Source organism: Bombina bombina, chromosome 1, assembly GCF_027579735.1.
Source record: "Bombina bombina isolate aBomBom1 chromosome 1, aBomBom1.pri, whole genome shotgun sequence".
NCBI lineage: Eukaryota > Metazoa > Chordata > Amphibia > Anura > Bombinatoridae > Bombina > Bombina bombina.
Genome location: NC_069499.1, coordinates 325,175,112 through 325,247,200, shown reverse-complemented (window position 1 = coordinate 325,247,200; position 72,089 = coordinate 325,175,112).

The following is a 72,089-nucleotide window of genomic DNA, read 5'->3' as shown; positions in this document are numbered from 1 at the left end:
TAACATACATAACATACATAACATACATAAATACATAAATACATACATACATATACATACATAACATACATAACATACATATACATAACATACATAACATACATAAATACATATACATACATAAATACATAACATACATACATACATATACATACATACATAACATACATAAATACATAACATACATACATACATATACATACATAACATACATAAATACATAACATACATACATACTTACATACATATACATACATAAATACATAACATACATACATACATACATACATATACATACATAACATACATAAATACATAAATACATAACATACATACATACATACATACATAACATACATACATACATATACATACATAACATACATAAATACATAACATACATAACATACATACATACATACATATACATACATAACATACATAAATACATAACATACATACATACATACATATACATACATAACATACATAACATACATATGCATACATAACATACATAAATACATATACATACATAACATACATAACATACATAACATACATAACATACATAAATTTATATACATACATAACCTACATAACATACATATTCATACATAACATACATAACATACATAACATACATAACATACATAAATACATAACATACATACATATACATACATAACATACATAAATACATAACATACATAGCATACATAACATACATAAATACATAAATACATAACATACATACATACATATACATACATAACATACATATACATACATAACATATATAACATACATAAATACATATACATACATAACATACATAACATACATAACATACATAAATACATAAATACATACATACATACATATACATACATAACATACATAACATACATATACATACATAACATACATAACATACATAAATACATATACATACATAAATACATAACATACATACATATACATACATACATAACATACATAAATACATAACATACATACATATACATACATAACATACATAAATACATAACATACATACATACTTACATACATATACATACATAAATACATAACATACATACATACATACATATACATACATAAATACATAAATACATAAATACATAACATACATACATACATACATAACATACATACATACATATACATACATAACATACATAAATACATAACATACATAACATACATAACATACATACATACATACATATACATACATAACATACATAAATACATAACATACATACATACATACATACATATACATACATAACATACATAACATACATATGCATACATAACATACATAAATACATATACATACATAACATACATAACATACATAACATACATAACATACATAAATAAATACATATACATACATAACCTACATAACATACATATACATACATAACATACATAACATACATAACATACATATACATACATAACATACATATACATACATAACATACATAACATACATAGCATACATAACATACATAACATACATAAATACATAAATACATATACATACATAACATACATATACATACATAACATACATAACATACATAAATACATAAATACATATACATACATAACATACATAACATACATATACATACATAACATACATAAATACATAAATACATATACATACATAACATACATATACATACATAACATACATAACATACATAGCATACATACATACATAACATACATAAATATATAAATACATATACATACATAACATACATAACATACATAACATACATAACATACATAGCATACATACATACATAACATACATATACATACATAACATACATAACATACATAGCATACATACATAACATACATAAATACATAAATACATATACATACATAACATACATAACATACATAGCATACATACATACATAAATACATAAATACATAAATACATATACATACATAACATACATAACATACATAGCATACATACATACATAACATACATAAATACATAAATACATATGCATACATAACATACATATACATACATAACATACATAACATACATAGCATACATACATACATAAATACATAAATACATATACATACATAACATACATAACATACATATACATACATAACATACATATACATACATATACATACATAACATACATAACATATATAAATACATAAATACATATACATACATAACATACATAACATACATAAATACATAACATACATAACATACATAAATACATAACATACATAACATACATAAAATCAGAAACATATACAAACAGAAACAAGATAGTCTTACATTGCCTTGTTTTCAACCAGAGCATAATGACAAGACTATATACTATTGGCTAGATTACAAGTGGAGCGCTAAATTATCGTGCCCGCAAATAGGCAAATTTGCCCAATTGCGGGCACCTGATAATTACAAGGGAGGATGGTATATGTGAGCACATATGTATAAAACACTGGCTTAAGATCTAAGCAAATGGCAATAATATTTTTAGTTCATCATATTAACATGTTCTATATAGAAAATGAATCCATCAATACAAGCTTTTAAAAACACAAATGGTTTTATTCACCTTAAAAAAAGACTAGATATATATTGTCAATATATTAATAAAAACTATATTTCATATAAATTAATAAAAAGCTGGAACTAATATTCATAAACCTCTAAATATATTGGTACCAATAATCGCTACTATTAAAAAACTAATAAAGTGTAGCTTTGAAAGTTCCTCTAACTTATTAGTGCTAAACAACCTTACAGAATGATCCTATAAAGTATCAACATATAAGCTAACAAACAGCGTATCTTCAATTGGACATTTTATATTTTTCCGTAACCGGTGTATACAAGTGTAAGCAATCACCCTTATTTAGGGTTTCTAAGAGTGTCTATGCAAATAATCGAGGCAGTTCTAAAACCTATATGGAGCCACACTAGTTGGCGGTATATATTCCGTTGAATGTAAGCAATCACCCTTATTTAGGGTTTCTAAGAGTGTCTATGTAAATAATCGAGGCAGGTATAAAACCTATGTGGAGCCACAATAGTAGGCTGTATATATTCCGTTGGTTGAAAAAAACTGTATGTCAAAATACTATTATGGTGAAGTCTTTTAACTGTTCGTTAAGGTACCTTAATTTTCAGATGAGTTGTGAAATCCAAATGAGTTATAAAATCAAAATGCTGCTTTATTTTTTTGGTTAAAGCTGTGTGGAGTCTTCGTTCTGTGTTCCTGTGTACTGTCGAGACACCAAACTGATCCGTGCTTTGTGTTTTTAAAAGCTTGTATTGATGGATTCCTTTTCTATATAGAACATGTTAATATGAGGAACTAATTTGCCATTTGCTTAGATCGTAAGCCAGTGTTTTATACATAGGCGCTCACATATACCATCCTCCCTTGTATCTTCAGTTTTTTTAGGCTTTGGGATTGCCTGATCTTTATGTGAAGTTTGATCTATACCCAACGCATAGGTTTTTCAAATAGCCCCTTTTTGTTGGGCACGTGATAATCAACCAGTCATTACAAGTGGCTAAAAATACAGCCTAGTGTATTTTATTAAAAAATAAAGACAGTAGCATCTTTATTTTTTTTAATAAAATTACTGCACTAGGCAGTATTTTGGGGCAAAAGTTGGTGAAAGTGGGGTGTTAGAAAAAAAATGGCACTGAAATGTGCCTTTACATTGCGGTCTATGGAAACTAAGGCCTAGATTTAGAGTTTGGCGGTAGCCGTGAAAACCAGCGTTAGAGGCTCCTAACGCTGGTTTTAGGCTACCGCCGGTATTTGGAGTCAGTCAGGAAAGGGTCTAACTCTCACTTTTCAGCCGCGACTTTTCCATACCGCAGATCCCCTTACGTCAATTGCGTATCCCATCTTTTCAATGGGATCTTTCTAACTCCGGTATTTAGAGTCGTGTCTGAAGTGAGCGTTAGAAATCTAACGACAAAACTCCAGCCGCAGAAAAAAGTCAGTAGTTAAGAGCTTTCTGGGCTAACGCCGGTTTATAAAGCATTTAACTACTGTGCTCTAAAGTACACTAACACCCATAAATTACCTATGTACCCCTAAACCAAGGTCCCCCCACATCGCCGCCACTCGATTACATTTTTTTAACCCCTAATCTGCCGACCCCCACCTACGTTACACTTATGTACCCCTAATCTGCTGCCCCTAACACCGCCGACCCCTATATTATATTTATTAACCCCTAATCTGCCGCCCTTGCTATCGCTGACCCCTGCATATTATTATTAACCCCTAATCTGCCGTCCGCACGCCGCCGCCAGCTACATTATAGCTATGTACCCCTAATCTGCTGCCCCTAACACCGCCGACCCCTATATTATATTTATTAACCCCAAATCTGCCCCCCACAACGTCGCCTCCACCTGCCTACACCTGCCTACACTTATTAACCCCTAATCTGCCGAGCGGACCGCAACGCTATTATAATAAAGTTATTAACCCCTAATCCGCCTCACTAACCCTATAATAAATAGTATTAACCCCTAATCTGCCCTCCCTAACATCGCTGACACCTAACTTCAAACATTAACCCCTAATCTGCCGACTGGAGCTCACCGCTATTCTAATAAATGTATTAACACCTAAAGCTAAGTCTAACCCTAACACTAACACCCCCTAAGTTAAATATAACTTAAATCTAACGAAATTAATTAACTCTTATTAAATAAATTATTCCTATTTAAAGCTAAATACTTACCTGTAAAATAAATCCTAATATAGCTACAATATAAATTATATTTATATTATAGCTATTTTAGGATTTATATTTATTTTACAGGTAACTTTGTATTTATTTTAACCAGGTACAATAGCTATTAAATAGTTATTTACTATTTAATAGCTACCTAGTTAAAATAATTACAAACTTACCTGCAAAATAAATCCTAACCTAACACTACACTATCAATAAATAAATTAAATAAAATACCTACAATTACCTACAATTAAACCTAACACTACACTATCAATAAATTAATTAAATACAATATCTACAAATAAATACAATGAAATTAACTAAAGTACAAAAAATAAAAAAGAACTAAGTTACAAAAATAAAACATCAGAAAAATATTACAACAATTTTAAACTAATTACACCTACTCTAAGCCCCCTAATAAAATAACAAAGACCCCCAAAATAAAAAAATGCCCTACCCTATTCTAAATTACTAAAATTCAAAGCTCTTTTACCTTACCAGCCCTGAACAGGGCCCTTTGCGGGGTATGCCCCAAAGAATTCAGCTCTTTTTCCTGTAAAAAAAACACATACAATACACCCCCCAACATTACAACCCTGCCTACACTTATTAACCCCTAATCTTCACCATACCAGGTTCACCGATTGATCCAGAAGAGCTCCTCCGATGTCTTGATCCAAGCCCAAGCGGGGGGCTGAAGATGTCCATGATCCGGCTGAAGTCTTCATCCAAGCGGGAGCTGAAGAGGTCCATGATCCGGCTGAAGTCTTCTATCAACGGCATCTTCAATCTTCTTTCTTCCGGATCCATCTTGCAGACCTCCGACGCGGAACATCCTGCTGGCCCGACGGACTACCGACGAATGAAGGCTCCTTTAAGGGACGTCATCCAAGATGGCGTCCCTCGAATTCCGATTGGCTGATAGGATTCTATCAGCCAATCGGAATTAAGGTAGGAAAATTCTGTCAAGTTCAATCCGATTGGCCGATCCGATCAGCCAATCAGATTGAGCTCACATTCTGTTGGCTGATCGGAACAGCCAATAGAATGCGAGCTCAATCTGATTGGCTGATCGGATCAGCCAATCGGATTGAACTTGATTCTGATTGGCTGATTCCATCAGCCAATCAGAATTTTCCTACCTTAATTCCGATTGGCTGATAGAATCCTATCAGCCAATCGGAATTCGAGGGACGCCATCTTGGATGATGTCCCTTAAAGGAGCCTTCATTCATCGGTAGTCCGTCAGGGCCAGCAGGATGTTCCGCGTCGGAGGTCTGCAAGATGGATCCGGAAGAAAGAAGATTGAAGATGCCGTTGATAGAAGACTTCAGCCGGATCATGGACCTCTTCAGCTCCCGCTTGGTTGAAGACTTCAGCCGGATCATGGACATCTTCAGCCCCCGCTTGGGCTTGGATCAAGACATCGGAGGAGCTCTTCTGGATCGATCGGTGAACCTGGTATGGTGAAGATAAGGTAGGAAGATCTTCAGGGGCTTAGTGTTAGGTTTATTTAAGGGGGGTTTGGGTTAGATTAGGGGTATGTGGGTGGTGGGTTGTAATGTTGGGGGGGGGTATTGTATGTGTTTTTTTTACAGGAAAAAGAGCTGAATTCTTTGGGGCATGCCCCGCAAAGGGCCCTGTTCAGGGCTGGTAAGGTAAAAGAGCTTTGAACTTTAGTAATTTAGAATAGGGTAGGGCATTTTTTTATTTTGGGGGTCTTTGTTATTTTATTAGGGGGCTTAGAGTAGGTGTAATTAGTTTAAAATTGTTGTAATATTTTTCTGATGTTTGTAAATATTTTTTTATTTTTTGTAACTTAGTTCTTTTTTATTTTTTGTACTTTAGATAGTTTATTTCATTGTATTTATTTGTAGATATTGTATTTAATTAATTTATTGATAGTGTAGTGTTAGGTTTAATTGTAGGTAATTGTAGGTATTTTATTTAATTTATTTATTGATAGTGTAGTGTTAGGTTTAATTGTAACTTAGGTTAGGATTTATTTTACAGGTAATTTTGTAATTATTTTAACTAAGTAGCTATTAAATAGTAAATAACTATTTAATAGCTATTGTACCTGGTTAAAATAAATACAAAGTTACCTGTAAAATAAATATAAATCCTAAAATAGCTATAATATAAATATAATTTATATTGTAGCTATATTAGGATTTATTTTACAGGTAAGTATTTAGCTTTAAATAGAAATAACTGAAATTTGTCAGAAAAAAAGCTACTCATATGAAGTTCAGACTAAGTGCTATTGCATTGTTTTTTTTATCATGTTGGTCCTTTAAACCTCTTGAAAAGCCATTTTGTTCTTTTTTTCAGCAGCATATCATAGACATTTTTATGTTTTTTTTCCACATATTATCAAACAAACAGTATTTTTTGCACTTCATTTTTCATTTGAATGAGGTGTTTCTGAATTTTCAAATCTGTTTGAAAGAAACAGCCATATCTTCCCTATTTTTTTTTTTTTATCCTTGGAAAATATATTTGCAAATGCAAAGATAACATTTAAAAAACATTTGCCTAGATTTAGAGTTCTGCGGCCAAAGGGGTGCGTTAGCTATGCATGCTTTTTTTCCCCGCACCTTTTAAATACTGCTGGTATTTAGAGTTCACAGAATGGTTGGGTTTTCAGTGCGTTAGGCTCCAAAAAGGGAGCGTAGAGCATAATTTAACGCCACTGCAACTCTAGATACCAGCGGTGCTTACGGACGCGGCCAGCTTCAAAACATGCTCGTGCACGATTCCCCCATAGAAAACAATGGGGCCATTTGAGCTGAAAAAAAACCTAACACCTGCAAAAAAGCTGCGTTCAGCTCCTAACGCAGCCCCATTGTTTTCTATGGGGAAACACTTCCAATGTCTGCACCTAACACTCTAACATGTACCCCGAGTCTAAACACCCCTAACCTTACACTTATTAACCCCTAATCTGCTGCTCCCGCGATCGCTGACACCTGCATATTTTTTTAACCCCTAATCTGCCGCTCCGTAAACCGCCGCTACCTACATTATCCCTATGTACCCCTAATCTGCTGCCCCTAACACCGCCGACCCCTATATTATATTTATTAACCCCTAATCTGCCCCCCACAACGTCGCCTCCACCTGCCTACACTTATTAACCCCTAATCTGCCGAGCGGACCGCACCGCTACTATAATAAAGTTATTAACCCCTAATCCGCCTCACTCCCGCCTCAATAACCCTATAATAAATAGTATTAACCCCTATTCTGCCCTCCCTAACATCGCCGACACCTAACTTCAATTATTAACCCCTAATCTGCCGACTGGAGCTCACCGCTATTCTAATAAATGTATTAACCCCTAAAGCTAAGTCTAACCCTAACACTAACACAACCCTAACACTAACACCCCCCTAAGTTAAATATAATTTTTATCTAACGAAATAAATTAACTATTATTAAATAACTTATTCCTATTTAAAGCTAAATACTTACCTGTAAAATAAACCCTAATATAGCTACAATATAAATAATAATTATATCTTAGCTATTTTAGGATTAATATTTATTTTACAGGCAACTTTGTAATTATATTAACCAGGTACAATAGCTATTTAATAGTTACCTAGTTAAAATAATTACAAAATTACCTGTAAAATAAATCCTAACCTAAGTTACAATTAAACCTAACACTACACTATCAATAAATTAATTAAATAAACTACCTACAATTATCTACAATTAAACCTAACACTACACTATCAATAAATTATTTAAATACAATACCTACAAATAAATACAATTAAATAAACTAACTAAAGTACAAAAAATAAAAAAGAACTAAGTTACAAAAAATAAAAAAATATTTAAAAACATTAGAAAAATATTACAACAATTTTAAACTAATTACACCTACTCTAAGCCCCCTAATAAAATGTATTTAATAAGAGTTAATTTATTTAGTTAGATTTAAATTATATTTAACTTAGGGGGGTGTTAGTGTTAGGGTTAGACTTAGCTTTAGGGGTTAATCCATTTATTACAGTAGCGGCGAGATTCGGTCGGCAGATTAGGGGTTAATAATTGAAGTTAGGTGTCGGCGATGTTAGGGAGGGCAGATTAGGGGTTAATACTATTTATTATAGGGTTATTGAGGCGGGAGTGAGGCGGATTATGGGTTAATAACTTTATTATAGTAGCGGTGCGGTCCGCTCGGCAGATTAGGGGTTAATAAGTGTAGGCAGGTGGAGGCGACGTTGAGGGGGGCAGATTAGGGGTTAATAAATATAATATAGGGGTCGGCGGTGTTAAGGGCAGCAGATTAGGGGTACATAAGTATAACGTAGGTGGCAGATTAGGGATTAAAAAAATTTAATCGAGTGGCGGCGATGTGGGGGGACCTCGGTTTAGGGATACATAGGTAGTTTATGGGTGTTAGTGTACTTTAGAGCACAGTAGTTAAGAGCTTTATAAACCGGCGTTAGCCCAGAAAGCTCTTAACTACTGACTTTTTTCTGCGGCTGGAGTTTTGTCGTTTGATTTCTAACGCTCACTTCAGCCACGACTCTAAATACCGGCGTTAGAAAGATTCCATTGAAAAGATAGGATACGCAAATGACGTAAGGGGATCTGCGGTATGGAAAAGTCGCGGCTGGAAAGTGAGCGTTAGACCCTTTAATGACTGACTCTAAATACCGGCGGTAGCCCAAAACCAGTGTTAGGAGCCTCTAACGCTGGTTTTCACGGCTACCGCCCAACTCTAAATCTAGGCCATTGTGAGTTCAATTTATAAAACTATGGATGTGAGACTGCATCTGAAAGTTAAGACGCAGAGGGAGTTAAATAAACAAGGATTGATCTGCCCAGTGATTAGCAACCCATGCTTTCACAAGATTGCTTGGATGAGAGCAGGTAATGGGGCTGCACAAATCTATGGTGTATGATTGAGACCCATTAAGGACAGGACCATCTTTTTGTTTTACTGGGGCTGCACAAGCGCTTGCTTGTGCAATGATAAATGAGTGTAGGAGGACAGGTTTCCTGCCTGGGAACAATGTCTGCCTGGATTTTATTAAAATTGGAGCCTGTAACTTCTTGGTTTCAAATTTAACATTGGGATATTATATATCCATGAAAGGGCAATGGTATGATATTCCTCTAGGGCTATAGGGACCTATAGCTATAGTGCTTAGACTGTTACTTCTATGAGGGTAAACAGGGACAGAGATAGATTTGAGAGAAAAAGTGAGAGTGGAGAAAAAAAGGAAGAATGAAGAGATATGAGAGAGAAAGATGAGAGATGATTATTATAAAATAAATTTTCCAAGACTGCTATTACCTCACATTAAAGGGACACTGAACCCAAAATTTTTCTTTCATGATTCAGATACAGCATGCAATTTTAAGCAACTTTCCAATTCACTCCTATTATCAAGTTTTCTTCGTTCTCTTGCTAACTTTATTTGAAAAAGAAGGCATCTAAGCTTTTTTCTTGGTTCAGACCTCTGGACAGCACTTTTTTTTATTGTTGGATGAATTTATCCACCAATCAGCAAGGACAACCCAGGTTGTTTACCAAAAATGGGCCGGCATTTAAACTTACATTCTTGCATTTCAAATAAAGATACCAATAGAATAAAGAAAATTTGAAAATAGGAGTAAATTAGAAAATTGCTTAAAATTTCATGCTCTATCTGAATCACAAAAGAAAAAAATTGGGTTCAGTGTCCCTTTAATGTCAACACTCAGTTCAACAACATTTTTTCTCTCAAGCTGTTGTCTTCCCCAGAACCCTAGTTGATGTTGCTGACTGTTATCCACTGTTTTTGTTAATTTATTACTGTATGTAGTATTATTTAATTTATAGTATACAGCATAAACAATATTAAAAAATGACTTTGCATCAAGGTGTTTCACATTGGCTAAACATATGCAAAGAGGGGGTGGGTTAGTGGATAACACTCTGGGATGTGTAGTAGTTTAGGACTTGATATTTTTAGCTTAATTTAGACATATAGAAATCGTTAAACATATCAAACATGGCTGCTATATTAGAAAAAAACGTTAGGGAAAGATTGTAAACAGATGCGGAAACATTTAAAAATGTATTTAAATACATCAGTAAGGGGAAATAATACTGTGTGTATTAATTGCAGATGTATATTTACGTCACTATAAAACTTCCAAGTAGCCTATTAAAGGGGCTGTACCAGTGCAACAGAAATAGTTACCAATCCTGTGAGAGTCAGATTTATAGAGACAGATAAAGGGGCATGAGTTGAGCCAGTGCAACAGAGTAGTTGTTGAAGCTGGGACAGTGGAAAAAAAGGTGGCAAGAGCCACTGTTTGGTGGTAAAACATAGGTGGGTTGGTAATCCATCCTGGTTTACAATCTAGACGGGCATATGGAGGTAGGCTTTTAAGGCCTGGGACACTTTAAATATTGTGTCAAATTAAACTTGGGCAAATATCATTGTCAATATTCCATGCAACACATTATCTTATTTTTGTACATTAATACTAATCCCTGTGAGCCAGACAACAATCAGAGTACGAGAATGCAAGCAGTATGGAGAACTGATACTTGTGAACGCCATGCTAATTTTATTTTTAAACTAATCTGTGCCTCTTTATAAGGTCATATGTTGTATTTATAATTTAGAATGGCCTAGCACAATGTCTACTTAAGGTACAAAAAATAATAAAAGTTTTAAAAAAACATTACTTCTTAGCCTCCAAACTGCCACAACTCTGAGTACTGACTAAAACCTTGTGGCTAAAACTCTGTCTACTCATTTTGTAATCAAGAACATGATTAAGGACCTATAGGGTTTGAAACATTTCAGTTTGGATGAGAGTATATCTCTGAAATACATATTTATTAATTGAAGAAAGATTGGTCCTATTGCCTTTTGCACTTTATAAGAAATAATGACCTCCCTTGCTGCTATTTACTATGTATTCTATTAAAAATTGACACAAAAAAAAATCTAATTTATTTCCATGTTTATGATTGTAGTGTTTTCCTAGATTTTGATATTTCTGCAAACTGTAGTGGTTTTCTAAAACTTCTTGATCTGATGAAAAAAAACAAGGCATAACTTGTGTTTTACATAAAGAAGGTTGATATTTACTTATGTGAAAATAGAGAAAGATAGATTTTGGTGACAGATAGGAACCATAGTTCTAACAAGTCTGCCCAAAATGTCTCAAAAATGCAAACCTATTTTGTTTGTAGGATAGCCTTATACTTATCTCAGGCTTTCTTGACATCCCTCACAGTGTTTGTCCTTACCACCTCTAAGGAAAGTTTATCCTATTAATTAACCTCCCTTTCTGTGAAGAAGTGTTTCTGCAAATTGTTCCTACTATCTATTACCCACTGCCCTTTAGCTTGAGATCATGACCTCTTGTTCTGGAATTGTACATTTTGTGAAAAATAACTACAGGCTCAGCTTTATTAAGCCACTTAATATAATTGTTACTATCATGTGACCTTGTTCCCTTCTCTCCTCTAAGCTATTCATATCTGGCCACTGAGCCTTACTATAGCCATACTATGAACATATTCCATTTGCTTATATCTTTCTGTAGATATGACCTTCAGAATTGCATACAATACTCACGATGAGGCCTAACTAGTGATCTGTAAAGTGGCATAATAACTGTACTACTTCTGCTGCAAATAACTTTATACTAATACAACCAACCTTATTTGCTGTAATACTAAATTGTTTAGCTATTTACTAAATTTGAAATCATCTGAAATAATTCATGAGTTCTATTCAACTATTCCTGTTACAGTCAGTAAAGTGTTATTGAGTCTGCAATTAACCTTTGGATCTTTCTTTCCTACATGAATAATTTTGCACTTTTCAATGTCAAACTTTAGATCCCAGTCATTTGTCCAACCCTCCAAATTTTTTATATCACTTCTTATTTGGACCATCCCCATGGAACATCAACTCTTTTACAGATGTTTGTATAATCTGCAAACAGACATACTGTCTGTAGCCCCTTGCTGATTTCGCTGACAAATATGTGAAACAGAACAGGTCATATAACTTCCCCCTGAAGAACAACACTAGTAACTGCCCCCTCTGCTAAATGTGCTCCAATTTCTAAGCCACACTGTCATTCTTTTAAAGGGATAGTCTACTTGAAAAATGTGTATTGTTTAAAAAGATAGATAATGCCTTTATTACCCATTCTCCAATTTTGCACAACCAACACTGTTATATTAATACCTTTTTTACCTTTGTGATTACCTTGTATCTGAGCCTCTTAGATACATTGGCATTGGCATTTTAGCCAATCAGTGATGACTCTTAAATAACTCAATGAGAGTGAGCACAATGTTATCTATATGACACACATGAACTATCAGTGTCTAACTGCAAAAAACTGTCAAAAGTCACTGACATAAGAGGCAGTTCAATGGCTTAGAAATCAGTTAATGAACCTACCTAGGTTTAGCTTTCAACAAAAAAAAAAAAGCAAATTTGATGATAAAAGTAAATTGGAAAGCTGTTTAAAATCACATATCCTATATGAATCATGTAAGTTTTATTTTGACTAGACTGTCCCTTTAAGAGAGTTTCCCTTATGTTACCTACTACTGACGTTAAACTGGCTGGCCTATAGTTACCAGTGTCTTCCCTACTATCCTTTTTTGGAGAGGTATAAATTAGAAACTAATGATTTCCCCCCTAAAAATACAACATTTGCAATAGAAAAATAGATGCAATAGAAACATTTAAATATGTTTCCAGTAACCTGAAATGGGGATAAATCTATATAGTATGCAGTCAAAGATGGTGTATTACAGACTTTCCCCTAAGTTAATAAAACAAAGCATAATATCCACACAGATATTGCTTCCCTGATGTAACAGACACTGGGGCCTCTCTGCAGTCTACATTAATTGTCAATGGACCCAAGAGCAAATTACTACTCTGTTTATATCTACTGCCAATTTAAATCAGGAGGGGAAGGTTGCTATATGAAAGAAAACATAAAAACAAGCGGAACCCAACTAGGTGCAGATCAATTATTAAAACGTAAGTGCGCAAAATAATGAATGGTCACTTATGAAATTAAAATCAATATGTGCATTGAAAAAGGTCACACAGATGAAATCATATGTTCCCTCCGGGCCATGCTGTATTCCAAAATCCCATCGTGATCCTTCTCCACCATAGCAGCTAAAACCAAATGTGAGTGAAGGTAGCACTGGTGATCTTTGTCAGCAAGTCCGGTAGAGGTAAGTAAAATTCTCTAACGTTCTCTACGCGTTTCATCCGTATGCAATCAGGCTTTCTCAATAGATTGATCAATCTCTTAAGAAAGTCTGATTGCATACGGACAAAATGCGTAGAGAACATTAGAGAATTTTACTTACCTCTACCGGACATGTTTACTTACCTCTACCTTCGCTCACATTTGGTTTTTAACGGCTATGGTGGAGAAGGATCGCAACAGGATTTTGGAATACAGCACTGACCGGAGGGAACATATGGTTTCATCTGTGTGCCTTTTTCAATGCACATATTAATTTTAATTTTGTAAGTGACCATTTAATTATTTAAGTTTCAGAAAGTGCATTTTATACCCTTAACATATTTATTCTAGTGACTGTGATAATTCTTCCATGTGACCTAGAGGAAATGCTCAAATGGTGGAATTGTGAGATTTGACAGTAATGTTATATAGACAAGAAAAATACAAACAGTTATGCTGCACAAAAACTAAGATTTTTTTTTCCAATTCTTTTAATTGATAGAAGGAATGCATGATATAACATTATTACAAATACATGTGTTTTCCTATTAACCGTAGGAGATAAGGTAACTCAGTGGTATGATATTTCTTATACAGTGGTATGATACACAGTTTCCAGTGATATACAGTAAGCTTCATATTGTTACTGTCTCACACAAAACAATTCAAGTAATTTATTTGAATTATTGAGGTATGGTGTCTGTGATCTTAATAAAGTGTTCATATGAGACGAAAGATTATCTAGCTCTACTCATTAACTATGTCATCCAATCTAACTGCATGAAATTATACATTTTATGTTCCTAAAACAAGCCAAAAATGGTGCATTATTTTCTTTTGTTCATTTTCATTATTTAGTATTTTGTCAGCATAAATAACAGATAATAATAACTTTTATAGAATGTACACTACTAAATATAATTTGTTACCAGACTTAAAAAACCCAATTTTTTCATTTTGTGATTCAGATAGGCCTTCCTTTTTTAAAAAAAATGTTTCATATTAGTTCTATTATCATTTTTGCTTTATTGAAGGAGAAGCAATGCACTACTGACAGCTAGCTGAAGACATCAGGACACGAGGTATATATGTGCAGCCACCAATCAAAAACTAGCTCCAAGCTCCTGAGCCTACCTAGGAATACTTTTCAACAAATGATACAAAGATAACAAAGCAAATTTGGTAATTGAAGTAAATTGGAAAGTTGTTTGAAATTGTATAATCTATCTGAATCATGAAAGACAAATTTTGGGTTTCATGTCCCTTTAAAGCAGTTTATTTAAGTTTTCTTAATTTATCATTTATCAAAGCTGATAGAGGAATTAAAATTTCTTAACTATTAGCAGACCTTAATTTTTTTAACATATTTTTAATATAATTTTAACAAAAATACTTTACATTCCCAATAACGAAACCTATTAGAAGGACATTTAGTTCATGTGGTATGGGGAGAGCACATGGTAACTTCATAGGTGCCCTAGTCACTGATCACACAGAGAATTGTTTACCACACTTTCATCATCCCCCTGTGTATAGAGAGGTCCCCAAGGTCACAGCAATGGCTAAAACAGCATTCAGACATACACTCTCCCTGTTCTCTTTCTTTTACATTTAACCAGTTCCCTTATTTACCTTGCACAAAAATATACAGTTGCAAGAAAAAGTTTGTAAACCCTTTGGAATTACATTGGTGTTTACATGTATTATTCATAAAATGTGAACTGATCTTCACCTAAGTCGCAATTATAGAAAAACACTAAAAGCTAATAACACACAATACGTTGTACAATTTTTCAATTTTTTTAAGACATTGATGAATCATTTACAGTGCAGGTTACAAAAAATGTAAGTGGACCCTTGAATTTAGTAACTTGTAGATCCTCCTTTAGCAGCAACATACTCCACCAAATATTTAATATAGCTGCTTTAGGATTCAATCTTGAGGATGAATTTGTATCACTCCTCCCTACAAAACTGTTTCAGTTCATCAAAATGTATTAGTTATCTTGATTACTCAGCCCTTTTCAGCTCACACCACAGCATCTTAATTAGATTAAGGTCAGGACTTTGACTTGGTCACTTAAAAATACAAATCTTCTTCTTTTTCAGTCATTCTTTAGTTAATTTACTTGTGTGCTTTAGGTCATTGTCTTATTGCACCATAAAACCTCTCTTTAGATTGAGATCATTGACTGCTGCCCTGACATTCTCCTTTAAAATGTCTTGATACACTTTTGAATTCATTGTTCCCTCAATGATTGCAAGGCGTCCAGGCCCTGGGGGAGTAAAGTAGACCAAGCTATAATGCTCTCTCCATCATGCTTTAAAGTTGGGATAAGGATTTAGTGTTGGTGTGCAGTGCCCTTTCCCCCCACACATAGTTTAGTGCATTTTTGCCATAAAGTTAAACTTTTATTTAATCAGCACATTTTTACAGGAGCATTGCGGAACATCCAGGTGGTCTTGAGAAACTTGAGATGTGCGGAATTGTTTTTTTTTTTAGACAGCATTGGTTTCCTTCATTGTATCTTCCATGCTGTCATAAAAGGCACTTCAGGCACAAAGAGAGTGCTTTCTGTTCCTGCTGCAGTAAGGCGTGCTGTACCTTTAAGGAGGCCTAGAAGATTATTTCTTAATTATAGTAGTCTTTATAAGGTCTCTGTTTGCAGCATGATGCTGCTTGTGTATTTAGTGTTCTGACTACAACTTGTTATTTGGATATACTGGCTTGATATGGCCTCCCCTGACTTCACTTTTGTAGAAATCTCTTGGTTTGGACTGACTCTGTATTGACTTTAGCTGGCTTTTGGCATTTGTCTAATCATTTTGTATTGTGTTTCCCTGTTATGCATTGCCCAGGACTATCTGATATTGAATTTCTTTATCCCCTACCTGCGCATAGTGATTTGCACTATTGATGCTGTTTCCTGTATCACCAGTTCTTTATTATCTGGGATACCTCTGCTCTCAAGAGATCTACATTTAAATCACCAATGCAAGTTTGTCTCCATCTGGATAGCAAGACTAAAGTTTTACAAAGCTATGCTTTTCTTTGGCATTTAGATTAATACATTTTTAGTTACATTCTAGTACTTATTTGTTCTTTTGCTTTTAGGTGTTGATATAAGTACCAGGGAAGGTTCAGTTACTAAGTTTAGCCTCATTGCTCTCTTACTCCTAGCTTCTGCTTGGTTACTGTGTTTAACTTTTAGTGTCCCAGTAAGGATTTGTGGTGAGTTGGGCTTCTCAGCCATTGATTTCAGTTCTGGATCAACAGTCCTCTGCCTGATGCTGGTGAAGACGCTGACCCGGCCAGGAAAATGGTTTATTGTTTTTACACATGCAAACCATCCTTGTTTAGTGATTTTCTGATAGTGGACAAATGAACAAAGACTCTCAGCTTGTAGAGTTTCCTGGATGTCTTTTGCTGTTACCTTTGGGTTCTTTCTCACCTCTTTCAGGTTTGCCCATTGTGCTCTTTGAGTGATCTTTGCAAGACACCCACTCCTAGGAACATTCCTGATTTTCTCCATATGTAAACAATTGTCTTACTATGGAATGAAAACCCCCCGGGTCTTAAGCAATGCTTTTGTAACCTTTTCCAGCTTTGCGCTATAATGTTTCTTCTTGTCAATTGTGATTGAGGCAAGACTCTCGCTAACCAATCGTTTTTTGACAAACAAACAAATTTGTCATTAACCAGGCATTCTGTGCCTTTATTTAAAGGGCAGGGCACCTATACAATGCACACTCTAATCTCATCTCTATAATTGAAACACCTGACTCCAAGGGGTCGATTTATGAAGCAGCGGATGTTGCTTCCAACCCACTCCTCTTCAGTTCCGCCTCCTTAACTCGTCCGCCACCTCTGAGGCAGCAGACAACAATTAGTCTGATTGGGTTGATTAACACCACCTGCTAGCGGCCGATTGGCTGTGAATCTTCAGGGGGCGGTATTGCACTAGCAGTTCACAAGAACTGCTGGTGCAATGATAAATGCAGACAGCGTATGCTGTCCGCATTTATCGATGTGTGGCAGACATGATTCTCTATAGCAGATCTTGTCTGTCCGCACCATGATAAATTTACCCACAAATAACTTTTGGAGAAGTCATTAAGATAGAGGTTTGCTACCAAAACTAAAGTGCATGGAATGCAGGCTAGATGTCGCAGTCACCAAATGATTGAACCAGGTTGTTGTTTCTGGTGAATATAAAAGCCTCCCTTTTGAATTCCTGTAATTCAAGGAGTGCATCTCATTGCGTACACTGTACTGTTATATATTGCCGAGCTCAAAATATCCCATGTGGGTAACTCACCACGTTGTTGGCATTATAGGAGGGCATGCTGGATATTCTAGTCTCCAGCTGACTTCTTCTGAGGTACACTCTTCTGTTGGAGTTCCTGATTGCAGGCAAATTGCCTACTTCAAAAGTATTTTTTTGTGAACTAATGGTTTAACCTGTTCTCCAATTGGCGCTCTAGCCATAAGGCACTCAAACAATTTATTTTTGTGGCTAGAGTGCCAATTGGAGAACAGTTCAATCCATTAGCTCACAAAAAAATTATAATTTTGAAGTGGGTAGCCAAAGAGCAGGATATTAAAAATGTATTGCTATATTAAAAAGTAAGTTATAGCGTATCTTCATTAGAATGGATGAACAAATGTCTATCTAAAATATTGTTTCCATTCTAGATCTGATTATACAAATTGGAAACTTTACTATCACTTTAAGAGATGTTTTACGAAGAAGAGAAACCATGTTTTTTAAATCTAATATACAAAAGGCAGTGATCAGAAATCAACACAGTTAGAGGTAGGTAAATAGCCAAATATCTCAAATTAATGAAACAATGTCAGCACCACATAGAAAGCATGTACACAGTCTCTGTGTTCTCATTCTTTTTAATACTACCCTCTTTCCTTTTCTTTCATTGCACAATTATATGCCAGTCTCTTGCTGCTGAGGTTCTCATTGAACATTCTCTGCTGGTAGCAAACGTAACAAGTTATCAGCATGACATGCCGAAAACGACTAAAGTCAAAATAAGAAATCAGAAACAGATCTCAGGAATACACCAAGGCATAGAGCAAACCGTCAGAGTCAAGAAAAGTCACACAAGGATTAAGTTTGAGAAAAGCCACACACGGATTAGGGGAAATAGCATTCCAGAAGCTGTAGCACAGTTAATTAACAAGATATCAGGGATCTGCAATACACTAAAACAGTGATGCCTCAAACAGCTTTTACATTCACTAACAGTTCTCCTGCCAAGATCACAATCACCAAAATCCTTGTTTACACATAGCACTGTAGGAAGCGATGCCCTTAGTGCTATAGACCAAATAAGTTAATGTTCAAGTGTTTATAATATTATTCTATACATGTAGATGATAATAATAATTCTAGACCAAGTTTTTTTTTTTTATTAATATATTTAGACAATAAAAAAGACACATCTTACACTTTATTTCTATATAAATGACAAAGAAAGTTATTTTTATTACAATATGTGCATTTGTGTATTGATATACAAAAAGGGTAAAAAAAGGTTTTAGTTGCTCTCGAAGTGCTTTAATTGGATTTTTATTGCACCTGGGTCTCCAATTATCCCAGATCGCATCCTGTTCCATGTTGATCTATTACTTGAAAGAGGAGGGTTTCTCTTTAAAATAAGTGGTCTCATGCTTGTATATATTTATTTTTGGATGAGATGGGTCTTCCTAATCTATTACTTTAAACTTGGGGGCCGATTTATTAACAGTCGGACGGACATGTCCGCCCGACATCGCTGAATGCCGACAGCATACGCTGTCGGCATTTAGCATTGCACAAGCAGTTCAAGTGAACTGCTTGTGCAATGCCCCCCCTGCAGATTCGATTGGCCGCCAGTAGGGGGTGTCAATCAACCTGATCATATGAGATCGGGCTGATTGATGTCCACAGCCTCAGAGGAGACGTAAGAGTTAAGGAGCAGCGGTCTTAAGACTGCTGCTTCTTAACTGCTGTTTCCGGCGAACCTGAAGGCTTGTGCGGAAACGGCATTCAGGGCCATTCAGCCCTTAATAAATCAGCCCCTGAGTGTCTAAACTGGGCTTTTAAAACAGACCATGTGATATTTTTAGTTTAAAGAGGTGACATTTTAATTTCCGATGAAGTTTCACACGTCCCTCTGTGTTTCAAAGAGATGAGTTAAGGTCTCTTTCAATAAATGCAAATCCAGAAGATCTGTGTTTAAACAATTACACATTACTACACTCTTGCTGCTACCTTGTAGATGCCCACACTAGCATGTTAATGCAAATATTGTTGATATCCTTCACAAAGATAAATCTGCCTGATTCCAGCCTTGCTGAAGCACCCCCAGATCATCACCGGTCTTCCACTAAAATTGACACTTTTGGCTTGCAGGCAGGGGCGAAACTACAGGGGGTGCAGAGGTTGCAACTGCGACTGTGCCCCTGAGGGTGGGGTCCAGCTTAAAAAAAAAAAAACTATTGGTGTTTATGTGTGTGTATGTATGTATGTATGTGACTGTGTGTGTATTTATGCATGCATGTGTGTATGTTTGTGGAACCAGCAAATTACAGAACTTGTTACTACAGCATGGGGGGCAGGGGGTAAACAGTGTCACTATACAGTATCACTATATACATTTAGGTTTGCCACCTCAGCCATGTTTTCCTGGACACTTATGAGTTACACATGCTGCAGGGTGTGCAGGGAGAAACATGTATTGTGTTTCTGGACAGCACTATTCATATTCCTCCCTGCACACCCTGCAGCATGTGTAACTTATAAGTGTTCTGTATTTTAAGGGACGGGTGTTTTATCTCTATTTTTGCTATAACTCTAACTACCTACCGTTGCAATGTTCTACTCCCACACACTACTTCCTGCTCTCCTTAGGTTTGACGTATAGAGTGGTCCCACCCGCTTTCTACGTCTGCCTAAAGTGTGGTCACAAGGTTCCTTGAAACAGCGCTTGCGCCAATCGGTGATTTCACTATCTTGTGCACACGTGCTAATCTGCAAAGCCGATCACAAATGAAAAATGTATTGATAATTTCTAAGAACAATACCATACATTGAACTCTTTCAATAGTATCGGATAAGTTGCTAACAAGGCGATGATGTCTGATGGGGGATTCTTAGTTTGTGCCAATACGCATGTGCGAATTGGGAGCGAGCATGGATGCCGAGATGAAGGCTCACACAATAGCGCATGCGCACAGGGTCAAGTAGGCAGATGACGTACACTGATGGCTGCCTAATGGCCAGAATTTCAGTTGGCTGATCCAGAAATGTGATTGACAGCCAAAAAAAATAAAAATTTATGTGTTGTAATTAGTGTACATTCACAAATGGATGAATAATGACAATAACTTTATTTTTATTATATTTATAACAAATCACGAATGAAGCTCATATTGATTTTGTAAAAAAAATTAGATAATGGATCAACATAAAGGTAAGTTTACCTTCACTTTAAATGTAAAAAAAAAAGGATATGTATCAAATTCACCTTTTGGGGGTGGGGTGGGGGTGGAGGGGGCCCTTCTTAGATTCTTGCACCTGGGCCCTGTGGTTTCTAGTTACACCTTTGCTTGCTGGCCTTTCCAGGTTTTGCTGTTGCTGACTTAATAAAAACACTTACAGGGATATTCCAGTCAAAATTTAAATGCACATGGATGAATTACATAATTTAATAGAAGCATGTTTGCAATATACATGTATTGTTAAAAATGCTTCTTGTAAAAGCTATCACTGTTTTTGTGTTATCATTTTTCTCTGCAAGTGCACGTGAAGGATAGCTGAATATTCTAAGTGTTTCAATGCAGAGACCTTACTGCTTTGTTTGCAGAAAAATGCAAGTAAAAAATGTTTTTTGTTCATTAAACTTAGTTTGATGATATATTCTGTGTTGTGTGAATATTTGATACTGTTTATAATGTTGTTTAGCATTTATAGTCTTCATTTCAAAGCTTTAAAAATAATGTATTATAGGTTACTTATGTCAATTTTGAGAGGGGCCTGGAACCTAACTCCCTCACTTCCCATTGACTTACATTAAAAAACTGGGTTTCAATTTACAACGGTTTTGATTTACAACCATTCCTTCTGGAACCTAACCCCAGGGGAAACTGAGGGCTACCTGTATATATATATATATATATATATATATATATATATGTATATATATATATATATATATATTTATATATACATATACATATAAATATATATATACTATAGATAAAGAAATATTCAATGTTCTCCCCAGAACCTTTTTAGTGGGTGCATCACCCGACTGATTTTATTGACTCCCTGGCTAATGTTTTTGCCAATATTAAGCTAAAATTGGCTAATAATAAAAATGTTAACTTTTTATTCCACAAATTATTATTAAATTCATTTATGTTAAATAAACACATAATCACATAATTAAAAAGAGAATACTTCTAATATAATTTGTAGAAGTCAAAGAATGACCATACTGCACTCAGAAATCCCTTATAAAAAAATTCATCTGTTGAAGCCCCATAAGCCAGCCCAGTGAAGGGGAGGGGAAAAACGTGTTACAGTATGTTTTGTGACAGTGGAACCAGCATCTAACATTTAGCGTTCCTGATTCACTAATAAATCAACAAAGTAAAAGATGGACAATATCCATGGAGGCACAAAAATTCTTTGAAATAGACACTGTTGTGCAAAAATTTACACTATGTTATCAGTAACACCAGTTTTTCAATCTAAGCCCAATTAATGGTCTAGGACATAATTAGGAGAAAATGATTTAAGGGCATCTGAAACACTCAGACCGATATGCTTGAGAAAGGCTGACTATCACAGCTGAAACCCGTTGCATTATCCTGTTCCTGAGTCTCGACTATTATCCAGTATTGCCGCAGAGCAGAAGTATCAAGGCAGACATGCCAACAGGAAGTGAGAGCACAAACACGCCAAACACTGATACACGCTGTATCGAGCTGCTCAAAGACTGGCAAAAGCTCAAAGACTGGCAAAAGCTGAAATAAGGACCTGTTATCTAAAGACGAACCAAGGGAAAAGTCAAAACTCCATAAAGGCCACCACTGACTAAAGGAGGATCTGACTAAGGGCGATCTCTGAACCCTGAAGACCTGCAATCAATTCAAACAAAGATCCAGTTTTGGAGTACGGATACTCTGAAGGAGAATTAAATCACCTGGACGGAGGGCGGATTAGAAACCCTGAACCCTCTATTCTCACATCCTAAACAGGATTGTAGCTGTGAGTTCACAGAAAACCAAGGGATACTAAGGTTAGATATCTATAACCACATCTACCACATCTCCTGTACCTTTAAACCGGATTCATACCAAAGCCATTTATAGCACATTAACGGCATTGGTCAGCAAGCAATTAGGTAACTTCACCCTGACACTTAAAACTGTCTAAAACTCTACTATGACCTTCACCACTGAAAGCGTTCCACAAATTTAGAGTGTTACTCTGACCATTATTAGTTCTACATGAACTCCAAATACACTATAGTGTTTTATATAAAAAAATGAATCAGATAAGTGCTGCTTTACATGGAAAAGCGGACAATTGTTTTTAAAGGTTGGCCAACCTGTATTTTCTTTTTATACATTTCGTTTTATAAGTTCTTATGTATTTATTGAAGGTACCTTCTTAAAAACACATATGTATGTTTGGACAATAGTCCCATGAACAATTTCTACAACTTATTAACTGTATGAAATACAATTTATTAACTGAATGAATTATTGCTTCATTTTGTGATTGTTTCTATGTGATTCCACTATATATTGTTTGCTACAACATCTAATAAAAATGTTTTATTAGAAATCTGTTTCACCTTCACTTTATTATCAGTCACAATAATTTTTCACAATAATCTTCACACACATACAGGGAGTGCAGAATTATTAGGCAAATGAGTATTTTGACCACATCATCCTCTTTATGCATGTTGTCTTACTCCAAGCTGTATAGGCTTGAAAGCCTACTACCAATTAAGCATATTAGGTGATGTGCATCTCTGTAATGAGAAGGGGTGTGGTCTAATGACATCAACACCCTATATCAGGTGTGCATAATTATTAGGCAACTTCCTTTCCTTTGGCAAAATGGGTCAAAAGAAGGACTTGACAGGCTCAGAAAAGTCAAAAATAGTGAGATATCTTGCAGAGGGATGCAGCACTCTTAAAATTGCAAAGCTTCTGAAGCGTGATCATCGAACAATCAAGCGTTTCATTCAAAATAGTCAACAGGGTCGCAAGAAGCGTGTGGAAAAACCAAGGCGCAAAATAACTGCCCATGAACTGAGAAAAGTCAAGCGTGCAGCTGCCAAGATGCCACTTGCCACCAGTTTGGCCATATTTCAGAGCTGCAACATCACTGGAGTGCCCAAAAGCACAAGGTGTGCAATACTCAGAGACATGGCCAAGGTAAGAAAGGCTGAAAGACGACCACCACTGAACAAGACACACAAGCTGAAACGTCAAGACTGGGCCAAGAAATATCTCAAGACTGATTTTTCTAAGGTTTTATGGACTGATGAAATGAGAGTGAGTCTTGATGGGCCAGATGGATGGGCCCGTGGCTGGATTGGTAAAGGGCAGAGAGCTCCAGTCCGACTCAGACGCCAGCAAGGTGGAGGTGGAGTACTGGTTTGGGCTGGTATCATCAAAGATGAGCTTGTGGGGCCTTTTCGGGTTGAGGATGGAGTCAAGCTCAACTCCCAGTCCTACTGCCAGTTTCTGGAAGACACCTTCTTCAAGCAGTGGTACAGGAAGAAGTCTGCATCCTTCAAGAAAAACATGATTTTCATGCAGGACAATGCTCCATCACACGCGTCCAAGTACTCCACAGCGTGGCTGGCAAGAAAGGGTATAAAAGAAGAAAATCTAATGACATGGCCTCCTTGTTCACCTGATCTGAACCCCATTGAGAACCTGTGGTCCATCATCAAATGTGAGATTTACAAGGAGGGAAAACAGTACACCTCTCTGAACAGTGTCTGGGAGGCTGTGGTTGCTGCTGCACGCAATGTTAATGGTGAACAGATCAAAACACTGACAGAATCCATGGATGGCAGGCTTTTGAGTGTCCTTGCAAAGAAAGGTGGCTATATTGGTCACTGATTTGTTTTTGTTTTGTTTTTGAATGTCAGAAATGTATATTTGGGAATGTTGAGATGTTATATTGGTTTCACTGGCAAAAATAAATAATTGAAATGGGTATATATTTGTTTTTTGTTAAGTTGCCTAATAATTATGCACAGTAATAGTCACCTGCACACACAGATATCCCTCTAAAATAGCTATAACTAAAAACAAACTAAAAACTACTTCCAAAACTATTCAGCTTTGATATTAATGAGTTTTTTTGGGTTCATTGAGAACATGGTTGTTGTTCAATAATAAAATTAATCCTCAAAAATACAACTTGCCTAATAATTCTGCACTCCCTGTATATATATATATATATATATATATATATATATATATATATATATATATATATATATATATATATATATATATATAATTAAGATCTATATATCTGACCAGAAAGAGGTACATAAATCTCCTGTGACCACCCCATTTAAGTATTAGCTTCCCATCGCTCTCTTTTCTTACTCCACCTTTTACTGATTCTTACTATGTAGCCAGCAAACAACAACGGACCCAAGTGACTTGAAAAGAAGGCAATACCTGACTGGAGGAGACCACATATGTGGAAGTATTGCAATGCAACCTGCTTCATAATTGTTAATCTGTGGATTGCTATGCTTGGATATCTTTGATTTGTTTGGGATTTAACTGTATTAAAAAAGCCTTAAACAGCAATCCGTATAGCTGTGAAAGAATATACACAAAGAAAGGAGCGTGATTTACCACTAAGTGCTCAATATGTTGTCTATTGTTTTTCAATCTAAGCCCAATTAATGGTCTAGGACATAATTAGGAGAAAATGATTTAAGGGCATCTGAAACACTCAGACCGATATGCTTGAGAAAGGCTGACTATCACAGCTGAAACCCGTTGCATTATCCTGTTCCTGAGTCTCGACTATTATCCAGTATTGCCGCAGAGCAGAAGTATCAAGGCAGACATGCCAACAGGAAGTGAGAGCACAAACACGCCAAACACTGATACACGCTGTATCGAGCTGCTCAAAGACTGGCAAAAGCTCAAAGACTGGCAAAAGCTGAAATAAGGACCTGTTATCTAAAGACGAACCAAGGGAAAAGTCAAAACTCCATAAAGGCCACCACTGACTAAAGGAGGATCTGACTAAGGGCGATCTCTGAACCCTGAAGACCTGCAATCAATTCAAACAAAGATCCAGTTTTGGAGTACGGATACTCTGAAGGAGAATTAAATCACCTGGACGGAGGGCGGATTAGAAACCCTGAACCCTCTATTCTCACATCCTAAACAGGATTGTAGCTGTGAGTTCACAGAAAACCAAGGGATACTAAGGTTAGATATCTATAACCACATCTACCACATCTCCTGTACCTTTAAACCGGATTCATACCAAAGCCATTTATAGCACATTAACGGCATTGGTCAGCAAGCAATTAGGTAACTTCACCCTGACACTTAAAACTGTCTAAAACTCTACTATGACCTTCACCACTGAAAGCGTTCCACAAATTTAGAGTGTTACTCTGACCATTATTAGTTCTACATGAACTCCAAATACACTATAGTGTTTTATATAAAAAAATGAATCAGATAAGTGCTGCTTTACATGGAAAAGCGGACAATTGTTTTTAAAGGTTGGCCAACCTGTATTTTCTTTTTATACATTTCGTTTTATAAGTTCTTATGTATTTATTGAAGGTACCTTCTTAAAAACACATATGTATGTTTGGACAATAGTCCCATGAACAATTTCTACAACTTATTAACTGTATGAAATACAATTTATTAACTGAATGAATTATTGCTTCATTTTGTGATTGTTTCTATGTGATTCCACTATATATTGTTTGCTACAACATCTAATAAAAATGTTTTATTAGAAATCTGTTTCACCTTCACTTTATTATCAGTCACAATAATTTTTCACAATAATCTTCACACACATACAGGGAGTGCAGAATTATTAGGCAAATGAGTATTTTGACCACATCATCCTCTTTATGCATGTTGTCTTACTCCAAGCTGTATAGGCTTGAAAGCCTACTACCAATTAAGCATATTAGGTGATGTGCATCTCTGTAATGAGAAGGGGTGTGGTCTAATGACATCAACACCCTATATCAGGTGTGCATAATTATTAGGCAACTTCCTTTCCTTTGGCAAAATGGGTCAAAAGAAGGACTTGACAGGCTCAGAAAAGTCAAAAATAGTGAGATATCTTGCAGAGGGATGCAGCACTCTTAAAATTGCAAAGCTTCTGAAGCGTGATCATCGAACAATCAAGCGTTTCATTCAAAATAGTCAACAGGGTCGCAAGAAGCGTGTGGAAAAACCAAGGCGCAAAATAACTGCCCATGAACTGAGAAAAGTCAAGCGTGCAGCTGCCAAGATGCCACTTGCCACCAGTTTGGCCATATTTCAGAGCTGCAACATCACTGGAGTGCCCAAAAGCACAAGGTGTGCAATACTCAGAGACATGGCCAAGGTAAGAAAGGCTGAAAGACGACCACCACTGAACAAGACACACAAGCTGAAACGTCAAGACTGGGCCAAGAAATATCTCAAGACTGATTTTTCTAAGGTTTTATGGACTGATGAAATGAGAGTGAGTCTTGATGGGCCAGATGGATGGGCCCGTGGCTGGATTGGTAAAGGGCAGAGAGCTCCAGTCCGACTCAGACGCCAGCAAGGTGGAGGTGGAGTACTGGTTTGGGCTGGTATCATCAAAGATGAGCTTGTGGGGCCTTTTCGGGTTGAGGATGGAGTCAAGCTCAACTCCCAGTCCTACTGCCAGTTTCTGGAAGACACCTTCTTCAAGCAGTGGTACAGGAAGAAGTCTGCATCCTTCAAGAAAAACATGATTTTCATGCAGGACAATGCTCCATCACACGCGTCCAAGTACTCCACAGCGTGGCTGGCAAGAAAGGGTATAAAAGAAGAAAATCTAATGACATGGCCTCCTTGTTCACCTGATCTGAACCCCATTGAGAACCTGTGGTCCATCATCAAATGTGAGATTTACAAGGAGGGAAAACAGTACACCTCTCTGAACAGTGTCTGGGAGGCTGTGGTTGCTGCTGCACGCAATGTTAATGGTGAACAGATCAAAACACTGACAGAATCCATGGATGGCAGGCTTTTGAGTGTCCTTGCAAAGAAAGGTGGCTATATTGGTCACTGATTTGTTTTTGTTTTGTTTTTGAATGTCAGAAATGTATATTTGGGAATGTTGAGATGTTATATTGGTTTCACTGGCAAAAATAAATAATTGAAATGGGTATATATTTGTTTTTTGTTAAGTTGCCTAATAATTATGCACAGTAATAGTCACCTGCACACACAGATATCCCTCTAAAATAGCTATAACTAAAAACAAACTAAAAACTACTTCCAAAACTATTCAGCTTTGATATTAATGAGTTTTTTTGGGTTCATTGAGAACATGGTTGTTGTTCAATAATAAAATTAATCCTCAAAAATACAACTTGCCTAATAATTCTGCACTCCCTGTATATATATATATATATATATATATATATATATATATATATATATATATATATATATATATATATATATATATATATAATTAAGATCTATATATCTGACCAGAAAGAGGTACATAAATCTCCTGTGACCACCCCATTTAAGTATTAGCTTCCCATCGCTCTCTTTTCTTACTCCACCTTTTACTGATTCTTACTATGTAGCCAGCAAACAACAACGGACCCAAGTGACTTGAAAAGAAGGCAATACCTGACTGGAGGAGACCACATATGTGGAAGTATTGCAATGCAACCTGCTTCATAATTGTTAATCTGTGGATTGCTATGCTTGGATATCTTTGATTTGTTTGGGATTTAACTGTATTAAAAAAGCCTTAAACAGCAATCCGTATAGCTGTGAAAGAATATACACAAAGAAAGGAGCGTGATTTACCACTAAGTGCTCAATATGTTGTCTATTGGAAGTTGGCACTGAGTTTTACACTGAGGACTGCTGGTCTGCTTATAGCCTGTTGTTTTAATACAAATGCAGCTTGAGAGGAGCGTGCGGATGCACTAAGAGCCCCTGGAACAGCTGGGATTTACACATATATACAAGTTAACGTTATAAGGCTTGTTATAACCATTGTCAGGAATTGTGTTTTTACTATTTGTATTCATTTATGTGTCATGTGGTGTGGAGGATATGGTGTAGATAAATGATTTGGCATTTTTTTCAAGGGATTTCTGAGTGCAGCGTGGTCATTCTTTGACTTCTATAAATTATATTCAAAGTATTCTCTATTTAATTCTGAGTTTATAGATTTAGTGGCTGCTAGCACTTTTTTTAAGGCCCTGAATTGAGGAAGAGTTCGCCCAACTAGTGGGTTTCTACATTTATGTTAAAGGGACAGTCAAAACCAGAATTGTTGTTGTTTTAAAAGATAGATAATCCCTTAATTACCCATTCCTCAGTTTTGCATAACAAACACAGTTATAATAATACATGTTTTTCCTCTGTAATTACCTTGTATCTATGCCTCTGCAGACTGCCCCCTTATTTCAGTTATTTTGTCTGACTTGGATTTTAGCCAATCAGTGCTCACTCCTCTGTAAATTCACGTGCATGAGCTCAATGTTATTTATATGAAATACATGAACTAACGCCCTCTAGTGGTGAAAAAACTGTCAAAATGCATTTAGATTAGAAGCGGCCTTAAAGGTCTAGGAAATTAGCATATGAACCTCCTAGGTTTAGCATTCAACTAAGAATACCAAGAGAACAAAGCAAAATTGGTGATAAAAGTTAATTTGGTAAGTTGTTTAAAATGCCATGCCCTATTTGAATCATGAAAGTTTTCTTTTGGACTTGACTGTCCCTTTAAATGATGTGATTAAGTTGTGCTTTGGATAGCAGAAAATATTATAATATTAGAAAATCGAACACTGCTCCCACCTGGCTACTTCATTATGCAACTTTATAATGCTACCCAGCTGGCAAAATTTTCTGTGGAGAATATATTTTTTATTATTATTATTGTACTTTATTTATAAAGCGGCAACATATTCCTCGGCGCTGTCCATGCATACTATTCATTTAGATAAGACAATGATATAAAACTTGTAAGAGACAAGACAAAAATTAACAAACACATACAGGAGGAATTGAGGGCCCTATTCCTGTGGGAACTTACAATCTAGAAGGGTAGGAGTTTGAGAAACAAGAGGTGAGGACTGCAAGAGTGAGCAAGATGTTAAAGGGACAGTCTAGGCCAAAATAAACTTTCATGATTCAGATAGAGCATGTAATTTTAAACAATTTTCCAATTTACTTTTATCACCAATTTTGCATTGTTCTCTTGGTATTCTTAGTTGAAAGCTTAACCTAGGAGGTTCATATGCTAATTTCTTAGACCTTGAAGCCCACCTCTTTCAGATTGCATTTTAAAAGTTTTTCACCACTAGAGGGTGTTAGTTCACATATTTCATATAGATAACACTGTGCTCGTGCACGTGAAGTAATCTGGGAGCAGGCACTGATTGGCTAGACTGCAAGTCTGTCAAAAGAACTGAAAAAAGGGGCAGTTTGCAGAGGCTTAGATACAAGATAATCACTGAGGTTAAAAGTATATTATTATAACTGTGTTGGTTATGCAAAACTGGGAAATGGGTAATAAAGGGATTATCTATCTTTTAAAACAATAAGAATTCTGGTGTAGACTGTCCCTTTAATACAGAGTTAGATGAGGAAAATGTTAGGTGAGTGGAATTAATTTATTACTGAGTCGGGTGGTTGGCTTCTCTGAACAAAAAAGTCTTCACAGAGCATTTAAATGAAGAAAGATTAGGGGAAAGCCTGACAGCACGAGGTAGAGTGTTCCAGAGGGGAGGTGCTGCACAACAGAAGTCCTGTAGTCTAGCATGGGACGAGGTGATAGTCGAAGATGAAAGGAGCAGGTCATTGTTGGATCTTTGTGGGCCGGCTAGAGTATACTTGTTGACTAGAGAGGATAGATAGTGGGGAGCGGCATTGGTGAGAGCTTTGTATGTAAGGGTGAGGATTTTGAATTTAATTCTGCTGTGAATGGGGAGCCAAAAAAGGGACTCGCAGAGAGGTGCAGCATATACAGAGCGATGAGAAAGGTGAATTAGCCTTGCTAATTTCGTATTGCCGCTGTGAGGGGCCTTTTTCCAGCATATCTCTGCTGTATCCTGTGAGTGCCGTTGAGATTGAGTCTGTCGGGCGATTTTGAGGACCCAGCCTGCCTATAGTGCATATTATAGTGCTTTCCTCTATGTGAGTAGATTTCCTCCCTCTGCTTGTGTATTTCTACTGATATCGACTGGTCTACCCTATGAAGCGCTTTCTTCTTTTTTCTCTTTTATAGTTTTTCGGGGAGTTTTGATGTTAGTGGAAGCAGTGATATGGGGTGGTAGCTTTCAGGAGAATTAGGGTCAAGGGAGGGTTTTTTTAAGTATGGGAGTGACCTTTGCATATTTAAAAGAAGATTGGAATGAACCGGTATAGAGAGGTAGGTTGAAGATGTGAGTAAGAGCAGGAGTGAGGGTGGAAGACAGGGATGGTATTAGAAGGAAAGGGATAGGGTCGAGCGGGCAGGTAGTGAGACATGAGGAAGATAGTAGTGAAGAAACAGTGGCTGGATGGAAGATGCGGAGGGTGGCAGGAGTAACTGGGCCTGGAGTTGGAAGATTGCAGGTTGGTGTTGGGATGTTGCTTCGGATAGTATGTGTTTTGTTTAGAAAGTAGTGAGCACTAAAGACAGATGGAGGGGATAGAGTAGGTGGGTAGAGGAGAGAGTTAACGGTGGAGAAGAGTCGTTTAGGGTTTGTGGAAAGAGTAGATATGAGAGAAGAGAAGTAGGTTTGCTTGGCTACAGCTTGCTTCTTTCTGCTCTGACAATGTTCCCCAACTCTGAGTATTGAAAGGTGTGATTGAAAATCAGGGTTATTCCACCAAATATTGATTTCTGAACTCTTGCTACTTTAAAACATTAGTATTGTGTTGTTTAAAAATTAATATGAACTTGTTTTCTTTGCATTATTTGAGGTCTGAAAACACTGCATTTTTTGTTGTTGCAATTTTCTGCAAATAACTGCTCTAAATGACAATATTTTTATTTGAAATATTCTCAGCAGTTTATAGAATAAATAATAATAATGTAATTTTACAGAAACACATACCTACAAATAGCAAAAACAGAGAAACCTAATATTTGGTAGTGGTCTGTTATTTTTTTCTAGAGCTGTATGTATATATATATATATATATATATATATACAGTATATATATATATATATATATATATATATATATATATATATGTATTTATATATACAGTGGCAGCTCGTGGGTTATTCAGATGGGGGTTTACGGACCAGTTATGTAAAATACTGTAGTATTCCCTCACAAGAAAATGTATTCTATTGCACAGCAATATAAAACTCGTAGTACCAGTTGTGCAAAATACTGTAGTATATATTCACAAGTAGATATATTCTATTGTACAGCAAAATATTAATTGTATTATCAGTTATGCAAAATACTGTAGTATTCCTTCACAAGTAGATGTATTCTATTGAGAAAGATTTAAATAAGTGGATTAGTGCGCGCTAAAGGATGGTATTGCTAAACACTTACTCTAAAGATACAATCTCTGCATGTATCAGACACAAGTTAATAACCAATAATGAAGCCTAAGCCTCAGGATAGAGAGAGTGCGCTAACAAGCTAAAAGTATACACACCATATAAAGATATGTTCAAATTTAATAAACAAAGTAAAACAGATTACACAAAAGCATGTATGGAAATAAAATGTAGGGACGTCTCCCTAAGATAAAAAATCTTAAAAAACATATAATGCGAGCAAATATTTGCAAATAGCAACTGACAATTAATGAGATGTAAAATGTATGGCAAAAACACTCATATTATAAAATATATGGCATAACACTGATAGTAGTCATAAAAACAAGGAATATTAATAAAGACAAGCACCAAGTTCATATGTATAGTCACAGTGCAGATGGCCGTATGCAAATGAGCATCAGTATTGTAGCATTACGGCTTAGATTCGTAACAAACTTGTACCACAAATAGATACAATGTACTGTACCGTGAGTCAAGAGAGTGTTCAGAGGGTGTTACCGAGGAAAGGAAATCCTTCAGTCAAAGCTTGGACCGCGGCTATAGTGACTGCCGTTCCTGGAGATAGAAGTGTGCAGACCTCTGCACATGTGAGTCGGCGTCTGACGTCACAAACTTCTCAACCGCTCTTCTCAGGTTATGGATTGCCGCTCCAGCAGCGTGGAAGAGAAAACAGCTGATTGCTGTATGCTGATGGAAACTTGCTGCGAGAGCAGACTTGACTGCTGTGGATATATTCGTTGATCCGTTAGACTGGTAGGGCACAAGTTCTCCCTTACCTTGGGATATACAAAGAAGCTGGTAACCCGGGTTAAAGTTGCAGTACAGACTGTACTGAGGTATCCCTTAGTGTTTCAAAGTCACAGTGTCACAGTGTCACAGATGCAAGCGACGCGTTTCGCCCTCCCTTGGGCTTTATCAAGATGCATGTGACAGGTAGCTGAGAGCCTTTTAAAGTGATCCATTCGTTTGTAATTGGTTAATGCATTCAGTTGTAAAGGTAACACCCTCCAGGTAGTTAAGGTGGTATCTTTGTTACTTTTACCTTTGAAATCTCTTTCCTTTAGTTGCTAAGGTAACACCCTCTAGGCAATTAAGGTGGTATATACTTGAATGAGTCATTATAGATTCTTTGTGCTTGTTTAATTCCAAATTATATAAAAAAAAAAACGTAAAATAAAAGAGCTGTCTATGCATTACATAATCACTAGCAGCTGTGTTATAACAAAAAGCCATACTGATTTTAATGAATTGCTCATTCTAAATATAATTATAAGCTAAAAAAATTTTTAGGAACTTAAGGAGTATCTACCTTGAGCGAACATATATATTATGAAGATATATTTGCAACATGTTATAAAAATAAATAAATGCATGATATCTTATAAATAAGTGAATGAATATATAGATGAAAGTGCATTGACAATACACAGATTGTGAACCTATGAAAAATAATTAAAAGTATGTAAAGTGCCTGTGCATGTGAATATAAAGTGCTACTGGACAAATCTATTCAAATAAAAATGGGGAAAGGTCCAGTTCTGAATTGAGGCCCTTTGGAAATAAAGTGTCATATTTGTAAATCAATTCAGCCTCTTGTATTAAAAGTGTTTTTTCTTTATTACCTCCTCTCCAATGTCCTTTAACTTTTTTGATCCCCCAGAAATTAAGTGCTTTAGTGTCCCTGTGATGTTTTTCTTTAAAATGTTTATAGAGTGAAGTGTCATCCCTACCCTTTTCTATACACAACAGGTGTTCCCTAATTCTGTCCTTTAGGGATCTAGTGGTTTCACCAAAATAAAAAAGATTACATGTACATTTTAATGCATAAATAATATTTTTATGATTGCACCTAATTAAATCTTTAATTTGAAAATTAGTTTCTGAACTGTTTATTTTTAAAGTCTTCAGTTTAGAGCTGTGTTTGCAGGCCTTACACGTATAACAGGGAAAAAAACCTACTGGTATTTTACCCTCTAAGTTTTTCTGAATTGAATTTTTGTTCCTTTTCAGTTCACTGGGAGCTAGCTGCATTTTAAAATTGTTCGCTCTTCTAAAAATAAAAGTTGGTTTGTCTGCCAGATGTTTCCCAATTATATTGTCTTCTTTTAAGAGGGGCCAGTGTTTCTTTATTATCTTTTTGATTATATTATGATCTACACTGTAATTCGTGATAAGGGGAACATTAATTAGGCCGTTCTCTTCTCTCTTTTTAGTTTTATACTCTAAAAGTTCATTTCTATTAGTTAAACGTGCTTTGGAAATAGCATTTTCAATTTTAACTTTCTCATATCCCCTATCCTCAAATTTTTTTGCTATTAGAGTGACCTGATTCTCAAAGTCTTCTATTCTTGAGCAATTCCTTTTAATGCGTAGCGTTTGTCCATAAGGGATGTTATCCTTCCAGATTTTCAGATGGCAACTCTCTGCATGGATCAGATTATTACAATCGACTGGTTTAAAATGGGTCTTAGTCTCTAATTTATCTTTAATTGCCATAATTTCCAGGTCGAGGAAATTGACCTTAGTTTGACTATAATGACATGAATTTGAGGCCATAGTTATTGGAATTCATCCTCTCAAAGAGTTTAATTAATTCGTTCTCAGGACCTTTCCATATTAGAAACAAATCATCTATATAGCGCTTATAGAGCACAAGGTTCGCACCGAGAGGGTCATTATTGAAGAATTCTTCTTCCCAGAACCCCATAAATAAATTGGCATAACTCGGTGCGAACCTCGTGGCCATGGCTGTGCCCTCTATCTGTCTGTAAAATTTACTGTCAAAAGAGAAAAAGTTATGTTCTAATATATATTGAATAAGACATTTATGCACTTTGGGGAGGAAATAAAAGATGGGGATTTTGGAATGTTTAGGTGTCAGATAATTTAATTCACGTTCATTAAGAAGTCCTTCAGATTTCCCTTCAGTAAGAATTTTATTTAGTATTTTAATATATTTATCTGTTGGATTCATTGGTAATACTTCATATGTTTTCTTATCATTTAATAACCTAAATGCCTCAGCCATATATTTGTCAGTATCCATTATTACAACCCCCCCACCCTTATCCGCCGGCTTTATGGTCACCTCTAAGTCTTTCTGCATTTTTGTTAGTATCTCTCTTTCTTTCTTATTAATATTTTGTTTCCTAATATGAGGTAGCTCACATTTTTTAATATCGTTTAAGACTATTTTCTCAAAGGTATCAAGATAGTTACCCTTTGAAGAAGCTGGATAAAAGCGCGATTTAGGTTTTAAATCCGTATGTTGGTATTTTTCCAACACATTATTGGAAACGGTACTCTGTTTTTCTAATGGGTTTTTCATGAAAAAGCGTTTCAGGGTTAGATTTCTAACAAATTTCTTGATATGTATATGGGTGTTGAACTTACTCATCCTAGTAGTAGGTGCACAAGAAAGGCCTAAATTAAGTAGTTTCTCCTGTTCTGTTGTCAGATTGACTTTACTTAAATTAAAAATCCCACTCTTCTTGTTATTATTATCTACCTCAATCTTTTTGGGTCATTTAGACCTTCCTCCTCCTCTTCTTCCTATAAGTTTCTTTTTCTTCTTTGTACCTGTTCTGCTTCTTTTTTTTTGTAAATTTTTTGAGAAGCCCTCCTTTAGAGGGCTGTGGCCTAAAAAAGGCGATTTAATGTCTGCTCTGGTTTTTTCTGAATTTGTCAAATCTTCTCTCAGGGGGAGAAACCTATTTTGTGTAGGTGTTATAAATTCCCTAATAGTTTGTCTCATGTCTCTCGGTTTGTAGATATTTCTGTGTCTGGGATATTCGCAATCATTCCGATTGATTCCATAATCACGATTGGAATTGCTATGATGGTAGCCATAATTATTAGTCCGATATCCGTTATCATGGTTCTGATAATCAAAACGATTTCGATATCCCTGATTATATTGTCGGTCGTGTTCAGAATTCCAATAATTTCGATTTCTGTAATTGTTATAGTTACGTCTATAATAATTGTTAGTATTCTCCTGATTATGATTATAATTAGGATGGCTATTTTTATGGCTAACATGTTGAGAATGGTATTGTTTGTTGTAATTTCTGGAAGGGTTTTCTTTTTTGTTATTTCTATTGTTAGGTTTTGTGGAACTTTGCTGGTCTATCTCTTTGTGTGTTTCTGTACTTTTAACAGTATTATCCTTAATATCCCTTTCCATTTTACCCCATTTTGATCTCAATAGATCTTTATTCAAATTATCTAATTTGTTAATTATTACTTTTTGTTTTTCCTTGAATTCTGTTTCCTCCTTCAACCCCTTTAATTTTTCTTTCAGACTAGAAATATTAGCCTCTATAGTTAATAATGTTTCTTTGCAGGATTTTTTTAAAATTTCTATGAGCCCCCTAGAGGCTGTGTTGAGTGTGTCGGTCCATTCTGCCTGTAGTTCATCACTTAATGTGAAGGTACAGTTCTTACTGAACTGTAAACCTCTAGGGATAATACCCTTATTTGTGTACCTATTTAAGAATACTAGCTCCATTTTTTGTTTTAACTCTTTTATCATAGCTGATTCTAGTTCATTCATCAAATCTGATAAATTGGGAATAGAATGATTATTATGTGTAGTGGACTTACTATCACTGTTTAGTTCCAGGTAGATTTTATCCCTAAAATCGAAAAGGTCTTCCATAGTGTCGTTCAGTGGTGTACAATAATATATATTAATATAAAGTGAAATATGGTGTCCAAAGCAGCACACTAAAGATCAGAGATAAATAAAGAGAAAGATTTAAATAAGTGGATTAGTGCGCGCTAAAGGATGGTATTGCTAAACACTTACTCTAAAGATACAATCTCTGCATGTATCAGACACAAGTTAATAACCAATAACGAAGCCTAAGCCTCAGGATAGAGAGAGTGCGCTAACAAGCTAAAAGTATACACACCATATAAATATATGTTCAAATTTAATAAACAAAGTAAAACAGATTACACAAAAACATGTATGGAAATAAAATGTAGGGACGTCTCCCTAAGATAAAAAATCTTAAAAAACATATAATGCGAGCAAATATTTGCAAATAGCAACTGACAATTAATGAGATGTAAAATGTATGGCAAAAACACTCATATTATAAAATATATGGCATAACACTGATAGTAGTCATAAAAACAAGATGTATTCTATTGCACAGCAAAATATAAATTGTACTACCAGCTATGCAAAATACTCTAGTACCAAATGTACCAACAACTTTAATAAAAATAAGAATAGGATTGTTTTTGAAGTTAGGGTTTACAAAGGAGCAGAATAAAATGAAAGCTTGAGTAACAAGGTAAACTCAAGTCAAGTATGGGCTGCAGATACCTTAGTGTTGATGGAGCCAAAGATAGTAAACAGAACAATACATATATTTTTGCAAAAATCTAACATAACGTTTCCCAAAAATTTGCATGAGAGACATGGTAATCCAAATAAAACTAACAAAGTGCTCCCTCTCCGGTACTAGAAGCAGGTGCAGCAAAGAAATTAAGACCTGCTGCATGCCGTGGAGCTCAGAGGCAGTGAAGTAAAGATGCAGATTACGTGCCAAGTGCTGAGAGCGGGAACATTTTTCACCCCCTTCTCCAGAGTGCCAAGTGCAAAACTTCTTAGGTCAGACTGAACCCAGCACCTCTGCCATAATAAAACTCACAACCCTCATAATTATTATTATTATTCTTTATTTATAAAGGGCCAACAGATTCCGCAGCGCTGTTCATAGGTAACAAAGATAAAAGGACAGTACAATATGAGACACCAGACAAAATTTAACAAACAAATACAGGAGGAATTGGGAGCCCTGTTCCCGTGGGAACTTACAATCTAAATGGGTAGGAGGGTGAGAAACAGGAGGTGGGGACTGCAAAGGTGGGAATGATGTTAGTGTGAAGTTAGATGAGGGCAACTATTAGGCAAGTGGAATTCATTAGTTACTGATTTGGTTATAGGCTTCCCTGAACAAGAAGGTCTTTAGGGAGCGTTTAAAGGAGGAGAGGTTGGGGGAAAGTCTGAAAGCTCGAGGAAGTGTGTTCCAGAGGGTTGGTGCCACACGAGAGAAGTCCTGTAGTCTAGCATGAGAGGAGGTGATGATAGAAGAGGCAAGGAGTAGATCGTTGTTGGATCTTAGGGGACGGGCTGGAGTATATTTGTTGATGAGTGAGGACAGGTATGGGGGGCTGCATTGGTAAGGGCTTTGTAGGTCAGAGTGAGAATTTTGAATTTAATTCTGCTGTGAATGGGGAGCCAGTGAAGGAACTCACAGAGGGGTGCGGCAGATACAGAGCGTCGGGAGAGGTGGATTAGCCTAGCAGAGGCATTTAGGATGGATTGGCAGGAGAGAGGAAGGCCAGTTAGTAGGTTGTTACAGTAGTCAAGCCGGGAAATTACTAGGGAATGGATTAGCTGTTTAGTAGTTTCAGCACTCAGAAAAGGACGAATTTTGGAGATATTGCGTAGGTGGTTGTGACAGGATGAAGAGAGCGATTGGATGTGGGGTATGAAGGACAGATTGGAGTCAAGTGTAACTCCTAGGCAGCAGACTTGGGGTGATGGGGAGATAGTTGTGTCACCGACAGTGATAGTAAAGTTAGAAACTGGAGTAGAATTAGTTGGGGGGATTAGAAGAAGCTCAGTCTTGGACATGTTGATTTTTAGGTGGTGAGAGGCCATCCAGGAAGAAATGCCAGATAAGTAGTCACTGATGTGGGAAAGGACAGAAGAAGAGAGTGCAGGGGTGGATAGGTAGATCTGAGTATCATCAGCATAGAGGTGATAGTTGAAGCCATAGCTACTAATAAGTTTACCCAGTGAGTAAGTATAAATAGAGAAGAGTAGAGGGCCTAGAACAGAGCCTTGAGGTACTCCAACAGACAGAGGAAATGGAGAGGATGAGTCACCAGCAAATGAGACAGAAAAGGACCTATTAGAGAGATAAGAGTGGATCCAGGAGAGGGCAATGTCACAGAGCCCAAGGGAGCTGAGAGTCTGTAGGAGGAGGGGATGTCAACAGTGTCAAAGGCAGCAGAAAGGTCAAGTAAGATAAGTATAGAATAGTGGCCATTGTTTTTAGCAGAAAGAAGATCGTTAGTAACCTTGGTGAGGGCAGTGTCAGCTGAGTGTTGGGGACGGAAGCCAGATTGCAGGGGGTCAAGCAATGAGTTGGAGGATAGGAAGTGTGTTAGGCGATCGAAAACTAGTTTTTCCAGGACTTTAGAAGCTAGCGGAAGTAGTGATATGGGGCGGTAGTTTGCAGGAGAATTGGGGTCGAGGGAGGGTTTTTTGAGGATGGGGTGACCTTTGCATGTTTGAAGGATGATGGAAATGAACCAGTAGTAAGGAATTGGTTGAATATGTGAGTAAGAGCTGGGGTGAGAGTACAGGACAGAGAATGTATTAGATGTGAAGGGATAGGGTCAAGGGGGCAGGTAGAGAGGTGTGAGGAAGATAATAGGGAACTCACTTCATTCTCAGTGGTTGGGGAGAAGGTACTGAGAGTGTTGGAGGGGGTGACCGGGGGCAGAGATGAAAGGTTGCAGTCTTGTGGTGGGATGTTACCTCTGATGGTAAGTGTTTTGTTGAAAAAGTAGTTTCCACCTTAACTGGGATCACACACCCCTTTGAACTGACCAATAAGGATACAGGATAGCCCTATAAAGGAATACCTGCCAGCAATGAGAACACATCTTGAAAAAGCCCCAAGTGAGGGGAGAAACCGGTTGATGACTGTGTCTCATTTCCTACAAGAAAAACTACTGCTAAGCTGAACTCCTTTAAGGCTTGTGAACTTGATACAGCCGCCGAAAGGATCGCTATCGTGTTGAAAAAGCACAAAGGACAACTACCAACGCCTGGCTCACTACCCCCAAGTAAAGAAACAAGCGGGTAACAGCAAATTCAATTAAATTTATTATAATAAGACAAAAAAGGTGACGTTTCGGGACCTTAATCCCTTAATCATACCATACCTCTTACAAACAAACAAGTGGTTTATATACAGGTGTACCACAAGGTGGTGCTAGAGAGCAATTAACCCATTAGTGGTTGGAATTATTTTTTCACTATCAGCATATCTAAATTCAATTATAAATACCTCTTGAAAATTCTAAAATAAATAATATGCAGAAGTAGTACTTTAACAGTTACCATAATTATTGTAATATTTAACATAATCTAAAGCCACCAATGTTATAAAAATACAGAAAGATCCCAAGGCCTGTGAATATGAATACAGCCCTCTGAGGGAGCACACCAGTCTACGAATTGAATATACTGCCAGATGATCTAGTACCTGCACTAAGCACCACGGAATAAGAGTGCCTTGAAGTTACTATCTACCATCATCTAAAGGATTGCTATTCCCCCTGAGATCGTTTACATTCTGTTCCTCACGAAATCAGCTGGACATTTTCAGAAAGGGTGATGTAAGCGGACTACGCTAGGAGTACACACCCACCTCCAGAAGATCACCCACCTACAGGACGAACAATATTCATTCTATGCTCCACAGATTAGCGCAAGGTACCTCACTCGCCCATTAGCTTGATCCAATGCTATTAGTATGATCATCTAGTCACGAGTGTTTTTGTTCACTATAGTGCACTTTCAGGTTAAATACTGTTTTAACCCCAGATTATTACTGTTTTAACCCCTGGTTTTTATGCTGGACGTCCAGTTATTAAACCTGTTTGTATTGCTATTTGTTTTTATTTATACTGTTTGAATATCTCTGCCCTCTTTATACTTATATTTATTTGAGTATAGTTTTCTTCTATCCCCAATCACAGTATATATATATATATAGATTTGTGGTTAATCTTTCCCCTTTCTGTATGTTTTTTCAAACTAATTTAAAGGGCCCCATTAATTACTTTTTAGTATATATGTACTGATTTTATTAACACTGATTTTATAATCTTGATTGTATTGTAATTTTACACTATTAAATATATTTTCTAAGATATATATTAGGCTATTACCATTTATTAACTTTTATAATGATTATATTTCTGCTAAGGTAGACCCTTTTAGGTTACCCGTATATTGTATTTGTGTACTACCCTGCTTTCAGCTCCAGTATTTCCGCTTAAATTATTCTACTATCCTCCTCAGGGTTCTTAGAGAGAGACCCTTCTATACTTGGCATTAGGGTTGATATAAGCGCCAATTCTCACCTATCCTCCTTACACTATCTTTATCTCTCTTTTCGAATTTGGCTGCTCTATCATACACTACTTTTAGAATATCTCTAAATTATAGAATGGACCTCTTCACTACTAGGAACAACATCCTTTTAGAACTAGATAAAGAGGATTCAAATATAGAAATAGAAAACATACAAGGAACTCTTACTAGTACTAAAGAGCTAATGAGTGAACTAGAGAAAATAATGATTAAAGAATTAAAACAAAAAACAGAATTGAACTATTTAGATAAATATATAACACTAAATATGGTTCCAAGAGGCCTAAGGATGGAAAAAAACTGTACTTTTGAATTAAGTGAGACATTACAAGAAGAATGGTTCACAGCTTTAGAAAAGGCATCCTTCACCCTAATTGATATCATTAAAAAAGCAAGAACACTAAGTCTAGAAATTATAAACAAAAGAATAATGGAAATACAAGACATTCTTGAAAATAGAAAAGATACAGATATTTTTAAAGAAAGACAAGCAGAAATAATTAGAACATTACAATCAACTAATACAGAGTTACAAAAAATTAAAAAGAAAAAAATGCAGAGAGACAAAAATGACTACACATTACATATAGAAGACTCTAATAACACAAGCGACAGAGATACTTACAAAACAGAGCACACAAATCCCTCTAATTATAATAAACCAATTATTCAAACAAATAATACTAGACATGATTCCTTTAGGAAACCTATTAGTCATAGACAACATGAGGATTTCACACCTAGAAAAACTACCAACTACCAACATAAAAATTAGTATAAACCTAGAAACCCACAGAATATTGAAGATTCCTATAGGGAACCTGAGTACTATAATAACCAACATAGATGGCATAATATACCGCCAATTAGACAAGAATATACTCATGCACGCTTTAGAGAATATCCACTGTCAGAGAGAGAATATAGACCATACTCTACTAGAAACCCTCCCCCCTATAGTTGGAGAGAGGATAGATATAGAAATGAAGCCCCCTCAGGAAGAACAGACTACCCTCAATATAAAAGAGAAGAAAAGAATTGGAGAATACCACTCAGAAATAGGTTTCAACCACTTACACAAAAGTCTGAAAAGGACAACACCATAGATAGAAAAGAAATGAACCAAAGGGCACATTTTTTAGGGGTCAGTCCAAGAGCAGAAACATCAAGAGGGCATATAGTAGAAAAAGTACAATTAGCCCCCCTCATGAATAAAAAAAAAGAGCTCTAGAGGAAAAAGAGGAGGAAGGAGCAGAAACAATAAAGAAACCAAGGGACAGACGAGAACAATGGTAGACCCTGATACCTCAGAAATATTTAATCTAAGCAAAACAAGTCTAAGTAATGAAGAATCAAAAGTTCTAAGCCTAGGTTTATCCTTTGCACCTACATCTAAACTCAATAAATTTGAAACACATATTAATGTATCACAGTTCATAAGGAAACTCACACTCAAGAGGTATTTTATTAAAAATCCAATTGAACAATACACATCCAGACAATACACAGAAGACCCCAAATTTGTTCATACAGATTTAAAGCCAAAGTCCAAGTTTTACCCCACTCAAGAGAAAGGGAAGAACGTAGAATTATTTGAAAAACTAGTACAAAGAGACATAGAAAAGTATGAGCCAAATAAAAATAAAAAACGCCTTTTTAATTTGAAAAAATCTGAAAATGATGCCCTCAAAAGACTGAAAGAGAACAAAGACATCATAATTAAGCCAGCCGATAAAGGAGGTGGAGTAGTGATTATGGATAGGGACTACTACCTAGTAGAAGCAGAAAGACTATTGAAGGATGAAACCACCTATAAAGAGTTAAAAAGAGACCCCACTAGAGCCGACCATCTAATTTTGAAACTACTTCTAGATACTGCTAAAAATAAAGGTATACTCAACTCTAAAGAATACAGTTTCCTATACCCCGAATTTCCTAGAATTCCCATTTTTATTTTTTACCAAAGATTCATAAAGATTTAAAAAATCCACCAGGTCGCCCGATTATTTCAGGGATAAACTCACTCACCGCCAACTTGTCCCAATACATAGATAGATTCCTTCAAAAATATGTTAAACAATTACCCTCATATTTGAAAGATTCAACACAAGTGCTACAACTTCTAGATAACTTGAAAATTGACTGTGAAATCATTTTAGCTACATGTGACGTGACATCTTTATACACTAATATCGCACATGATCTAGGTGTTAAAGCAGTTACAAAGTTTCTAAAGAAAGATGAAACTATATCCAAAGAACAAAGAGAATTCCTATTAGACAGCATCAGATTCATTTTTGAAAACAATACATTTTCTTTTAATCAAAAGATGTATCTACAGATTAAAGGTACCGCTATGGGCACCGGATTTGCACCAAGCTATGCCAATCTTTTTATGGGGGATTGGGAGTCCGAATTTTTGGGAACCAATAGCTTGGTGCAGTATCTGGTGACCTATAAGCGGTACATTGACGACATTCTGATTATATGGAAAGGTACTGAAGAAACACTATTAGAACTTTTCTCCTCCATGAACCAAAATGACAGGGGATTACAGTTCACTTACGAAATAAATAAACATAAAATTTTGTTTCTAGATCTGGAGATTGAAACCAACAATGACCAATTTAATATCAAAACTTTCTTTAAGAAAATAGATTCCAACAACTTTATTCATGCTACAAGCTGCCACTTTTCAAAGTGGAAAGAAAATATACCCAAAGCACAATTTCTGCGTATTAGAAAAAACTGCACTAACCTAATAGACTACGAAGAACAGTCTAAAATTCTAATAAAGAAATTTAATGACAAAGGGTATGATGATATAACAATTCAGGATAATTTCAATAAAATAAAAGACATAGATAGAAAAGATTTACTTAAATATAAAAGACATGAAGATCCTATAGGCATAAAAGAAACAGAGGATATATCTGTCCCTTTCATTACAAACTATAATGGGGACCATAAGACTATCGAACGTATTATTAAAAAACATTGGCACCTAATTAGAGAGTATCCAATTATTGGAGATAAGATCTCTATTAACCCAAGATTTATATATAAAAAATCAAAGAACCTAAAGAGCACATTGGCCCCCAGTGAGTTTAAAACAAATAATCAGTCCAAACAACATGACCTACTAGGGAACATAGTCAAAGGCTTCTTTCCCTGCCATTGCTGCAGATCCTGCCACTACACACATAAAACCAAAGAATATACGTCAACTCAAACAGGAATAACCTACCATATAAATGACACTATCAGATGTACAGATAAAGGAATCATATACCTCATACAGTGTAGTTGTAATATGCAATATTTAGGAGAGACCTCTAGAACACTCCGCGAAAGAATAAGAGAACACCTTTGTATCATAGAAAAAGGCAACAAGGAAACACACCTATGCAGACACTTTAGAGAGGTCCATAATAACAGACTTAAAGACTTTAAATTCTGGGGGATTTCGAAAGTCAAGCCAGAATGGAGAGGAGGGAATTTTGAAACAAAGCTCCTAAAAAAGGAAGCCAAACTGATATATACCATGAAAACACTGCACCCATTAGGCTTAAACTCAGAACTTGATGTAGCTCCTTTTATATTTGACTAAAACTTCCCCTAAGGGTCTCTATTAGATATGCCTTTTAAAAACAATCGGAACCTCCTTTCATTATTTGCCCAAGTATGCAACCACCAAATGCAAAACTTTGGAATAGTCTGTCTACATTTTATGTCATATACACATATGTGTTTAACTTTTACCTATGTGTTTAATTTTACCCCTAATACACTAAGAACCGTTTTTTCATAACTAACTTCCGTTTGCAAGTACCAAATGTAAAACTTTGGAATAGTCTGTCCATGTCATATACTCATATGTGTTTAACTTTTACCTATGTGTTTAACTTTCACCTATGTGTTTAACTTTACCCTTAATACACTAAGAACCGTTTTTCATAATTAACTGCCGTTTGCAAGTACCAAATGTAAGATTTTATAATATTTATCAAAAAGAGAACAAATATCGACATATGTGTTTAACCTTTAACTATGTGTTTAATCATACTATCATCCCCCAAACAATACTGACTCTTGATCAGATAAGTATGCCCCAATATGCAACCACCAAACGTGAAATATCTAGAATGTCTGTCTATTTTCTGTATCATATACACATATGGGAAAAATTCTTTACCTATGTGTTTAACTTTAACTCTAAGACAATGAGAACCCCCAGTTCTCTCTTTTTGTCCCTAATTTAATTCTGTTTGTAACTATCAAATGTAAAACTCTGTAAAAACTTTATATTTCCTGTACAATACTGACATATGTCTTTTTCCTCTACCTATGTGTTTAATCAAATTGAGGACTCCAAAAAATACTAACTCTTGAACAGACTTTACTCATAATTTAAGTCTATTTCACTTGACATCATGGATGTGACCATATTACACGTATGGTTGTTCCTTTCTGGAGCAATATGTACTTTTAGTATACTAGTTGTTAAACTAAAATTAACAACGGGACATTTCCAAAAAACTACAAGAGACAATAAGATACCTCCTTAAAAGTTTAAGGGATATAACTCAATGTCCACCTTAACTGGGATCACACACCCCTTTGAACTGACCAATAATGATACAGGATAGCCCTATAAAGGAATACCTGCCAGCAATGAGAACACATCTTGAAAAAGCCCCAAGTGAGGGGAGAAACCGGTTGATGACTGTGTCTCATTTCCTACAAGAAGAACTACTGCTAAGCTGAACTCCTTTAAGGCTTGTGAAATTGATACAGCCGCCGAAAGGATCGCTATCGTGTTGAAAAAGCACACAGGACAACTACCAACGCCTGGCTCACTACCCCCAAGGCCTGGACATTTTCAGAAAGGGTGATGTAAGCGGACTACGCTAGGAGTACACATCCACCTCCAGAAGATCACCCACCTACAGGACGAACAATATTCAATCTGTGCTCCACACTCGCCCATTAGCTTGATCCAATGCTATTAGTATGATTATCTAGTCACGAGTGTTTTTGTTCACTATAGTGCACTTTCAGGTTAAATACTGTTTTAACCCCAGATTATTACTGTTTTAACCCCTGGTTTTTACGCTGGACGTCCAGTTATTAAGTCTGTTTGTATTGCTATTTGTTTTTATTTATACTGTTTGAATATCTCTGCCCTCTTTATACTTATATTTATTTGAGTATAGTTTTCTTCTATCCTCAATCACAGTATATATATATATATATATAGATTTCTGGTTAATCTTTACCCTTTCTGTATGTTTTTTCAAACTAATTTAAAGGGCCCCATTAATTACTTTTTAGTATATATGTACTGATTTTATTAACACTGATTTTATAATCTTGATTGTATTGTAATTTTACACTATTAAATATATTTTCTACGATATATATTAGGCTATTACCATTTATTAACTTTTATAACGATTATATTTCTGCTAAGGTAGACCCTTTTAGGTTACGCGTATATTGTACTTGTGTACTACCCTGCTTTCAGCACCAGTATTTCCGCTTAAATTATTCTACTATCCTCCTCAGGGTTCTTAGAGAAAGACCCTTCTACTTGGCATTAGGGTTGATATAAGCGCCAATTCTCACCTATCCTCCTTGAAAAAGTAGTTTGCCAAGTCTTGAGCACTAAAGTCACATGAGGGGGGTGGTGCAGGTGGATAGAGGAGAGTGTTGAAAGTGGAGAAGAGACGTTTAGGGTTTGAGGAGTGAGAAGATATGAGAGAAGAGAAGTAGTTTTGCTTGGATAAGTGAAGGGCAGAGGAGTAAGAATAAAGAATGAAGTTATAGTGTAGGAAATCGGGTTCAGAGCGGGATTTCCTCCAGGCACGTTCAGCAGCACGGGAGCATTTTTGTAGATAGCGTGTTTGCTGAGAGTGCCAGGGCTGGAGTGGATGACGTGGGGTTTTGCATATTTGTGGAGAAGCAAGGGTGTCGAGTGTAGAGGAGAGAGTATTGTTATAGTGGCTTGTAGCAAGGTCAGGGCAGGATACTGTGGAAGTGTGGGGAAGGCGTTTTTGAATAAGGTTAGAAAGTTGGAGAGGATCCACAGTGTGCAGATTTCTACAGGTGCGGAGGCGGGGGGTAGAAATAGGTTTAGCCTCATAAGGACATTAGCAAATCTTGCATCTGAGGAGTATGGCCATTTGCAAGAACAGACTACACAATAATGAAGACCCATTCTGTCAGTTCCTATGCAAACTGACACATACTTAAGGCTGTTCTGTGTTGTCCCCAGTAGCAGCTAGCTAAGTCCCTGTAGTTAACTTAACATGGAAACTGATATGTGAGCCAAAGTGCTGTAACCTGGGTTGTAACAGAAAAAGCCTGTGGGCTGTGCAATCCATGCCGGTACTTACCACACAATTGCCCATTGCACTGTTCTTACCCAGCTGAGGTCTGAGGATACAGGAAAGTCATCCTGTATGGTCCCGGTAAATCTGAGAGGCGCTAATGCAGCCCGCCCATAGAAATGGCCCAGCTTGCACAATGAAAGTTGTGTGATTAGCAAAGGTATGGGCTATGTTATGGGCGGCACAGCAGGAACTTAGAAAAAAAGTGCCAGGCTATATCTCTCTATTGCACGTGCGGTAAAAAGGCCATTTTTTTTTTAGCAAACTGGACAGTCTGGACTGGAACCTATTTTGGCTGAATAAATATATAATTTTTCCAATAGTGGGACTATTCGAAAAATTATATTTATTCAACCAAAAATATATTTTCTTTCTTTTTGTCAGGGGTTCACGTGCCCCTGTGCTCGTTTATACAGTATATATATATATATATATATATATATATATATATATATATATATATATATACAAATAAATACACACACACACACACATATATATTTATATATATATATATATATATATAAATAAATATATATATATATATATATATAAATATATCGAGGAAGGGACATGATTAATTGAGGAAGTTTTTGATGTTGAAATTCAAGTTTAGAGAAATATGAATAGCTGTTTTACATATATAATATATGTAAACTTATTTCTGCTTATATTTTTTAAACTTCTTATTCCGTGCATTTGCTATAAGTTCTGACCATGAGTTAGTTGATTCACAGCCTTCCTTTGTGATTCTTCTTGAACATTTATCCTGCAGTCTTGATAGTTTGGTTTGTTCCTATAAACTTTATTTTGCTCTGCATTCCTATCTTCCTCTGTTGCTACAACTCCACAAAATACCTTGCAAATCTCATTGCAGGCCAGCTATATAGCATTCAATTTATAAAACCAATTTTGGACTTTGTGCTTTTGTGGTTGTTTTAGGCTATGTATTACATTACATTTAGACCAGTGTTTGCATATTTGTTTGTCTATACAAAATTATAGTTCTTTTTATACCACTGAATACATCAGTGTTTCAACTGGTGCAGGGGATTCTTGGGAAGGATATGTGAAACAGCCTCAACTCACCTTTCAAATGAGTGGTCTCATACCCATTTAGGTAGCAGGTGATTGTCCTAGGAATTGCAGTTATCAATCTACTCTGAGACTTTCTGATTTCTCTAGGTTCTAAAATTCACCCTGGTACCCTGAGCTATGAACTAAAATGGTGTAAAAGACATCCTCATTTGAAAGATGAGATGCCATCTTTTAAAGGAGGGGGGCATATGATCAGGTTATTACAATTCATTGTGCGGCTTGGGCCTGCATGAAGAGGACTTCTGGTAGACCCTGATTTACATTTTGGGCACACCTTAAAGGAGCATGTTATAATTATTCTTTGAAATACCTCACATAATTGGTTCTAGAGAAGTCTTTATCATCTCCCCACCATAGCAATATATCCTAAGACCCCTCAATATTTGACTTGCTATTCAAATAAAGTTCTATGACCTTGTTCTATAAAGTAATGGACCCTACCATATTGAAACTTAGGTTTACCTTATCTAATCTCTTCTGCAGATGACAAACAAAAACAGATATACAAGAATCACTAAAGTGTGTAAAGAATGGATTTATTGAATATAGCATTGCTAAATAGACTTTAAATCCTATTTTAACATCCAATTTACAGCTATTACATTTCCACTATGCTGCACAAATGATCTCCAGAATGATGTGCAGTGCCTGTAAAACAATCCTTAAAGTTGGCCCACAGCATGCTGGGGATTGCAGTTTCAAGGTGATCAGTGGCAACTCTTGTTGGGAGGACGAATCTGTGCGTGTCACGGGCACGGCCAGGCATTTCATAGGTGTGTCATGGGAGAGGCTGGGCTGCCATGGGTGGGGTCGGCTGAGCTGACACAATGCCTGGGCAGAATGGTGGTTGGAAACCACATGGGGCAAAAATATTCTGGGAGGTTAGCGACCCATCTTGTCCCCCCTGGCAACACCATTGTTGGCGATTCCTTGAGGTGGTTTTGGGTGGTAGCAAACCCTGGTGAGGCCACTTCTGAAACAATGGAAGAAGCAGAAGGCACACAAAGGTCTTTACTGAAGCAGGCATGATCAGGTGTGGCACATGCTTGAAATATGGAACGGATATTTGTCTAGATGAGTGCCAGGCTCTGCAGTGCGCCATGCATCAATTACCTGCAGAAGTTCATTGGAAGACACTGGGGATCATTCACACATGACTGTGCTCTGCTGGAGCCATTCACTGCTTGGCCAAGCTTAAAAGGTTGCTGCTGCTGGAGTTGTCTCCAGGAACATTGGCAGTATGTGCTGTTTTTCTTAACGGATGCACAGAAATGACAAAATACTTTACAATGTTTCTTTCAACTTCATCAAAAATTAAAATAAATACCACAAATGCATATATATATATATATATATATATATATATATATATATATATATATATATATATATGTATATTTATATATATATATATATATATATATATATATATATGTTAAACAACTTTTATCAAACACATTCTAAATTTGTTTATGCAATATGCAAATTTAAAATATTTTGTCCATTAGTATACTTAAATTTAATCCAATCCAAGGCACCAATAATTTTACTGATCCCCTCACCACAACTTTGCTTTTATATTTCTCTTGGCTGATTATTATTAATCCCTTCCTGTTTAACGCACAGAAACAGTGATTAATAATTTCCTGAAAGAAAAACAGGGAACAATTATTCACACACCACAAAAACATACACATACAGGAACACAGACAAAGGGGGTCCAGTGCCACATCAACCTCAGAAACTGTAGTTCCTCTTCTCAAAATATGCCACTAAATATACTGCTTATAGTTTTTTTTGTCAGCACTGTCTCTATCCCTCTTTTATTATTAGTGTCCTACTCTCACCATCAACTCTGCGGATCTTAAAATAAATTTAGAAACAGAATGGGACACACTCTAAAAGGGGCAGTGAGGTGAGAGAGAAGTTAGAGAACTTGTGGCTAAAATTTACGAATCCCACCATTGATGCATTGCCTTTACCCATTCCACCCCTACTCAGAAAAAATGTATCCGGGAAATGTCTGGAAAAAGAGACAACCAAACCACAAGCATAGGGCTAGATTACAAGTAGCGCTGTAAATCTTCTTTTCGCGATTGTGAAAACTCTGCTAGTGTTAAGCTTTTTGCGCTTGTCAGTTTGTGCTCATATTATAAATTCCAAAAAACGTATTTTGCCTTAGCATTGCCTCAAAAAGCGCAAAAATCCTAACTTGAGTTTTCACGTACGTGTGCATGTATTCCCCCATAGAAATCAATGGAGACAAAAAAAGTGAAAAATACCTAACACCCTACTCGCGCAAACAACATCTAATTTTCGCATTCCCCATAGAAATCAATAGAGAAAAAAGGGAGATTCCAATCAGCCAATTGGAATGCAAGGGTACACCCATATGAAAGGGGTACCTCACATTCACTATTCACTGTGCGGCTTGGGACCGCATAAAGAGGAGCTCCCTGTTAGTGCTCTGAAGAGGAGGACTACCATCGCCATTACGCTATTAACCCCGCTACCGCTGCCGCCACTGGGATGAAGATAAGAAGATGGACCTCCGCTGGGATAAAGACGGAGCGCCATCACCATCAACATTGGGGAGTACCAATTTGAGGGTTAGTGTTAGTTTTTTTTGGGGGGTGTTTTTTTTAAAAGATTAGCAGCTAGATTACGAGTCTTGAGTCTTATGAGTAAAAAAGCAGCATTAAGCCTCATAACGCTGCTTTTTTACTACCGCTGGTATTACGAGTCTTGCAGATTTAGGGGCACTGCACACTTTTTTGGCCTTACCACAAATCAACTTACGCAAATTGCGTATAGTCTTTTTTCAATGGGACTTCCATAGCGTCGGTATTAGGAGCTTGTCCTGGGAGGCCAAAAAGTGAGCGGTACAGCCTATATGAGTTTTACACTACAAAGCCGTAGCATAAAACTCATAACTAAAGTGCTAAAAAGTACACTAACACCCATAAACTACCTATTAACCCCTAAACCGAGGCCCTCCCGCATCGCAAGCACTAAAATAAAATTATTAACCCCTAATCTGCCGCTCCGGACATCGCCGCCACTATAATAAACATATTAACCCCTACACCGCCATACTTCCGCATAGCAAACACTAGTTAAATATTATTAACCCCTAATCTGCTGTCCCTAACATCGCCACCACCTACCTACATTTATTAACCCCTAATCTGCTGCCCCCAACGTCGCGGCCACTATCCTAAATTTATTAACCCCTAAATCTAAGTCTAACCCTAACCCTAACACCCCCTGACTTAAATATAATTAAAATAAATATAAATAAAATTACTATCATTACCTAAATAATTCCTATTTAAAAATAAATACTTACCTATAAAATAAACCCTAAGCTAGCTACAATATAACTAATAGTTACATTGTATCTAGCTTAGGGTTTATTTTTATTTTACAGGCAAGTTTGTATTTATTTTAACTAGGTAGAATAGTTACTAAATAGTTATTAACTATTTACTAACTACCTAGCTAAAATAAATACAAATTTACCTGTAAAATAAAACCTAACCTAAGTTACACTAACACCTAACACTACACTACAATTAAATAAATTACCTACATTAAATACAATTAAATAAATTAAATACAATTAGCTAAATTACAAAAAACAAACAAACACTAAATTACAGAAAATAAAAAACAAATTATAAGATAGTTAAACTAATTACACCTAATCGAATAGCCCTATCAAAATAACCCCCCCCCAAAATAAAAAAAACCCTAGCCTAAACTAAACTACTCATAGCCCTTAAAAGGGCCTTTTGCGGGGCATTGCCCCAAAGAAATAAGCTCTTTTACCTGAAAAAAAAACAACCCCACCACCCACACAACCAACCCCCCAAATAAAATACTATCTAAAAAAACCTAAGCTCCCCATTGCCCTGAAAAGGGCATTTGGATGGGCATTGCCCTTAAAAGGGCATTCAGCTCTATTGCAGCCCAAACCCCTAATCTAAAAATAAAACCCACCCAATACACCCTTAAAGATCCTAACACTAACCCCCGAAGATCCACATACAGTTTTAAAGAGCCGACATCCATCCTCAACGAAGCCGGGAGAAGTCTTCATCCAAGTGGCAAGATGTCCTCAACGAAGCCAGCAGAAGTGATCCTCCAGACGGGCAGAAGTCTTCACCCAGACGGCATCTTCTATCTTCATCCTTCCGACGCGGAGCGGCTCCACCTTCAAGACATCCGGCGTAGAGCATCCTCTTCAATCGACGGCTTCTTCTGGAATGAAGGTTCCTTTAAAGGGACACTGTACCCAAAAATTTTCTTTTGTGATTCAGATTGAGCATGAAATTTTAAGCAACTTTCTAATTTACTCCTATTATCAAATTTTCTTCATTCTCTTGGTATCTTTATTTGAAATGCAAGAATGTAAGTTTAGATGCCGGTCCATTTTTGGTGAACAACCTGGGTTGTCCTTGCTGATTGGTGGATAAATTCATCCACCAATAAAAAATTGCTGTCCAGAGTACTGAAACCAAAAAAAAGCTTAGATGCCTTCTTTTTCAAATAATGATAGCAAGAGAACGAAGAAAAACTGATAATAGGAGTAAATTAGAAAGTTGCTTAAAATTGCATGCTCTTTCTGAATTACAAAAGAAAATGTTTGGGTTCAGTGTCCCTTTAAGTGATGTCATCCAAGATGGCGTCCCTTAGATTCCGATTGGCTGATAGAATTCTATCAGCCAATCAGAATTAAGGTTGAAAAAATCCTATTGGCTGATGCAATCAGCCAATAGAATGCAAGCGCAATCCTATTGGCTGATCCAATCAGCCAATAGGATTGAGCTTGCATTCTATTGGCTGATTGGAACAGCCAATAGAATGCGAGCTCAATTCTATTGGCTGATTAAATCAGCCAATAGGATTTTTTCAACCTTAATTCCGATTGGCTTATATAATTCTATCAGCCAATCGGAATCTAAGGGACACCATCTTGGATGATGTCACTTAAAGGAACCCTCATTCCAGAAGATGCCGTCGATTGAAGAGGATGGTCTGCACCGGATGTCTTGAAGATGGAGCCACTCCGCGTCGGAAGGATGAACATAGAAGATGCCATCTGGGTGAAGACTTTTGCCCGTCTGGAGGACCACTTCTGTCGGTTTCGTTGAGGACATCTTGCCGCTTGGATGAAGACTTCTCCCGGCTTCGTTGAGGATGGATGTCGGCTCTTCAAAACTGTAAGTGGATCTTCGGGGGTTAGTGTTAGGCTTTTTAAGGGTGTATTGGGTGGGGTTTATTTTTAGATTAGGGGTTTGGGCTGCAATAGAGCTAAATGCCCTTTTAAGGGCAATGCCCATCCAAATTCCCTTTTCAGGGCAATGGGGAGCTTAGGTTTTTTTAGTTAGGGTTTTATTTGGGGGATGGTTGTGTGGGTGGTGGGTTTTACTGTTGGGGGGTTGTTTGTATTTTTTTTCAGGTAAAAGAGCTGATTTCTTTGGGGCAATGCCCCTCAAAAGGCCCTTTTAAGGGCTATTGGTAGTTTAGTTTAGGCTAGGGTTTTTTATATTTTTGTTATTTTGATAGGGCTATTAGATTAGGTGCAATTAGTTTAAATATCTTGTAATTTGTTTTTTATTTTCTGTGATTTAGTGGTTTTTTTTTGTAATTTAGCTAATTGTATTTAATTGTATTTAATGTAGGTAATTTATTTAATTGTAGTGTAGTGTTAGGTGTTAGTGTAACTTAGGTTAGGTTTTATTTTACAGGTAAATGTGTATTTATTTTAGCTAGGTAGTTAGTAAATAGTTAATAACTATTTAGTAACTATTCTACCTAGTTAAAATAAATACAAACTTGCCTGTAAAATAAAAATAAACCCTAAGATAGATACAATGTAACTATTAGTTATATTGTAGCTAGTTTAGGGTTTATTTTCTAGGTAGTATTTAGTTTTAAATAGGAATTATTTAGTTAATGATAGTAATTTTTATTTAGATTTATTTTAATTATATTAAAGTTAGGGGGTGTTAGGATTAGGGTTAGACTTAGATTTAGGGGTTAATAAATTTAATATAGTTGCGGCGACGTTGGGGGCGGCAGATTAGGGTTTAATAAATGTAGGTAGGTGGCAGTGATGTTAGGGACAGCAGATTAGGGGTTAATAATATTTAACTAGTGTTTGCGATGTGGGAGGGCGGCGGTTTAGGGGTTAATATGTTTATTATAGTGGCAGCGACGTTGGGGGCTGCAGATTAGGGGTTAATAAGTGTAGGTAGGTTGCGGCGACTTTGGGGGTGGAAGATTAGGGGTTAATAAATATAATGTAGGTGTTGGTGATGTTGGGGCAGCAGATTAGGGTTTAATAAGTATAATGTTGGTGTCGGCGATGTCCGGAGCGGCAGATTAGGGGTTAATAAATATAATGTAGGTGTCGGCGACGTCGGGGCGGCAGATTAGGGGTTAATAAGTGTAAGATTAGGGGTGTTTAGACTCGGGGTTCATGTTAGGGTGTTAGGTGTAAACATAAAATTTGTTTCCCCGTAGGAATCAATGGGGCTGCGTTACTGAGCTTTACGCTGCTTTATTGCAGGTGTTAGACTTTTTCTCATCCGGCTCTCCCCATTGATATCTATGGGGAAATCGTTCACGAGCACGTACAACCAGCTCACCGCTGATTTAAGCAGCACTGGTATTGGAGTGCGGTATGGAGCACAATTTTGCTCTACGCTCACTTTTTGCCTTTTAACGCTGGATTTGTAAAAACCTGTAATAGCAAAACTCGTAATCTGGTCGTAGTTTTTTTTATTTTTGTTTGGGCAGCAAAAGAGCTAAATGCCACTTTAAGGGCAATGACCATCCAAATGTCCTTTTCAAGGCTATTGTTAACAGGTTATTTTTAGTTAGGTTTTTTTATTTTGGGGGATGGGGGTTGTAATGTTAGAGGGGTTAGTGTTTTTTTCTTTAAAAAAAAGAGCTGATCGCTTTATAGCAATGCCCTACAAAAGACCCTTTTAAGGGATATTGGTATTTTAGTTTTAGAATAGGGCTTTTTCTTCTTCTTCTTTTTTTTGATCTAGCCCATAGGGTTTTATTAGCATGACATATTGTACATATTATCATTCAGTATAGTGCATGTAAAATCCTGTGGTACCTGAGTAGCATCACTGAATAACCAGGTAAATGCCAAAATTCTTCCTACAGTGGAGAAGTTGTTGTTGCCTTTGGCAAGTGTAGAACTAATTTTTTAACTTTTCATTAAACCAGGAAGAAATCATGTTTATCAACCTGTGAATTGAGCATGTGTAACATTATGAAAAAGTCAAGCAAGGTTACTGAACTAAAAAATGTCTGACATTTTCTGGTTAAAGAGGCTCTATAAGTATTTGATGGATTTAAATACAATTCTGGAATTATTTCAATTCAAAGTAATGAAGCAATTAACAAGGTGCAAAATCATTTGATAACCAAGTTTTCACATGGTTTTAAATTTTAATGAATTTAAATTGGGGCCAAATTTGGAGCTAAGTTTGAAAGCCATGATTACATTATTCTACAGAACCATGGCAGGCAAGGTAAGTTTATCATGTGAAATTCTCTGGAGAACGTCATTAATATGTATTATCACATTAACTCTCAACCCTTCATTATTCATTTTGTGACTGGAGAACTTGTAATCCAGACCATTGATTAATTTGAAGCAGACAGGAATTCCCACCCAAAAATCCTATTATCTAGATAGGCATTAATCAATTTCTATTGTATTGCATGATCCTCTTTTTTCAGCATTAACTTTTACTCTGTTGAGGCAGGCACAATTTAATTCCTACACTGGGTGTATGTTGGCATTGATATAACACCCCATTAACTTCATTTGCCCTTCAGCAGAATATATGTTTAGCATTATACTACAGTGTGTCCACTTATGATAACTTTACTGGCAATTGCAACTAGAAATTGGAATGTTTTACAAATATATTAATGGCCACATTTTATTACAGGGTCTGTGTCCACAATGCTTTGTGATACAATATGTTTGTTGGTAGGATAATGTCACTGAGAAGTTGAATGGTGTGACAACGAACCACTAACTATAAACTTAACACCTAATACTAACCACTAACTCTAATGCCTTACTCTAACCTATGTGGCAAATATTGTATTTCAAGCAAGAGTACAGCAGTTTACCTTCAAGGCACAAATAAAATAAAGAACAGAAAGATGTATTTTGTAATAGAAAGTCTAGAGTGAAGTAATGTCCATATTCAATCTAGTCACATGTCAACAATTCATTTTTTTTTACCATATTCAATTAAAATGGTGGCTTACTCACTGTCTTATCTATAATCAAGCAGGAGGTGTGTTACCTATATGAATAGCAATGGTGGACAGGATAAATTGATCAAAATAGGAGATCTGAAGGAGTCCCCACATACTATAATTTTTATAATAAGATATTCTTCATGATCCTAGCAGGTATGACAGCAGTTTATATTTCTTTCATGCAATTGGCAAGAGTCCAGGAGCTAGTGACGTATGGGATATACAATCCTACCAGGAGGGGCAAAGTTTCCCAAACCTCAAAATGCCTATAAATACACCCCTCACCACACCCACAATTCAGTTTTACAAACTTTGCCTCCTATGGAGGTGGTGAAGTAAGTTTGTACTTGTTTTTTATGATTTCCTCTGTGATAAGCGCTTTTAAGCATTTTGAAGCCCAATTCCTCTAAGAGTACAGTGTTTGTCAGAGGGATTTGAAGAGAGTATCACCTGTTTGATTTTATGGTTTTCCTCGTGGGAAATCTTTTCAAGGGCTCTCTGTTATCGGTTGTAGGGATTCATCTCCTACCTCCCTTTTCATATATATATATATATATATATAAGATATACTCTTATTTACCATTACCTCTGCTGATAGCTTGCTGATAGCTTTCAGTACTGGTTTGGCTATCTACTATATGTGGATGGGTATCTTCAGTAAGTATGTATGATTATTTTAAGACACTCTCAGCTATGGTTCGGCGCTTTATGTATTAATATAAAGTTTTAAATATATGTATTTTACTTATATTTGCCATGAGTCAGGTCTATGTGTATTTCCCTTTGCAGTCCAGCAGTTTCATTATGGGAATCATGTTTAGGAAGTTTGTCTTACCTGGGGTATAGTCTTTTTTTCAATTTGACCTGCTTTTTCTTGGAAAACTTGCGGGCAAATTATGCTCGCGAGGGCGCAAAATGCTGTTATTTATTGCGTCATTCTTGGTGCGATAAATTTTTGGGTAGGAATGTGTGTCTGTCATGACGCAAGTTCGTCATTTCCTGCGTCTTAGTTGAAGCTAGGTTGTTTGGCGCAAAATTGTGTTTTTCCTTTTGCGTTGTGCGTCATACTTGGCGCCAAAAAAAAATAGTTTTATTTTACCTCACTTCCTATATGCTCCTTGCCTTCTTTATGCTCAGAGGGCTATGCTATTTGCTTTTTTTTGCCAATTTTAGCATTTGCATTTTTTCCCATTCCTGAAACTATATGTGGAAATAAGATATTTCTGTTTAATGTTATTTTTCTTTTTTAGATTTTACAAGATGTCTCAATCTGATCCTGTCTCAGAAGCTGCTGTATGAACCATGCTGCCTGAACACAGTTCTACCAAAGCTAAGTGTATCTGTTGTAAGCTAGTGGAGATTATATCTCCAGCTGTAGTATGTAACAGTTGTCATGGTAAGCTTTTGAAAGCAGAAAAGGGTTCTATTCATGCTAGTACAGTATCTGTTGTTCTTTCAACATCTAGTACATCAAGTACATGATATCCCTGTTGATATGAAAAATTATATTGCTGATGTAATACAGAAGGCTATGGCTGCTATACCACCTTCAAATTAATATAAAAGGTCTTTTAAAACTTCTCATAATACTGCTGAAATTTGTAATGACCGGCAACATACTGATATATCCTACTCTGATGAGGATCTCTCTCACTCAGAAGATCCTACTTCAGACATTGACACTGATAAATAATCTTATCTTTTTAAGATTGAGTATATTCATTCTTTGTTAAAAGAAGTGTTAATAACTTTGGATATTGAAGAGTCTGGTCCTCTTGATAATAAATCCAGTAAACGTTTAAATTCGGTTTATAAACCTCCTGTGACTACTCCTGAGGTTGTTCCTATTCCTGATGCTATTTCTGATGTGATTGCTAAGGAATGGTCTAAGCCTGGTATTTCTTTTGTTCCTTCTTCAAGGTTTAAAAAGTTGTATCCTTTGCCAGTGACTAAATTAGAGTTTTGGGAAAAAGTCCCTAAGGTTGATGGGGCTATTTCTATTCTTGCTATTGGAAGATAGTAGTACTTTGAAGGATCCTTTAGATAGAAAGATTGAATCTTATCTAAGGAAAGCTTATTTGCATTCTGGCTATATGCTCAGACCTTCCTATGGCTGATGATGCAGCTGCATCAACTTTTTTGTTGGATAGCTTAGCACAACGGGAAAAAGACTCTGATTTGCATAGCATTGTTCGTTTGCTTCAACATGCTAATCATTTTATCTGTGATACTATTTTTGATATCATCAAGATTAATGTTAAATCTATGTCTTTGGCTATTTTAGCTAGAAGAACTTTATGGCTCAAATCATGGAATGCTGACATAGTATCTAAATCTAGGTTACTATCTCTATAATTCCAGGATAATAATTTGTTTGGTTCCCAGTTGGATTCTATTATTTCCACTATTACTGGGGGGAAGGGAGTTTTTTGCCTCAAGATTAAAAGTCTAAAGGCAAATCTAAAGCTTCTAATTGGTTTTGTTCCTTTCGTCAGAATAGAGAACAGAAAACCACTCCTTCCCCTAAAAACTCTAGCTCCAATTGGAAGCCATCCTCGAGTTGGAATAAATCCATGCCTTACAAGAAACCAAAGCAAGCCCCCAAGACTGCATGAAGGAGCGGTCCTCAATCCAGTTCTGCGGGTGGGGGGCAGATTGAAATTATTTCAAGACATTTGGTCAGGTTTCATTCAGAATCATTGGATTCAGAATATTGTCTCTCAGGGGTATCAAATAGGTTTCAGAATAAGACCTCTCACGTTCCAACAAATCCTGTGAAAGCTCAGGCTTTTCTGAAGTGTGTTTCAGATCAAGAGCTTGAATGACTAATTGTATCAGCTCCAGTTCTGGAACAGGGTCTGGGTTTTTATTCAAATCTATTCATTGTCCCGAAGAATGAAAATTCTTTTAGACCAGTTCTGGATCTGAAGTTTTTGAATAATTTTGTAAGGGTCCCAACTTTCAAGATGGTGACTATAAGGACTATTTTGCATTTTGTTCAGCAAGGTTATTACATGTCCTCAATCGACTTACAGGATGTGTATCTTCACAATCTGATTCATCCAGACCACTATCGGTTTCTGAGATTCTCTTTTCTAGACAAGCATTACCAATTTGTTGCTCTTCCATTTGGCCTAGCAAAAGCTCCAAGAATCTTTTCGAAGGTTCTCGGTGCCCTTCTATCTGTAATCAGAGAGCAGGGTATTGCGCTGTTTCCTTATTTGGATGATATCTTGGTACTGGCTCAATCTTTTCATTTAGCAGAATCTCACACGAATCAACTTGTGTTGTTTCTTCAAAGACATGGTTGGAGGATCAATTTACCAAAGAGTTCCTTGATTCCTCAGACAACGGTCACCTTTTTAGGTTTCCAGATAGATTCAGTATCCATGATTCTGTCTTTAACAGACAAGAGACAAATGAAATTAGTTTCCGCCTGTCAAAACTTTCAGTCTCGATTATTCCCTTCAGTGGCTATGTGCATGGAAGTTTTAGGTCTCATGACTTCAGCATTGGACACAATCCTCTTTGCTCGTTTTCATGTGAGACCTCTGCAGCTTTGCATGCTGAATCAATGGTGCAGGGATTATACTCGGATATTACAGTTGATATACTTAAATCCCTACATTCAACTCTCTCTGACCTGGTGGTTAGACCATCATCGGATTATTCAAGGGGCCTCTTTTGTTAGTCCTGCCTGGACTGTGATTTCAACAGATGCAAGTCTCACACTTTGGGGAGCTCTCTGGGGGTCTCTGACAGCACAAGGAGTTTGGAATCATCAAGAGGCGAGGTTACCAATCAATATTTTAGAACTCCGTGCTATTTTCAGGGGTCTTCAGGCTTGGCCTCTATTGAAGAGAGAATCATTCACTCTTTCTCAGACAGACAATATCACAACTGTGGCATGTCAATCATCAAGGGGGGACTCGCATTCCTTTAGCAATGAAATAAGTATCTCGGATACTTTCTTGGGTGGAATCCAACTCCTCTCTAATTTCTGCAATACATATCCCAGGTGTAGACAATTGGGAAGCGGATAATCTCAGTCATCAGTCTTTACATCCAGGGGAGTGGTCTCTCTATCCAGATGTATTTTGTCAGATTGTACAGATGTGGGGTCTCCCTGAAATAGATCTGATGGCATCCCATCTAAACAAAAAGCTTCCCAGGTACCTTTACAGGTCCAGGGATCCTCAGGCGGAGATGGTGGATGTGTTAGCAGTTCCTTGGTTTTACCAACCTATTTACATTTTTACGCCTCTAGTTCTTCTTCCAAGGGTGATCTCCAAGATCATATTGGAACAATGACATGTGTTTCTGATAGCACCAGCATGGCCTCACAGGTTTTGGTATGCGGATCTTGTCAGGATGTCCAGTTGCCAACCTTGGCCGCTTCCTTTAAGGCCAGACCTTCTGTCTCAAGGGCCATTTTTACATCAGGATCTCAAATTGCTAAATTTGAAGGTATGGAAATTGAACGCTTAGTACTTAGTACTCAGTGATTAATACTATGCTACAGGCTCGTAAGTCTGTTTCAAAGAAGATTTATTATCGAGTTTGGAAAACCTATATTTCATGGTGTTTTTCTCATAAATTCTCTTGGCATTCTTTTAGGATTCCTATAATTTTAGTTTCTTCAGGATGGTTTGGATAAAGGTTTGTCTGCAAGTACCTTGAAGGGACAAATATCTGCTCTTTCTGTTTTATTTCATAGAAAGATTGCTAAACTTCCTGATATTCACTGTTTTGTTCAGGCTTTGGTTTGTATCAAGCCTGTTGTTAAATCAATCTCTTCTCCTCGGAGTCTTAATTTGGTTTTGAAGGCTTTACAGTCTCCTCCTTTTGAGCCTATGCATTCTTTGGATATTAAACTACTTTCTTGGAAAGTGTTGTTTCTTTTGGCTATCTCTTCAGCTAAAAGGGTTTCTGAATTGTCTGCTCTCTCTTGTGAGTCTCCTTTTCTGATTTTCCATCAGGATAAGGCTGTTTTGCGGACTTCGTTTAAATTTCTTCCTAAGGTTGTGAATTCTAACAACATTAGTAGGGAAATTGTTGTTCCTTCCTTGTGTCCTAATACTAAGAATTATCTTGAAAGATCTTTACATTCTTTGGAAGCTACTAAAGATTTCAGGAAGACTTCTAGTCTATTTGTTGGTTTTTATGGTCCTAGGAAATGTCAGAAAGCCTCTGCCATTTCTTTGACATCTTGGTTAAAGCTTTTGATTCACAAGGCTTATTTGGAGGCGGGACAGTCTCCACCACAGAGAATTGCAACTGATTCTACTAGATCAGTTTCCACTTCTTGGGCTTTTAAGAGTGAAGCGTCAGTTGATCCCTTATTATTATTTTTATTTTATCCCTTACTTTCTAGTGACTCTTCTCTGGTCTACCGCATCTTGGGTATTTCTATCCCATACGTCACTAGCTCATGGACTCTTGCCAATTACATGATAGAAAACATAATTTATGCAAAACTTACCTGATAAATTAATTTCTTTCATATTGGCAAAAGTCCATGAGGCCCACCCTTTTTATGGTTATGCCGCTTGGAGGAAGACGTCGCCGGAGGAAGAATTCTTCTTTGCCGCTTGGAGGAAGACATCGCCGGAGGAAGAATTCTTCTTTGCCGCTTGGAGGAAGACATCGCCCGGATCGGATCAGGAGTTCGGCCCGGTGTGGTGAAGACAAGGTAGGGAGATCTTCAGGGGGGTAGTGTTAGGCTTTTTTAAGGGGGGTTTGGGTGGTTTTAGAATAGGGGTATGTGGGTGGTGGGTTGTAATGGGGGGGGGATTGTATTTGTTGTATGCAAAAGAGCTGAATTCTTTGGGGCATGCCCCACAAAAGGCCCTTTTAAGGGCTGGTAAGGTAAAGAGCTTTGAAATTTGTTTAATTTAGAATAGGGCAGGGAGTTTTTTTTATTTTGGGGGTTTATTATTTTATTAGGGGGCTTAGAATAGGTGTAATTAGCTTAAATATCTTGTAATCTTTTTTTTATTTTTTGTAATTTAGTGTTTGTTTTTTTTGTAATTTAGTTTAGTTAATTTAATTGTATTTTTAGATAGATGTTTGTAGTTTATTTAATTTATTGATAGTGTAGGTGTATTTGTAACTTAGGTTAGGATTTATTTTACAGGTAATTGGGTAATTATTTTAACTAGGTAGATATTAAATAGTTAATAACTATTTAATATCTATTATACCTAGTTAAAATAATTAACAATTTACCTGTAAAATAAATATTAACCCTAACATAGCTACAATGTAATTATTAATTATATTGTAGCTATCTTAGGGTTTGTTTTATAGGTAAGTATTTAGATTTAAATAGGAATATTTTAGTTTATAAATGAATTAGATTAATTTAATATAAATTTAGTTAGGGGTTCAAAATTCCCTAAGGGGAGGAGATAGGTCAGCACAGCTATTGCTGCTTGAAGCATTCTGGATCTTCAAATTAAGGACTAGAAAACCCCATGGGTTTAACATTGACGGTGATGTCATTAATCTGTGGAGAAGGCCTTAGAAACAATGACAATTTGTGGTCCACATTGCTCTATACCATTTTGTTAGCCCCATCTGATGTAAGAATACACATGTTTAGTCTCAACATAGCATCTGAGACTACATATAAATAAGGGTTGATGCCACACAATAATTTAGCTTTAGGATGTGTCTTTTAAATGTTGGATCTATCACTCATCAATTATGTGCATCTATCAATGTTTTGTATTATTACTTTTTTATCTTATAGCTAACATTTTCTGTTCAGTATTCACATGATAATTATGACTTTTGTATAATATATTGTTTGCATGGTATTTTCTTAATGTGATGTCATGTAAAGGAATTGTCAGTAACAGCCAATAGTATTGAAGTATACACTATGAGAAAGGGAGGAAGTTAACTAATCATGCCTATGATTAAGGAAGGAGCAGCGAAACGCGTAAGACGGATTGGTGCCTTGTCTGACCTTTCCTGCTTTTTGGTGAAGTTTTTATACTGGTGTTTTTTCACATCTCTTAATAAATAAGTGCTTACTTTTAGAGTTTCGCTGGTTTCTTGCTGTTTTTTATGGTCTATCTACTGCTCAGTTGGAGCCTTGGCACTTGAATACACAGACTCCCAGCCACATTGCAAATGGAGCTTTAGCTCGCACCCAATTGAATAGCGAAGCGAGCATGTGATGTCAGCCGAGCGTGCATGAGGGAGGCATGGATAGTGGTCATTACTAGGACTGGGTGAGTTGATCTCACCTGGCAGCAAGTGGGGCAACAGATTGGAACGAGGGTGTTTGGAGCAGCAGGGACCCAGATTATATATACTGGAGCACAGTGACAGAGATGGTGAGAGATCCGCTTTCCTCAAGAAGGACTTTTTTTGTCTTTGTGTCCCTGTAAGTCTTGTTGCATGTGACATCCCAGCACAATAAGGCTTTCATAGTCACACCAGACTTGCATAATATTTGAGCCCCAGTAGAAAGTTTAGCGGTGCATGCCTAGAGCCAGAGTTTGGCTATGTGTTGCGAGCCTGTTGAAATATTCCAAGCTCCTGAGAGGCATTTACTATACATTCCATTGTTCGGCGATGCTGGCTATAGAAAACACCCAGCATTGCCACCCATATTTGCGATGCATAATAAAGTATCCTATGCAATATAACTGCTGTTCCTAACCTCTAATCTTAATACCCCTAAACCAAAGTACCCCTCAATCACAGACTAAGGGGTATATTTATCAATGTGCGACGGGACATGATATGAAGTAGCGTATCATGTCCGCCACACATTGATAAATGCTGAGAGCATACTCTGTTGGCATTTATCATTGCACCAGCAGTTCTTGTGAACTGCTGATGCAATGCCGCCCCTGCAGATTCGCGGCCAATCGGCCGCTAGCAGGAGGTGTCAATCAACCTGATTGTATTCCTTCGGGTTGATTTCTGTCCGCTGCCTCAGAGCAGGCGGACAAGTTATGGAGCAGCGGTCTGAAGGCTCGCCGGAAACAAGGGATACGGAGCTTGATAAATATGCCCTTAACACTACACTAATAAATATCTATACTGCCCCATACCCACCACAAGTACTAAACTATTAACCCCTATACCACCACATACCCCAAATGCAAACTAATCTAACACCTAACCTCCCCTCTAAACTAAATCCCCTAAGTTACAAAAAAATAAAGTAGTTGTTACAATTTATTTTAAATTAAACCTAAACCACCGCAACCTCAAACGCAATTTAACCCTACGCTACGTATAACCTAACCCCCCTCTAAACTAAATTTACAATAAAGAAAATCTAAGTTACAATAAATAATAAACTACAATATCCAAAATAAAAAAAACACACCATTATACTTAAAGGGACAGTCTAGCCCAAAAAAAACTTTCATGATTCAGATAGGGCATGCAATTTTAAACAATTTTCCAATTTACTTTTATCACCAATTTTTCTTTGTTCTCTTGGTATTCTTAGTTGAAAGCTTAACCTAGGAGGTTCATATGCTAATTTCTTAGACCTTGAAGGCCGCCTCTTAAGAATGCATTTTAACAGGTTTTTCACCACTAGAGGGTGTTAGTTCATGTTTTTCATATAGATAATACTGTGCTCGTGCACGTGAAGTTACCTGGGAGCCATCACTGATTGGCTAAACTGCAAGTCTGTCAAAAGAACTGAAATAAAGGGGCAGTCTGCAGAGGCTTAGATACAAGATAATCACAGAGGTAAAAATATATAAATATAACTGTGTTGGTTATGCAAAACTAGGGAATGGGTAAACAAGGGATTATCTATCTTTTAAAATAATAACAATTCTGGTGTAGACTGTTCCTTTAAAAATAATCTACATGCTTCAAAAAATAAAAAACCCACCCAAAACTAAAACTGAACCCTAACACTATTGTAAAATAAATTACAATAGCCCTCAAAAGGGCCTTTTGTAGGGCATTGCCCTAAAGTGATTTCAGATCTTTTATATAAAAAAACAATTACAACCCCCCCCTCTACAATACAAGTAACCCCCCACCCTCCAAATAACAAAATCTACCTAAAAAACATTTTAAAATAAATCTTTTATTGAGGTTTTGCAAAGGTTACAATAAGATGAATTTCACTTCAAGTACAGAATAGAATACACTCTGACTAGAAAAACCAACAGATTACATGCATAGGGAGGAGCCATGTCAATTATTATAAATATTACAAGTGAAAGCAGTAATAGTAAACCTTTAAATATGAAACCTCATTTTATTATTTTAAATACCTCTCATGCCTCAGAAGGCCACTCTTGAATCAGACTAGTCTTATGGAACTAGTAGAGGGGATTTTGGACCAGACTAGTCTTATGGAACTAGTAGAGGGGATTTTGGACCAGACTAGTCTTATGGAACTAGTAGAGGGGGTTTTGGACCAGACTAGTCTTATGGAACTAGTAGAGGGGATCTAGCAACTGAGATGTTCACTTTGGACCTTCCAACTTAAAGAAAAAAAAGAAAACAAATATCACAGAGTGCTTTAACCTGTAAATGTTCACAGTGAGCACATTCTTATTCACAAGTTATTAAATCACATGCATAGCCATTTTACCCAGCAGTTTACCCTGCTTAACCCCTTAATGACCACAGCACTTTTCCATTTTCTGTCCGTTTGGGACCAAGGCTATTTTTACATTTTTGCGGTGTTTGTGTTTAGCTGTAATTTTCCTCTTACTCATTTACTGTACCCACACATATTATATACTCACCATTAAATGGACTTTCTAAAGATACCATTATTTTCATCATATCTTATAATTTACTATAAAAAAAAATTATAAAATATGAGGAAAAATTGAAAAAAAATACACTTTTTCTAACTTTGACCTCCAAAATCTGTTACATATCTACAACCACCAAAAAACACCCATGCTAAATAGTTTCTAAATTTTGTCCTGAGTTTAGAAATACCCAATGTTTACATGTTCTTTGCTTTTTTTGCAAGTTATAGGGCCATAAATACAAGTAGCACTTTGCTATTTCCAAACCATTTTTTTTTTTCAAAATTAGCTCTAGCTACATTAGAACACTGATATCTTTCAGGAATCTCTGAATATCCATTGACATGTATATATTTTTTTTTTAGTAGACAACCCAAAGTATTGATCTAGGCCCATTTTGGTATATTTCATGCCACCATTTCACCGCCAAATGCGATCAAATAAAAAAAAATTGTTCACTTTTTCACAAATTTTTTCACAAACTTTAGGTTTCTCACTGAAATTATTTACAAACAGCTTGTGCAATTATGGCACAAATGGTTGTAAATTGTTCTCTGGGATCCCCTTTGTTCAGAAATAGCAGACTTATATGGCTTTGGTGTTGCTTTTTGGTAATTAGAATGCCACTAAATGCCACTGCGCACCACACGTGTATTATGCCCAGCAGTGAAGGAGTTAATTAGGGAGCATGTAGGGAGATTTTTGGGGTAATTTTAGCTTTAGTGTAGTGTAGTAGACAACCCCAAGTATTGATCTAGGCCCATTTTGGTATATTTCATGCCACCATTTCACCGCCAAATGCGATCAAATAAAAAAAAAACGTAACATTTTTCACAATTTTAGGTTTCTCACTGAAATCATTTACAAACAGCTTGTGCAGTTATGGCACAAATGGTTGTAAATGCTTCTCTGGGATCCCCTTTGTTCAGAAATAGCAGACATATATGGCTTTGGCGTTGCTTTTTGGTATTTAGAAGGCCGCTAAATGCCGCTGCGCATCACACGTGTATTATGGCTAGCAGTGAAGGGGTTAATTAGGTAGCTTGTAGGGAGCTTGCAGGGTTAATATCACATTTAGTGTAGAGCTCAGCCTCCCACCTGAAACATCAGACCCCCTGATCCCTCCCAAACAGCTCTCTTCCCTCCCCCACCCCACAATTGTCCCCGCCATCTTAAGTACTGGCAGAAAGTCTGCCAGTACTAAAATAAAAGCTATATTTGTTTTTTTTTGTGTGTTTTTAGAAAAAGCATATTTACATATGCTGCTGTGTACTATCCCCCCTTAGCCCCCAACCTCACTGATCCCCCCCAAACAGCTCTATAACCCTCCCACTCTAACTTAATCTGCGCCATCTTGGGTACTGGCAGCTGTCTGCCAGTACCCAGTTTAGAAGAAAACATGCTTTTTTTTCATTTTTACTAAACTTTTCTGTAGTGTAGCTTCCCCCCACACAAAACCAACCCCCCACCCCTCCACAATCTCTTTTTGTGCTTTTGCACAAACAAGATTTGGGCATTTCTTACTAAAAATATTTTCCGTAGTGTAGCTGTTCCCTCCCGCTCCTGCCCGTGCACGCGCCCGCCACCCGCCGTGCACGCGCGCGCGCCCGTGCGCGCCCCCTAACGGTCCCGCCCCCCTTGACATCACAGCGCACACCGATGGCCGCCCACCCGCCTCCCAAGCCGGCTCCCACCCACCATCGATGTCCGGTGAAGAGAGGGCCACAGAGTGGCTCTCTCTGCACCGGAAGGCCATGTAAGGTTATTGCAGGATGCCTCCATATCGAGGCATCACTGCAATAACCGGAAAGCAGCTGGAAGCGAGCAGGATCACTTCCAGCTGCTTTCCACACCGAGGACGTGCAGGGTACGTCCTCAGGCGTTAACTGCCTTTTTTTTGAGGACGTACCCTGCACGTCCTCGGTCATTAAGGGGTTATACTAGTAGGGCCACACATGGGCTGTGGGAAATTTACGTTCATATACTTTTAGGAGGAGAGTACATGTACTAAGACATATTCTCTGTTAATTTAGTAAAAACAAAAATGTGCACCTGTTATGGTGGAGATAGCTTGTAGGAAATCTAATGTAGCCTAAACAACTGCTGTGAAACTATAGGAGGTCGACCATATGATAAAGGGAATTATTTGCTGGAGTATGAGTGAGACAGTAGTTTATTTACACCTTACGATGATTCAAGTGAAGTCTCACCTTATGGGAAAAGTTATATATAAGCTAGTTTAAAACCTCACAAAGAACAGTTTACATAAATAGGCCAGTCCTCAAACATACTGTGTAATACTAACAATTTACACATTGCCAAATAATATAGTGGGCTATTTGGATATGGATACTGCCTGTATAATTAAAGGACCCATATATAGATTTTAAATAAGGTGAGTGACAATGTAAAATATAGATGAGTCTTGGAGTAAGTGAAAGATGAGAACTAAATAAAACCTAGCACAATAAGAATATCTCTAACACAAATTGAGAACTATTTATCCCATTAGTGTAGCAGATAGATGATTGCAGGAAATCTTCGGATTTCCGGATCTATATGTAGGGGTTAAGGCAAGTACTATAGAAAGTACAGTATAATGAGAATATCTTTAGCCTTATAAGAAAACAATGTAAACTTTCAAAAAATAAAATCCCCTCATCTCGCTGGTTTACCAGTTAGATTATTATGACGTGTCCTTATATCTCAGGTTTAAAGACCATCAAAAAGTGATACAAAACATAATAAAATCAGAGGGGTCAGTCATAAATAGTAAGGATAATATGAAGATGCAACACTAAATAAGATTGTTAAGGGAACCAATCAGTAACCTCCCAAGGTAATTAAACTTCAACTTTATTGCAATTTTTTCAGGCAAAAGTGTCTTAAAGTATGGTCAAATTGGCTGCAAAGAATGGCTCTTACCATAGCCCTTATATCTCAAATAGCACAGTTGAAGCTAAACTGAGGGCAGGTATACCTTAATAAACACACAGTCTCTCCTTTACATTAGTTGTATCTAACTATGTAGTTCCTCTTAAATTATTAGGATGGCAACTATATCTCGGACCATTTACCCTACACCAGTCCTCATCCAAAACTCCTTCTGTCCCCTCCAGAGGATCGGCCCATCCCTCCGGACCGGGACCCAGTTAAGAGGTAAGGAGCTTTAATTAATACATGGTCATGTGCGATCAGGATCACCCTGTACAGGAAGCTGGGTTCATTTTAATAGCAGATCTCTTCTCTGAGTAATAGACTCTGTAATAGATTCCTCTGTATGAATGTGCTCCGTAGTCATCAATACTTTAGGTTTTAGAACAGCCACCTCTGCCACCAATTGCTGTTGTTCACAATCCTCATCTCGTTCCTTAATCTCTAGCTCCGGAGGTCCAAACAAACTTCTTAACTGGCCCCAAGACTCAGCTACTCCCCCCCGGCAAACATAGACACAGTACTATTAGGTGATCGGCCGTCAGATTTAGTTATCGATCGGCATAGACTTGCAAGGTAAGCAAACTCCCTACTTATTTTAAATTTAAGATCCTTTAATATGGTACGTAAAATTGTGTGAACCCCCTCCATATTATTAGATAAAAAAGTTTTTTTGCTAGTAGAGTAGTAAAGCAGGACAGTACAGATTAACTGGGGGGGGGGGGGTGCCGAAGACTCGTGTTAAGCCACCGCCAGAGGCCTCAGCAGTCCAGATAATGATCCCACAGTCATAAATACTACAATCCTAGTATCTATATGTTCAGCAAAGTATAGAATGACAGAAAATGTATCCGAGTAATAAATCATCACTAATCGGCAAATTAGTTATTTCCTATGAGGATCTCCATATGTTGCGTCTGATCTTGAACTCTGCCCAAACCCCCATCCAAAAAAAAAAATATTTTAATTAGCCAATAGCAAGAAAGTTTTTAAATTTAAATTCTAATTATCCTTTTCTATTGGATGATTAGAATTTAAATTTAAAAATGTTCTTGCTATTGGCTGATTTAAATAGGGGTTGACTGATTTAAAATCAGCCAATCAGGATTAAGTGGTTACACCTATATATAGGGGTTTGGTGCTTCCAGAATTTCAGTGTGCGGCAGTGATGGCAGAAGAGATCAGAAGAAAAGATGATGTGGAGTGGAGTCAGCAGAAGAGTCCATTCAAGTCCGCCTCTGCTGCTGCATAGATGGCCCCCCAGGACCAGGAGCCGGGACGAAGAGGGCCCCGACGTGGAAGGACATTGAAGTCTGCATCCACTGCTGCCAAGATGGGCCCCAGGTGCCAGCAAATGGGATGAAGAGGAGCCATATTTCCTAACTATGAGTACAACTTTAGGGGTTAGTTTGTTTTTTTGGGGTGTTTATTGTTTATTTTTAAGAATAGGCCTTTTTTATTTTTATTTTCTAGGATATGTTTTTTAGGTAGATTTTGTTATTTTGAGGGGGGTGTATA